Source organism: Thamnophis sirtalis, unplaced genomic scaffold (assembly GCF_051295495.1).
Source record: "Thamnophis sirtalis isolate CommonGarterSnake01/CBP01778 unplaced genomic scaffold, rThaSir2_p1.2 scaffold_9, whole genome shotgun sequence".
NCBI classification, from domain to species: Eukaryota; Metazoa; Chordata; class Lepidosauria; order Squamata; family Natricidae; genus Thamnophis; species Thamnophis sirtalis.
Window position 1 is genome coordinate 12,809,749 of NW_028261389.1, and position 63,394 is coordinate 12,873,142.

At 44.0% G+C, this 63,394-nt stretch overlaps 1 protein-coding gene across 3 annotated transcripts; it reads right to left on the minus strand.

Moving 5' to 3' along the window:
* Positions 1-41,213: 41,213 nt before the first annotated feature.
* On the minus strand, positions 41,214-59,898 carry MGST1 (microsomal glutathione S-transferase 1). Of its 3 annotated transcripts, none has more exons than XM_087722834.1 (4): positions 59,740-59,898; positions 49,446-49,594; positions 46,702-46,796; positions 41,214-43,571 (listed from the first exon to the last, which is right to left on the minus strand). In XM_087722834.1, the coding sequence occupies exons 2-4, from the start codon at positions 49,569-49,571 to the stop codon at positions 43,322-43,324; spliced, it is 471 nt and encodes a 156-aa protein (XP_087578960.1). In that variant the 5' UTR covers positions 49,572-49,594; positions 59,740-59,898; the 3' UTR covers positions 41,214-43,321. The 3 variants fall into 3 exon arrangements, with proteins under 3 accessions (XP_087578960.1, XP_087578961.1, XP_087578962.1); XM_087722835.1 differs by having other exon boundaries at positions 59,736-59,889; XM_087722836.1 differs by lacking the exon at positions 41,214-43,571 and having other exon boundaries at positions 46,698-46,796.
* Between the last annotated feature and the right edge of the window lie 3,496 nt (positions 59,899-63,394).

Consider the following 63,394-nt stretch of genomic DNA (forward strand, 5'->3'; position numbering starts at 1 on the left):
ATACACCAAGGAGAGGAGGAGTGGGAAATAGAAGGGAGAAGAAAGATGGGAAGAGAAGGATATGAGAGAGGGTAAGGGGGAAAGATGAGAAGGATAAGGAGGAGTGGATTGTAGAGAGAGGAGTAGTAGAAAGGGAGTAGAAAGGAAGGGGAAGTAGAGTAGAAAAGGATGATGGAGGGAAGATAGAAAGTTGGAGGGTGGTAGAAGAAAGAGGTGTATGGAGAGCAGAAGAGCTATAATGGGTTTCTATTTTTCTGGGCATTGTTGACAAGAGGAATTGATGTAATTATTATTTAATACCTCATGATACGGGCTATGTATAGTATACATGTGAGTGTGGGTTATAAAAATGAAAATGGAAATAAAAATATTCATTAAAAAAAATCCGCTACTGGTTCTCCAGAACCTGTCAGAACCGGCTGAATTTCACCCCTGTGTTGGGTGCTATCTAACGAAATGAAATTCAAGGGTGAAAAAAAAGGAAGGTTCTACATTTAGGCAAGAAAAAACAAATGCACAGGTACAGTATAGGTGGTACCTTGCTCAACAGTAGTAACTGGGAGAGGGATCTTGGAGTCCTAGTGGACAACCATTTAAATAGGAGCCAGCCGTGTGCAGCAGCTGCCAAAAAAAACCAACACAGTTCTAGGCTGCATAAACAGAGGGATAGAATCAAAACCATGTGAAGTGTTAATACTACTTTATAATGCCCTGGTAAGGCCACACTTGGAATATTGTGTCCAATTTTGGTCGCCACGATGTAAAAAAGATGTGGAGACTCTAGAAGGAGTGCAGAGAAGAGCAACAAAGATGATTAGGGGACTGGAGGCTAAAACATTTGAAGACCTTGGCGGTCATCTAGTCCAACCCCCTGCTTAGACAGGAAACCCTATATCATTTCAGACAAATGGTTATTCAATCTCTTCTTAAAACCTTCCAGTGTTGGAGCATTTACAACTTCTGAAGGCAACTTGTTTTACTGATTAATTGGTCTAACTGTCAGGAAATTTCTCCTTATTTCTAGGTTGGTTCTCTCCTTGATTAGTTTCCACCCATTCTGCCCTCAGGTGCCTTGGAGAATAGTTTGACTCCCTCTTCTTTGTGGCAACCCCTGAGATATTGGAACACTGCTATCATGTCTCCCCTAGTCCTTCTTTTCATTCAACTAGACATACCCAGTTCCTGCAACCGTTCTTCGTAGGTTTTTGCCTCCAGTCCCCTAGTCATCTTTGTTGCTCTTCTCTGCACTCTTTCTAGAGTCTCAACATCTTTTTTTACATCGTGGCAACCAAAACTGGATGCAATATTCCAATTGTGGCCTTAAAAAGTGGAATTAACACTTCACATGACCTTGATCCTATCCCTCTGTTTATGCAGCCTTGGGACTGTGTTGGACGTTTACACAATTTGCAACTGTAATTCTGGAGTCGTTAGTCAAGAACTACCTGCACAATGCTTTCGGTGTTCCAAGTTTGTGTTAATTGCCCTTTGAGATCTTCCCAGTCGATTTCTGACAAACAAGTCAACAGAGGAACCCAAATTGGCTTAAAGAGCGTGTGATTCACTAGATCAGTCCTAATTGTGGTTACAGGTTGAGGCAGACTATCCGTAGACAGCCCACTCTCCCTCCTTGCTCTCTTGCAGATACATGGCATGAATACTGCAAAACAACATCCCATTCTAAACCGCCTCAAAAACGAGCTTACGGTGGCCATGGTGGGGCCCCTTGGAAGAAAGATGGACTACACAGAGAGATGTTCCTTGACCTAAAAAGAAATGGGATGGGATTTTTCTTTTAATCAAAGACGCAGACCCGTTGTAGATCTGCAGCTAATTTACTCAACAGGTTTGATGGAAGAAACTCAAGCTGTTTTTGTCATCCGCCGATGGGGCCCAAAGGTTACGTAGATGTTTCGAGTCCAAGACTTGATGAGCAGATGGAAATCGGAGAGTCAAGGTTGTTGCTAGGTTAGGATTCATCATTCCACCCCCCTCCACTCCCACCCCACAAATACTTACATTAGCAAATTCCTATTTGCTTTCTGAGAACATTCCTCCGCTTCTCCTTGAGCATTCAATGCCAGTAAACACAATCAGAGGAATGATTGCTGAAAACAAACACAAAAGGAATGCAAGTCAAGGCAAAGGGGTTGATTTTATTTTATTTCTTTGGGGAAAAAAACACCACACTGAATATGTGCTTGAGATTGTGTTGCAATTTGTACTTTATTCATGTCACATAAAGCATGTTGAGAGACAGCGAAAACCCAACTGGAGAAAAGTTAGAAGGGACTTGATTAAGGTATTCAAATGCATAAAAAGACTCCGCGAAAACTAATCAGTCATTCTTTTTTATTCCCATCCACCCCCTTCCCACCTTCTTCCTCTGACTTTCTCGCATTTTGAGGTTTTGGTCACTCCAAATGAAAAGGGCAATAACAACAGAGCAAATTAGAGCCGCTTCTTTCTGCCACTTAACTCCCCCCCAAACAAATTCGCCTGCGTCAGATATTATCCAGTCGAGTGCATTGGCTTGATTGAAAAGAGCTGGTGGAATCTAGCTGATTTTTCTGAATACCGTTATTAAAAATGGACTCAAAATCTTTCTTTCAGATTCTTTGATTGGCATCCCCTCCTGTTCTTTTTGGCTCCTGTGCTGAATCTGCAAGCAGGGGAAAAAAACGCCTTGCTAGAAAGAGGCCCTTGATAAAACAAAGTCAGGCTGTAATAGCATTCTTGGATTCAAAAACTGAATCTTGTTTGAATTTTGGAAGTTTATATTTTTTTTTCCCCAGTATGGTGAAGTTCTGCTGAGGAAGTAAAACATCATGAACAAAAATCAACTGTCACCTGTCGGCAAGTTGATCTAAGTATTCTGTCTTCTTTGTCTGTAACAATATATGCCAATGGTCTGTTTTATTCAAAGCTGTTTTCAATAAATGTCAACAACAGGAGGAAGGAGGAGAGGAAGAAGGAGAACATCTAATCATTATTCCATTCTACAGATTTGGATATCTATATATATAAAAGCCAAATACCACTCACTCATCACAAAATCTCCAGAACTGTAAAGCCTACAAACTTGAAATTCAACACATATGTTCCTCTTGCTTCTAAGTGCTTGCTAAGAAAAGATTTTTCGAAATGACCATCAGATCATCAGTATTTCTTATACAGTATTATATTAACACGCTCTGACGCTAAGGAGGCATTCTACTCCTCCTCCCCATCTGAAAGGAACTCTGTTCCAACTGCCAGTTGCCTTATATTAACACGCTCTGATACTAAGCAGTTATGCATTCTACATTAATTTTCAAGGTTTAAGTATCACGCCCGATCACATAGTTTTGTAGTGAAGCACCGATATCCAGCTAGTCCTCAATATAAGATACACATAGATTGGAAAACTCAATTTTTGGAGGGTGACATACAACTTAAAAAAAAATTAAGTGGCAAATAGAAGACAATATTTGTAATTCAGAGTTGAACTGCTGTGTCCTCGGTGCTCTCTGAGCTTTGTTATGGGGTTTGTTTGTTTTTTTGCAGATGTTTCATTACCTAACTACGCAACACTATCAGTGCTAAGGGGTGGGTGGGTGAGCCAACCTCATCATCAGAGAGAACCGGTTCGCTTCTCAGCTGATGGTTGGAGCTACCAGTTTAGCCAAACGAGCTGAATTCTACTTCTGATTCTATCCCTTTATTCATGCAGTTTAGGAGTGCATTGGCTTTTTTTGCCTGTTCATGCCTGGTTTCCTTTTACCACTAACTCTTCCAAACATAATTGCTTTCTCCAGTGAATCATTGCCATTTGTTTCTTTAATATGCCAAGAACAAAAGGATTTGTATATCTGCCCCATATACGGCTGTCATTTCTTAATAAACATGCCCTATCAATGTGGGGTATAAAAATGTGGCCTATCTTATAATTTCTAATGTGTAGATTCACTCCATTGTCTTTTTGTGGCACATCATAATCTGAGGACTTCACGGTTCCATTTGGCATGGCCAATCTACGTTTCTTTCCAAAGATCAAAGATGCTGATCTCAGTGGAAAGGAAGACGCCAAGAAACCTCAGCCAGCTGGTTTGCGCCATTACCAGGAGTAACATGTTCCTATGGTGAAATGACAGCAGTTATACGGAGTGTTTCCTTTTAACTATGCTTTTCCATTATACTGATAAATGGCTATTTAAATACCTGCAAGTTTAAATTACTCAGCTGGAAAATGCAGCAGGGGGAGGAATCAAAGACAAAGAACTTTTAAATAAATCTCAACCTGCCATATGAAGCAATTTTCATACCAGATGGCAGATGTTTATGATGGTGCTTAAAACAAGTAAAAAAAAATTAAACGAATTTCAAAACTTACTTGTTTGAAGTCTAAAAGGGCACCCCAAAGAAGCTTTGTGCTCTGTTTTCTCCACCCTCTGTTCAATTTGGCAATGGGTCGATTTAAATACGACACCCACACCCCCAAAATTATAATTTGGCTATAGAGGAAGCTTCAAGAAGACAAAAGTGCTTTTTTACGTGTGTGTGTGAGAGAGAGAGAGAGAGAGAGAGAGAGAGAGAGAGGGAGAGGGAGGGAGGGAGGGAGGGAGGGAGGGAGGGAGAGAGAGAGAGAGAGAGAGAGAGAGAGAGAGAGAGAGAGAGAATGAGAGAGTGGGGGCAGTGGTGGGTTTCAAAAAAACTTTAGAACCTCTTCTGTAGGTGTGACCTGCTTTGTGGGAGTGGCTTGCTGGCCATGTGACAGGGTGGGAGTGGCTTGCCAACCATGTGACTGGGTGGGCATGGCCAACTTGTAAAATGTGGTGAAACTCACTTAACAGCGCTCTTGCTTAGCAACCGAAATGTTGGCTCAGAAACTCTGGCATTTGAAGCACGCAAGTCTTAATGCTGTCAAGTTACAAGACCCTCGCACCCCTAACCCTTTAGAAACCCCCCCCCCAGGGGTATTCAAACTTGACAGCTTTAAGGCTTGTGGACTTCAACTCGCAGAATTCCTCCTCCAGTCATGTTGGCTCAGGAACTCTGGCATTGAAGTGTGCAAGTCTTAAAGCTCCCAAGTTACAAGACCCTTGCACCCATAGCCTTTTAGAAAAAAATCCCCAGGGGTGTTCAGACTTGATAGCTTTAAGACTTGTGGACTTCAACTCCCAGAATTCCTCCTCTTGCTCTTCATCTTGAGGATGTGCGGACGGGCGGGAGGGAGGGAGCTGGAACCGGTTCTAAACAGCACTGTAGGTTTATGGAACCTCTTCTATAGAAGAGATTAGAACTGGCAGGAACCCACCCCTGAATGAGGGCTTTAAATAAGTCAAAATGCCACAAAATCAGTGGTGGGATTCAGCTGGTTTGGGCAAACCGGTTGTTAAATTGCTGGCTGTCCCCACCCCACCCCTTCCTGCCCCGCCCCTTCCAGGAGTCCCCACGGAAACCATTTTGGCTCCCAGGTAAGTGCAGGAAGGCCTAATAGGCCCAAAACGGGGTGTGAGGGCGGCATGGACACACACACACGGTGGCCCATTTTTGCTCCCAGGAGGCTGCAGGGATGCCTATTAGGCTCAAAATGGGGCATGAAGGGGGGAGCCCCTGCCTTGCACCCCATTTTGGCTCCCAGGGGGAACTGCCAGTCACATCCCCTGGCCACGCCCACAATGGCTACATCCACCCATCCGGTCATTATGGCAGAGAACCGGTTGTTAAATTCTTTGAATCCCACCACTGCACAAAATGCAGAAAACCCAAGAAAAGAATACGTGGAGAAATTCTGCATTGGGGAAAAGGGTTTTTAATACTGTCAAGTGTGGAAATGTTTTAACAGGTGATTTATTGATTTATTCAATTTACATGGCCACTCATCTCAACAAGTGACTCTTGAGGTCTATTCAGATCTCACAAGGAAGAACAGTTGAATGCCTTAAAATAGATAATACCTTGCGCTGGACTTCAGTGTGCTATGTAAGTATTTGCCTTTCTCTACGATTCGCAAAAATATAATAACTACTTTTAAAATAGCTATAGGCAGAGGTGGTATTCAGCAGGTTCGGACCAGTTCTGGAGAACCGATAGTGGAAATTTTTTGAGTAGTTTGGAGAACCAGTAAATACCACCTCTGGCTGGCCCTGCCCCCATCTATTCTCTGCTTTCTGAGTCCTTGCTGATCGGGAGGAAATGGATATTTTACAGTATCCTTCCCCTGCCATGCCCACCAAGCCACGCCCACAGAACCGGTAGTAAAAAAAATTGAATCCTACTATAGGCATATAGATGTATATGTAGATTTGAAACAAGCTCAACTCCTGGTGATTGCACCATAAAGTTTCACAAACATAGCCAGACATTGCCTTATTCTGAAATTCTTTTTAATTACAGGTAGTCCTCAACTTACAACAGTTCATTTAATGACCGTTCAAAGCAGAGGTGGGTCAAAACTGGTACACCCCGGTACAGGCGTACCGGTGTCTACTGGGAGCACCAGATACCATTCTGGTACGGTGCTCCAGAGGGCCCACTCGCCCGCCTGCTCTCCTTACCTCTATTTGAGCTGACCGTGGCATTTGCGCACGGAGCATACAGCGCTTGCAAGATGCTCCGCTGAGCAGCTGGAGTGTCGTGGGCAGTGGGTACGCATGTGCACGCTGCATGTATGCATGTGGTAGATACCTGGCCCCATTACAGTGAACTGGTTGTAATGGGAGCCGGAACCCACTACTGGTTCAAAGTTACAACATCACTGGAAAAAAAAAGTGACAAGAAGAATCATGACTGTAATTTGCTGCTATTGTTAGTTGCAAAGTCATGTCCGATCCATCACAACCCCATGGACAACGTTCCTCCAGGCCTTCCTGTCCTCTACCATCCTCTGGAGTCCATTTAAGCTCACGCCGACTACTTCGATGGCTCCATCCAGCCATTTTATTCTCTGTCGTTCCCTTCTTCTTTTGCCCTCAATCTTTCCCAGCATTAGGCTCTTCTCCGGTGAGTCCTTCCTTCTCATTAGGTGGCCAAAGTACTTGAGTTTCACCTTCAGGATCTGGTCTTCTAAAGAGCAATCAGGGTTGATCTCCTCTAGGACTGACTGGTTTGATCACATTGCAGTTCAAGGGACTCGCAGGAGTGTTTTCCAGCACCAGAGTTCAAAGGCCTCCATTCTTTGGCTCTCAGCATTTCTTATGGTCCAACTTTCACAGCCATTCATTGCAACTGGAAAAGCCATAGCCTTAACTAAACACACTTTTGTTGGCAGGGTGATGTCTCTGCTTTTTAGTATGTTGTTATCTAGATTTGCCATAGCTTTCCTGCCCAGGAGCAAGCGTCTTTTGATTTCTTGGCTGTAATAAAAAGAATCTGTAGATAGATAAAAGTATAGGCTGGTCTGTCCTAGTACTGGTATGTCACTAACTTCAGTTCACAGGTGGGTATTCATGGAATCTATACAATGCAAAGCATCTTGAATAAACAAGTAGTATTCTCTAGTGTTGAAAATCAACTTGGATGCATGGTCTAGAACAGAGGTCCTCAACCTTCTGGGTCTCAGGGACCACTAAATTCATAATTTTAAATCTCGTGGACCACTAATATGATCTGCCTAATGATTGGCTGGGTGGATGTGGCTAGGTGCTCATGGGACTGGATGGGTGTGGCCAACTTGATGTCACTCACGTTGAGGGGTGCCTCACCGGCGTCTACTCACCCCTCCCCTCCCAGCCACTCCTCGCCTGCCCACCCAGGTTCCTTAGGGCCCCAACATGAAGCAGTTGTTGGAACTAAGCAGCCACCACGAGAAAGAGTTGGCAAAATATCTGGCTCATTTGAAATTGGATCTGACCGAGAAGGAGACTCAGCAGAAGGACCTCACTGAGGACTACGAGCATAGGTTTTCCAAGCAGAGGGAAGACCTGTGAGAGTGCAATGCCAGCTACCTAGAGGCTCAGCGGGCTGAGATGGTCACCAGTTCCAGGCCATGATGCAGTCTCACTGGAACAAGGCCCTCCGGCTCTTTACCACCAGCGGCACTTCCCTCCAGCCTTTGTCCAAAGCCCCAACACCTGGAGGCCGAAGCAGACCCCAAGTCAGAATTTCTGCCCTCCTCCGACCCACACAAAAAGACCCCAAAGGGGGAGACTCTCTACAGCAACAGAAACATTAATTGCACATATCTGGCCCAGGAGCCGTAGTTTGAGGACCCCTGATTTGGTGCAGTGTAAAAAATACAAATAATTTTTCTGCGGACCACCAAAATTTTCTCCTGGACCACCAGTTGGTCTAGAAGTTCGTTAGGGAAAGCCTCAGGTTGCACAATTTCATACATCAGGTAGGCGAATGATCTGAGCTCCTCCAGTTTCCTACTTCATGTCAGATAATAACCCGGAAGCCTCCTCTTCTGGTCAAGACAGCATCTTCATTGAAACCATGGATGAACGGAGGGAGCCATCCGCAAAATGATATACGAGCCACCAGTTTAGTATTGGCTTGCTGAAAAATCACATAAATTGCAGACTTGGTGCAATCAATGGTTGTGCAGAGGAGAAGGGCAAATTAGACTCCACTTGAATGGTGTGGATTACATTGAGGTCCTGAATCATTTCCAAGGTGATATGAGCCCTGTTCCAAGCCCTATGTCCCTTTTTTTTTAAATCTCACCCTCCCAGAAATGGATCTTAAGCCATCAAGTTAGATTTGTAGATCATAATTAGCGAGGGGGAGGAGATGGAGGAGGAGGAGGAGGTCTGTTTATTAGGCAAACATAAGCAATCCTTTTTGCCCTCCACAATGGAAATTCATTGACGAAACAATGAAGTGCACGCAACACCCTTCCTAAATAAAGTTTCACCAATAGTGCTGTATGTTAATGGAGCTATTTCATTGTTAACGTGACTGACTACTTATCGATTCTTCCAGTAATCCAGCGACGGCTTCAGAGTACAATTTCATTTGGAAGAGCCACAGGCCCAACCCTCTCTGCTCAATTACAACTTTCAGAAAGGTTGGATCGATAAAATTTAAATTGCTTATGGTAATCACAACTTCAAATCATTGCGATCAGCATAAGCAATCCCGCTGACCCCAGCTAAGCTCCTAAATTGAAACGGGTAATGAGTGGTCATTTAGTTTGGATCCATTCATATTATTTGGAAGGCAGGTGATGAACAATTAAAGATTAGCCAAGCCTTTTGCCAATCCAGCATTCCCATCTGAGTTTCCCAAAGAACTAATACGCATTTACCCGGAGGTATGAGTTTTTGCACTTCCTTAATGTGCATTCTGTATGAATAAGCAATTATATTTTCTATTAAACTATTTCAGTGTAATTGAATTAGCAACTATAATATTGCAAGGGCAAGCGGAAAACTTTCCTAGGGAAAAATTAAACAAGATTGGGTAATTCAAATTAAAGGATAGGGTAGGACCGGGGGGGGGGGGCGAATGTGACCATTAAGAACAAATTGCGCCCTCACCAAATGACAATTAAGCAGTATATTGCTTTACAATATACATATCCTAATACTTCAGGGGAGCTTGGGTGGCTCATAAAGACATTTCCTATTTCATTATCAAATTCTACGCGTACTAATGAAAATTTAATCATTTGTTTTCTTTGACAAAGTAGGTTGCACATTTAAGCCGAGATAGCCCGCAGATTTCATTTTATGATACATACTAACCTGGAGATTACATTTTAATAAATCATTGACAATAAATCTTCGTCGATGTTGCACAAGGCTTTACACGGGAAGTGAGGAGGGAGCAGGGACGAGGGAATATATTAAGAGAAATGATCAATGAAAATCTCTTTATGCCAATAAAAAGAACAGGCCTCCTATCCCAAATGCAAACTTTGTTGCCAAGAAAAAAAAAGTGGGGGCCCAAAACCTTAATTTAAAGTAGATGGAGGCAAGACAAATATCAATAAAATCGTTAGAAAGAAATGGGATTGAATCACAGTTATTCATATTCACACAAGACCTTTAGCAAACAGAGGAACCTCCTGCAATTTAAAACTCTTGGCTAACTTCTGAAGTCCTCCCTATTCAAGATAGGCAGTGAATTGTTAAAAAAAAACCCTGATTTTCTGAATATTTTCATTAATAAAAGTGCCCAGTTAGTTTTCTCTTTAGTTTCGATAATGGCTATTCATGCATATTTGGATTCCTTATGGATGTTACATTAAAAGATTCACAAATCCAATTTGAATTACAATCTAAATGCAACCTTTCCCTGTGCAAAAGTCTCAGTATATTTAATGCAATTTCCTCCTGTTTAAAATGTTTCCAGCAAGTAGCAATCAAATATATTTCCACCTGTATATGAACCCTTTTTTTGATTCTCCAGCTGTGTTGAATACCATTCTCCTGGCAATATACATTGAATGCCACCTGGATAACATCAAAACAAAATTATCATCCTAATGTCCCAGAATATTAACTTGGTTTGCTTGTTGCTATCATTTGATGAGTCACAGTCCCCAGAGAAACAATCATGGCAAACTAAACTAAATTATTGCTTTTACTGGCAATGTGCAACAGAATGATCAATAGATTCAATGCAACCTTTGTCAACAAAATAATTTCAAGAGCAATTGCAAGTTCTAAATCAAGAGTTATTTTTTTTACTAAAGTGTAATAGATTCATTAATGGCCAAGTTTTATATTCTAGAAATGGGCACCCATTCATCTGTTGACTACCTGGTGGACCATCATATTGGTGGACTTTGATCCAACAAATGCTAATTTTTGTGTAATACAAACAAAGATTGTGTCTTGATTTATATTTTCCTGCACCTATTTAGTTTGTGGGACTGTTGGATCCCACCAGATTCTGTCACCAGATTCTGCAACCATTCTTGCCACCAGATCAGTTTCTTTCTCCTCCAAAGCTTGATCTTCACAATTGGTCGCTCGTATTTTTCTCCAATCCATTTGCTTCTGAAATACAATAGAAAAAGAACCATTTGAAACGGGCATAGATGGAAAGGTTTTATTTAATTATTTAGCAGTTTGTTGCCAAAATAATAGCTTGGATTAGAAACTCTATAGCAACCTTCAGAAGAATATTGCAGTACTTCAGTATTTATTTGTTCATCCATCCACCATCCATCCATCCACCCCATCCATCCATCTAGGGGTGAAATCCAGCAGGTTCTGACAGGTTCTGGAGAACTGGTAGCAGAGATTTTGAGTAGTTCAGAGAACCAGCAAATGCCACCTCTGGCTGGCCCCAGAGTGGGGTGGGAATGGAGATTTTGCAGTATCCTTTCCCTGCCATGCCCACCAAGCCACACCCACCAAGCCACACCACGCCCACTACGCCCTGCCCATAGAACCGTGTTGTGACTCAGCAGATGTCTGCTGTGAGTCTTTTCGGGATGCAAGATTCGTTATGCAGCTGGGGCTTGTTAGAGGCAGGTTTGGAGATAAAAGGACGGATGCTGCCACGCCCTAGTCGCAGGAGTCAACATACGTTCCTTTGTGGGTTTCTTGGTTCGTACAACATTGCTTGTTACACTTGGATAAGTGCTTAGGTGTTTCATGTAACCCTGATTTGTGGAGACTTTGGAAGAAGTTCATTGCTTGTAAGAGTGTTTTGTATTTGGTTATCTGCTTGAAAGATACTGTATTTCTGTTATTTTTGGGCTCAAAGCCAGTTTGGACTGAGAACTGATAAAGAAAGACTTCCTTTTAAGTTTGTCTGCTTCCGTTTGTTAAGAGCCGTGAAGGGGGGACAGAACAGAACCGGTAGTAAAAAAAAAATGAATTTCACCACTGCATCCATCCATCCATCCATCCAATTGCCCTGCTTTCCAAAGTAATGGTTCCACATCTTTGTCAATTTATTTTTGCAGACTTTTCCAAACTGATCTACCATCATTCCCAGGCAGCAAGACCTTTTGTCTTGATGGAAAGTATAGTCCACAATATCTGAAAAGAATTAAGTTAAGGATAACTTAGTAAAAGAAGGAAGGTTGGTACACAAGACAGACGAAAGAAAAAACAACCTATTACAGATAGTCCTTGGCTTACAACCACAATTGCGACTAGAATCTGGGTCATAAACCATTGTGGTCATAAGTTGAGTCACCATGTGCCTGATGACTCAATTTTACAACCATTTTACAATGGTCACTAAGCAAATCACACGATTGTTAAGCAAATCATGTGATCATAAGTTTGAATCCAACTCATCCTGTATTTTTTGCCTGTATTGGTGGGATTTCATGACTGCTGCAACCGATTGTAAATGCAGGCTGGTTGCCTTAGCCCCCGAAATGCAGCCATAGCACTGCCACACTTGTAACTTTGTGGAGAGGTTCCAAGACACATTATAACTTCAAGTGGTCATTAAGTGATCCATCGTAAATTGAGGACTATCTATATACATGGATAACAATATATAGTTATTTTGTCTGCACTTTTCCACAACTAGTCTATCATTAAATAAGTAAGGTTCTACATTTAGGCAAGAAAAACAAAATGCACAGGTACAGTATAGGTGGTACCTTGCTCAATAGTAGTAACTGTGAGAGGGATCTTGGAGTCCTAGTGGACAACCATTTAAATATGAGCCAGCAATGTGCAGCAGCTGCCAAAAAAGCCAACACAGTTCTAGGCTACATAAACAGAAGGATAGAATCAAGATCACATGAAGTGTTAATACCATTTTATAATGCCTTGGTAAGGCCACACTTGGAATACTGCATTCAGTTTTGGTCACCACGATGTAGAAAAGATGTGAAGACTCTAGAAAGTGTACAGAGAAGAACAGCAAAGATGATTAGGGCAGTGGTGGGTTACCAATTTTTTCACTACTGATTTGGGTGTGCACCCGGGCGTTCCCCCCGGCGCATGCAACTCTTCTGCACATGTGCAGAAGTGTCTGGGAGGGTGAACTGAGCCTCCCACCGCCACTGCTACTATTTCTTCGGCTGAACCGATCAGAACTGGAAGCAACCCACCACTAGATTAGGGGACTGGAGGTTAATAGCAATAGCAGTAGACTTATATACCGCTTCATAGGCCTTTTAGGCCTCTCTAAGCGGTTTACAGAGAGTCAGCATATTGCCCCCAACAATCTGGGTCCTAAAACATGTGAAGAACAGTTGCAGGAACTGGGTATGTCTAGTTTAATGAAAAGAAGGACTAGGGGAGAGATGAGAGCAGCGTTCCAATATCTCAGGGGCTGCCACAAAGAAGAGGGAGTCAAGCTATTCTCCAAAGCACCTGAGGGCAGGACAAGAAGCAATGGGTGGAAACTAATCAAGGAGAGAAGCAACTTAGAACTAAGAAGAGATTTCCTGACAATTAGAACAATTAATCAGTGGAACAACTTCCCTCCAGAAGTTGTGAATGCTCCAACCGTGGAAGTTTTTAAGAAGAGATTGGATAACCATTTGTCTGAGATTGTGTAGGTTTTCCTGCCTAGGCAGGGGGTTGGACTAGAAGACCTCCAAGGTCCCTTCCAACTCTGTTATTCTGTTATTAACAATAACAGGCTTGGTCCTCCCCGTGTTAGTTTGGATTATGGATCGGTTTCTTTCTCCTCCAAAGCTTGATCTGCTTGTTGCAGCTTCAGCTGGGCCTTTCTACATCAGTCATGCCTTGATACACAGTGCCTCAGAACCAATAACCTTGCATAAACATGCCTAAGGAAAGCTGGCTGGTTTTCAGTTTCACTGAAATTCTCGTTTTGTCAGCTGCAGCTCCTCCTCTGTGAGCACCGCAGAAAAAGTCCATGCAAATATTTTTATGCCCTAACCTACACACATTCTCTTAGGTATGTCACCTTCCTCTTTATGTCTATTCTTGCATATACTGTTTAGTAATTCATTATTCTATTTATATCCCACGTGTTCTCTGAAATGTCAAAGAGGTAATTTACTTACTTACAGGATTTACAGGCTGCTCCAATCTACCAACTCTCAACAAAGTACAGCTCCCTGGATTCATAGTTTGCGGGATTAGAAGCAGATAAATAATCAAAGTTAAATTCTGCAACAGTAAAATAGTCGCAGAAAAAAACAGGAGACAACACTGAACACACACACACACACACACACACACACACACACACAGAGGTTCTGCTCTGCTGACTCTTTACGTTGGAGTGAATAAGTGCAAAATGCTAGAAGTGTTCATCAAGATCACTTAATAAGGATAATGGTTTCCTCTGTCCCAGTGATGGTGGACTTTTGCGGCACCGAGTACCCAAATCATAATGCATGTGTGCGCGCCGGACCACTGAAAACCTAAAGACCAGCTTGCCAGTGTGGGTTTCCAGCACTCCGGCGTGCATGAAGACACATAAATGTGCCGGAAACCCAAAGACCAGCTGGCTGGCGCATTCATGCCCACCGGCTAGCTGGTCTTTGCGTTTCCAGCACTCCAGCATGTCCAAAGGCCCACAAAGAGGGCTCTGCATGCCATCTCTGGCAAGCATGCCATAGATTCGCCATCATGGCTCTATCCAGTCATGTCTGACTGCAGAGGGCAGTGCTCATCTTGGTTCTTTAACTAAGGGAGCCAGCAGTGTCTGAAGTCGTTTCCGTGGTCATGTGGTCAGCACGCCACAGCACAGAGCGTGGGGTGAAACACGAAACACGGTTACCTTTCTGTCCGTACCTCTTTATAATGCCTTGGTAAGATCACTTTTATAATATTGTGTCCAGTTTTGGTTGTGTATGCGTACCCACCACCCGCGACACTCCAGCTGCTCGGCAGAGTGTCATGCAAGAGCTGTATGCTCTGTGCATGTGCGCAAGTGGCCCGGTTGGGTCAAATACAGGTAAGGACGGCAGGCAGGCCCTCTGGAGCACCATTCTGGAATGGTATCTAGTGTTCCCAGCAGGCACCAGTATGACCGTACAAGGGCATACCAGGTGTAACCCACCACTGGGTTGGGGCCAGTTAGAGGTGATATTTACCAGTTCTCTGAACTACTCAAAATTTCCACTCCTGGTTCCCCAGAACTGGTCAGAACCTGATGAATACCACCTCTGCCTAACGCACTTGCCGCAGCGCTTAAAATGGAGCATTTAGAAGTTCAGCTGCTTACCTTCCAAGCCAGCAACAGTAAGTAGAACGGGGGGGGGGGGAATCAGCTGTGCCGCACAATTAAGATGAGCTAGAAAGCAGGAAACAAAGGACAGGATAGGATGGGGCATGTGGGTGGTGCCAACTGATCATCAGCGCTACCGGTTCGCCCAAACCGATCTAAACCAGCTGAAACCAACTCTGAATCAGATGGCACTAAACACGTTACTGAGGAATAGCTGAGGACATTTACTAATGACTGCATAGGTTCTGGATATTCAGTTGCTGGTATTGTATAGGAAAATAAAATCTGTAGCGGACAAAGAAAGAATTACAACAGGAAGTTGAAGGTGTCTGAACAGGGAGCCTCTCGAGACAGCAAAAGACGAGATGAATTTTAAACATTTGCGAATTGAAAGGGATTGGAGTGTGACACTTTTAATCAGACCATCGAAGTTTACTGCTCTGGAGACACAAAAAAATAAAATAAAGAATGCTTCCAGAGTCAGAAAAGATGCAGCAAAAATAGTACACCAGTACAATGCAGCCATTGACCAAATAACATTAATTAGACATCACGGATAACCCTTAACGTGATGGTTATCTGAGTTTATGCTCCAATCACTGATGCAGAAGAAGAAGAGGTTGACAAGTTTTATGATGAAGACTAATTTGAAATCGACAGAGCATGCAAGGAAGGTGTGTTGTTTATAACAGGAGACTGGCGTGTCAAAGTTGGAAATAGTTAGATACTTTAGGAGACATTCCTATGTGCAACTCTAGCAATAGAAGATGGAATTAAATTTAATCCAATTTTATTATTTTTACAAATCACTTGAGGTGGTGAGAGCATATTTAACACACCTGGCTCCTCCTATTTCCCCCATAACAATAACCCTGTGAGATAAATTGGGCTGAGAGAGAAGGACTGGTCCAAAGTCACCCAGCCACCTTTCATGCCTAAAGTGGGACTTGAACTCATGGTCTCTTGCTTTCTAGCCCACTGCCTTAACCACTAGACCAAACTGGCTCCTAAAATTGATGAAAAGCAAAGGACGACACTGATGAATATCAAAGTTCTTGATTACAGTCGGGATTCCACAGGGGTGGGACATCCACATCTGCATAGCATGGTGTCCAGTGGTAGGATTCAAATTTTTTTACTACCAGTTCTGTGGGCGTGGCTTGGTGGCTGTGGCATGGCTTGGTGGGTGTGGTTAGTGGTGTGGTAGGGGAAGGTTACTGCAAAATCCCCATTTCCTCCTGATCTGCTGGGACTCAGGAGGCAGAGAATAGAAGTGGGCATGGCCAGCCAGAGGTGGTATTTACTGGTTCTCCGAAATACTCAAAATTTCCACTACCGGTTCTCCAGAACTGGTCAGAACCTGCTGAATACCACCTCTGATGGCGTCCCAGTCAAAGCTTTGCCCCTTTTGTGTGTACACACTTGCACAAAAGGCTACCGGGGTGATTTTTCCCTCCCCAGTCTATCTTTCATGTGTAATGGAAGACTGGTGAAACCTATCAATCTTTCATGCACCCTTCTCCCCTATTCTCCCCCCTCCCCTCCCATTTATACTGAGGCTTTATAGCCATTCTTGCTTTGCAATACAAATGACATAATTACTCGGTTTTGTCTGGAGGCGGTCCAGTTTCCCAGTTCATTTTTTAAATGCAAATATTTTAAGTATTTTATCCTAAAATGGCAAATGCAAAAAGGGTAGCTCAAGACTAAGATGGACAACCTATCACCTCAAATAAATATGGTGCAAAGTAATGGAACTTGCATTCCAATAGCATATGGCAAGTTAAATTGATTACATATTGAAATATGTTAACATAATATAATGGGGAAGTGCCAGAGTCAGATGGGCAATAATCTTGCATGAATCACTGGAAAGAGCCTGGCCAGCTTTATTAATAACAAATAATGAAGCAATAAAGTATCTTGTTTCTCGGGAGTTATACAGGAAGTAATCTATAGCCACCTAGAAATTTACACACCTTACTTTTAAATGTTCCTGGCCAGATAATTCTTAGAGGCCACACATGCTCTCAACTGGCAAAGCTGGTGAGATTAGCGAGAAGATCTGGAGAAAAAGAGGGTATTTTGAGTCTTTCTAGTTTAAAGATTGGGCTTTAAACTTCCCAATCCAGAAAGCACTGGGAAACATAGAAGAAAGCCACTTGAAATCAGATCTGGGCGGGTTATTTGTGTGGGCGGGTTATATGGGTGAAAATACGGTATATATATGTTTTTATTTGTGCTGATAAATAAATAAAGGAAGACTAGTATAGATCTATTTCAAGCTATTTAGCTCTCATCAGCTAGCCATATCCTTACTGGGATTCGAACCTGTACACAAAACACAAATATAACAAAGGCAACAGTAAAAATATTGGGTTTCTGTCTGGATGGACTCTTGTGACGAGCCTAATGACAGAGAGTGGAAGTGTGACCTTCCTCCCACACTTGGGCATACCAGGGGTATATATATATGATTTTTACAACCCCTGGTAAGCCCCAATTATGGTTCAAATCCCAGTAAGGGTATGGCTAGCTGATGAGAGCTAAATAGCTAGTCTCCCTTTATTTATTTATCAGCACAAATAAAAAAAAAACCACACATATATATAGTTCACTGCCTGGATGCCCCTTACAAGACATTCAATCCAGTGGTGGGTTCCGGATCCCGTGGCAACCGGTACACTGCAATGGGGCTGGGTGTCCTCGTCAGGCACGCCCGCTGCATACACATGCACATTGTCCAATGACACTCAACTGCTCGGTGGAGGTTGCGCAGGCACCACATGCTGTGCATGCGTGCGCAATTGGTCCATTTGCATCAAGGAATGCAGGCGGGCGGGTGGGCCAAACAAGCCACTATTCCGGTACGGTGGCCGCTGCTCCCTGCTACCACCAGTACATGGGTACCAGGCTGTACCGCCCAGAACCCACCACTAGTTCAATGCCTGAAAGGTAAAAATGCCATCGTTACAGCACCAAAACTAGTGGCCCAGTATTGTGGCGATGGCCTTCCTTATTTGCTCTCCTACGGTTGTCCCTATTTGAATAACAAATGTCTTTGAATATTTCAAACGCTTAAACGATTAGGTGAAGCTACAAATAACTTGTCTCCTCTCCCCAAGATAAATATTTATGGCATTTTTGAGTTGAAAAGCGACCTGACAATTTATGGATTTGTGATGTTCTCCAACGAAAATCTGCAAAATTGGCCTGACAAATCCCTAATCCATTTATCCATAAAATTCAAACTTTACTTGACTGCTCTTAAAGAACTGTGCATAAGTTATCAGTTGCTTCAGGTGTGATTGAAACCCTGATAGCTGAAAGCAGCCTGGAAAAAAAAATAATAATCTCAACATTGTTGAGGAACGTTCGCCAGGCTCGCAATGTAACCGCGTTTGATTTAACCTAATGCTGCATTTTGGATCGGAAATTAGGTTTCAATAAGGGCATTCGTGCAGGTAACGGCGATTATAAACCCTGCTATCCTTCAACTGCCTGGTAAGGTGAGGTTGCTAATCGATACGAAGTGGGATGGGGGGTGGGAATAGCCTGGTCAATGTTTTGGCCTGAGGGCCGCTGGCCTGAATCCTTTGTGAAAAAGCCGACATTTTTTTACTCAGTTCTCAGAATGTGTTAAATTAGAAATAGCAGCATTTTGCTTGAGTCAGGTAACTTACCGACAGCTTACAACTGGGACTTGTTACAAAAACAATACACTGCTTCAGAACATTTCATCAGTATTCAGGCGGTAGCTTGCCGGCCGGGCTCAAAAGATGCCACTCCACTCCCCTCCACATATTTTCCACACACCATCCTTCCATAAAAAGGCAGTTAACATTACAAAGCTACACGAGGATTCCTACTTGAAAAATGGAGTGTGCCCTGAGTGTGTAAGATGCTCTCTCGGAGCAGAGGAATCGCAATTAACAGGGAGGGTTAAATCTTCAAAGAGGTAAGCAAAGCCACGAAGTCACCTCTTCCTTCTAGGACCTTTTTGAACCAAGAATCACAGTAGCCAATCAGTTATACCTTGCCTCTATGAGGTGAAGCAACTCAACAAGGAGAAGCGCCATAACACCACAGGGCAGATCTGTAGTGATAGGTAGAGGACTAATTGTCAAGACCTACAATAGGTAGGGAGAACCATGTGGATTTCAGGAAGACATCATGAATGCTGGTCGGGGGTGAAAACGTCTTGAAAAAGACAAGAGTAAATTTCCAGACAGACTTATAAGAGAGCAACGAAGTGGAACACCATCTCTCCATCTAGGCTGGCTTCGTGACCCAACAAAAGCGTGCATGACAAAAGCGTGCCGACAAAACCACGTCACTAAAACCGCAACGTCATCAACGCGCCGACAACAGTGGGGCAACAACAGTGCGGCGACAGAAGGGTGATTTACAACAGCGCCTCGACAGAAGGGCGATTTGAGTTAAGGTAAGGGTTAGGGTTAGGGTTAGGGTTAGGGTTAGGGTTAAGGTTAGGTTTAGGTTTAGGTTTAGGTTTAGGTTTAGGTTTAGGGTTAGGGTTAGGGTTAGGGTTAGGGTTAGGGTTAGGGTTAGGGTTAGGGTTAGGGTTAGGGTTAGGGTTAGGGTTAGGGTTAGGGTTAGGGTTAGGGTTACATTTAGGGTTAGCGTTAGGGTTAGTGTTAGGTTTAGGTTTACAGTGCGCTTCTGTCGCTGCGCTGTTGTCGCCGCGATTCAGTGCTCATTCGTCGGAGCGCTTTAGAACTCACGGTTTTGTCACCGCGGTTTAGTTGGGAGCGCTTTTGTCGGGCGCGCTTTTGTCGGTGAACCGGCTGGCTTGCCTCTCCACACCTACTATAAATAAACTCATCTTTGTCTTCTTACAGTCTCTCACCCTATGAACGACTCCTTTCAGAAATAGTTTTCCACTAACTACTACTTGTGTTGATGACACTGGTACAGGTAGTCCTTATTTTATGACCAGTCACTTTGTTCTGATCTAGGCTTCCCAAGAGCATGAAGCAAACTCCTTGTCTTGACAAAAAAAACACCCTTTTATTAATTTTATTAATTTACTGTGAATTCTGCTCATTCACCTCCAGCAAAGTCTTTTGAGGGAGGATTTACAGTCACAGACCTTATCTGGCTTGGAGAGCTGCCAGGTCGATATTTGCAAAACACAATGCTGTACTTGGCAAGGAGTCTCAGAGAGTCACAAATCAATTAGGCGAGCTAATTGTCTTTTCCAAACTCCACTCCCCTTTCGCTCCTCTTTTATTTCCTCTGGGAGGGGGCATTCACCGTCCACCTGTGGCCTTACTCCCGAGTTGACCCCTGTTCTTTAGTTGTTCCCTTCATCTGGCAACTCTGCGCATGGGCACACTGGGAACAGGCTCCAGCTCCAGCTGTTCATCTACCTCACTGATGTCTGACTCTGAAGGCAGCTGATAACTGGCATACGGCTCTGGTCCCCTTTCTGCCTCCAACCCAGAGCCCTCATCAGAGCCTTCCCCAGACTCAAGGACTGGCCCATGTTCCTCCTCAATCTCTTCATTGTTCAAATCAGCTGCCAGCTCTGTTGGCCGCTGGCGGGCCACAACACTTAGCAAGTGTTCAAACTTACAATGGACCTACCTGAGGGATATTTATGACCCCGATTCAAAGTTCCAACAATAGGGGAGATACCCACAGTCACATTACCACACTCTGGGTGCTCAGCAACTGGGTCACATTTAGAACTGATTGCAGCCTCCCGCAGTCACATGATCGTGTTTTGTGATGGTTTTGCCTTCAAATGGCATTTCCTTTGGGTTTTTATCAAAGCCTGCCCATAAATGAATTGTGAGTTTTCTTCACAAGTGTGATGTTCATTTAATGAGTGCTGTAAAAAAGGTCATAAAATTGGGTCAGTCAGTCACATGATCAACCCATTTTACAATCAACATGACATAACCATAATGGGCGGACTCCATTATGGTCATAAATCAAAGACTACAATGAAAATTCGTGAACGTAATGGGAAGGTGACAATGGAGAAAAAGAGATAGTATCCTGAAGGAGGAAGGAGAAGGAAGAAAAGGAGGAGAGGGAGGGGAAAGAGGAAGTAGTAGTAGTGGTGGTGGTGGTGGTGGTAGTAGTAGTAGTAGTAGTAGTAGTAGTAGTAGTAGTAGTTGTTGTTGTTGTTGTTCTATCACTCAAAGAGGTTCTCAACAATGGGATGACAGGGTAGCACAGTGGTGATATGGAAGTGGTTTGTGGATACTGTAAATGAACTGTCGACTTCATTCATTCAGTCCAAATACCTAAGCCTTACTATCAGTCTGCATCTTTGCTTGCTTGCCAGCTTGTTGACCATGGAAAGGGGGAAGTAATTGCAGGAGGAGACAGTGGAAATTTTTCATGAAACTTTGCAAATGCCAGGTTAGACTTTGTTTATCATCTTCAAGACCAATTCTTCTAGCTTCGGTATACAGAAGGAAGCAACAGTGCACCTGAATCAGAGACTTTCGCAAAACATCTTCTGGCCAATGACTGAACTCTGGTTGTCTAACTACAAGTGTGTGGGGGGGGTGTTTCCTAGGGTCTATTTCAATTTGGTTCTTTGCGTGTTTTTGCTTCAGATCTTGCCTGACATCTGCTGTAAAGGTAGTAAAGGTACCTTTTCTCTAAATCTATGGAGTCAAGGGTTTTTCTTTCCCAGGGATTAAACAGAGGCAGCCCTGACACTTACTAAGAACTGTAACAATCTCTCCCAACCCAAAGCCCTTCATATGTATTGACTAGAACATTAGGCAGTTCATCTACTTCTGCTAGAGTTTATCTACCCACTGTTGTCCTTCCTCAGATTCCAAGAATATTTAAGCCACTCCATGGTTTATGAGACAGACAAGACAGGAAACAGAACCAGATAAGCTAAAGCTGTATTAACAGAATCTTGCAAGTCTGAAAATACAATTCTCCACTATCTCCTTTACAGCCTGAGAATATAGGAAGTTTCTTCTGAGACTTTTACCCAGGAGTGGGTTCCTTCCAGTTCTAACCTCTTCTATAGAAGAGGTTCCACAAATCTACAGTGCCATTTAGAACTGGTTCCAGCTCCCTTCCCCCGCACGTCCGCACATCATCAAGATGAAGAGCAAGAGGAGGAATTCTGGGAGTTGAAGTCCACAAGTCTTAAAGCTGTCAAGTTTGAACACCCCTGGGGGGTTTTTTTCTAAAGGGTTAGGGGTGCAAGGGTCTTGTAACTTGACAGCTTTAAGACTTGCGTGCTTCAAACAATGGAGTTTTTAAAAAGAGATTAGATAACCATTTGTCTGAAGTGGTGTAGGGTTTCCTGTCTAGGCTGGGGGTTGCACTAGAAGACCTCCAAGGTCCCTTCCAACTCTGTTATTCTATTCTCTATCACACCTGAATTGCCCAATTTCAAGAATTTACACAAAGTGTAGAGTTTTGTTCCGGGCACAAATTCTCCCTATCTTTTCTAATAAAATTATATGTTGTCCCGGGGAGTTGTCTGCTCATAATTTTTCATAATGCAATTCCTGTCCGCCCTCTGTAAGCTTGTGTGAGCCACTCAATTCATTTGTAACCCTCCTCCCCCGTTTCTTTTCCTAAGCACCAGAAGTGCTTCTTTCGAAGTGATAACCCCTTTTGGGTGAGATGGCTCTGAAAGCTAATTCTTCCTTTTGATTGTGAATAATGAATAGCGGGAGAAGGAGGAGGGGGACATAAAGAGGAGCACTTGTGTGTCATTTTCTTTTTTTGTAGAAAATGTTCCTTCCAATTGCCATTCTTATTAAGAAAATTACTACAAGGGTAGGCTTGTAAAGGAGCGTATGTGTCACCAATACTCAAAGTGAGTAATAAAGAGAGAAAATGAAGCGCTCCAGTAGCTGTTCATCAAAGCATTTAAGCACAGGCTTAATTTTCAGCAACAGCAATAATTGCCAAGATGGCAGGCAGAAATGGGGAGCTTCAACCGCATGGAAATTCCAGGACTTTCCACCACCGGAACTATGCTAAATTTCGGGCCGGAAACAGCCAATTCCAACAGAATGGCTGGAAGGAAGGAGAGTTTCTTTAAGGTTCCTCATTCTCATCTTCTACTTCTTCGAGATGTTCGCTTTTGAAATTCCTTTCAAAGGAGAAGAAACATTTGTCAAATTCTCACAGTTGGAGTGTGACATTCATTGTACAATCCTTGTTCTGAGCTAGGCTTCCCAAGAGCACGAAGCTGACTCCTCGTCCCGATAAAACCTCTTTTATTTAGGTTAAAGGGGATTCCTCTCCAGCAAAGTCCCGGCAAACAATCTTTCATGAGATTTCACAACTAGACCTTTATCAGTCTTGGAGAGTTGCCAGCCGATATCTTCCAAACGCTAAGCTGTAGCAGCAATTACTTGGCAGGAAGTTAGGAACAGATTTTCACCCTAATGAATTGAACTCTCCTGCAAACTCCACTCCCCTTTCACTCCTCTTTATTCCCTATGGGAGGGGCCATTCACTGTCCACCGTGCCTTTACTCACAAGTTGACCCTTGTTCTTTAGTTCCTGGCAGCTCTGAGATGCACACATCAGAAGCAGGCTCCAGCTGTTCTTCTGCCCCAATGATATCTGACTCCAAAGGCACGTGATCACTTTTGGATGGCCCTGGCCCCCTCTCTGCCCCCAGTGCAGACCACTCATCAGAGCCTTCCCCAGACTCCAGGACTGGCCCATGTTCCTCCCCAAACTTCTTACAGTCTGCCACCAGCTCCGCTGGCTGCTGGAGGGTCACAACAACCCTGAAGAGATTTGCAGTTTTTGGAAATTTTCAGTTTCATCCCAATCTCTTGCATGTAACCTCTCCATTAAAGTGTGTTTTTAGAGAAAGGGCAATGAGAGCAGTTTTATTCAGTCCCACCAATGGAAATCTGGTCCACTATTTGAAATGGTCTAGTGCAGAGGTATCCAACCTTGGCACCTTTAAGACTTGTGGGTCTCAACTCCCTGAATTTCCCTGCCAGCCATGCTGGCTGGGGAATTCTGGGAGCTGAAGTCCATACGTTTTGAAGTTGCCAAGGTTAGACACCTATGATCTAGTGCATGCTGACTGAGGAATTCTGGGACTTGAAGTCCACACCTGTTAAAATGGCCAAGACTGAGAAACATTGACCTAGTGGATCACTCTTTTCCATTCAAAGCAGTATAATTGATTATGCATATAATTTCAGGAATTCTTCCCAAGGCTTGTGTTTTACCCACACATTCCTATTTATCAAGCTATTGATTTTGCCAACCAAAATAAAAAAATGGCTTTGACAGAAGATGCTCAAATAAAGTTAAAAAATGGCAATGTGCCAAAAGCCATTGTCTACGGAGAAGAAAAGTAGAGATTATGATTCCACCCAGATGCTTCTAAAGCCACAGAATTGTATGAAGAAAAAAATGGAGACAATTCTGTAGTTAAATTAAACTGTGTGCATTTGTCTATGTGTTTGAAGCAAACTAGAGATTAAAACAAGTCACTGAATCATTTAGAAACACGTTATCAGAATAGAGGATAGTGAATACAATAGCATTTAGACTTATATACCACTTCATAGGGCTTTCAGCCCTCTCTAAGCGGTTTACAAAGTCAGCATATAGCCCCCACAGTCTGGGTCCTCATTTCACCCACCTCGGAAGGATGGAAGGCTGAGTCAACCTTGAGCCAGTGAGATTTGAACCGCTGAACTGCAGATAACAGTCAGCTGAAGTGGCCTGCAGTACTGCACCCTAACCACTGCGCCACCTCGGCTCGACTAGAATACCAACTATCTATCTATCTGTCTGTCTGTCTGTCTGTCTGTCTGTCTATCTATCATCTATCTATCTATCTATCTATCTATCTATCTATCTATCTATCTATCTATCTATCTATCGCACTTATATAATGGTTTATATTGCTTTACATCCCTCTCTAAGCAGTTCACATAGTCAGCATATTGCCCCAACAATATGGGTCCTCGTTTTACTGACCTCAAAAGGATGGAAGGCCGAGTCAATTTTGAGCCGCTCAGAATCAAACTCCTGGCAGTCGGCAGAGTTAGCTTGCAATACTACATTCTAACCACTGCACCACCGTGCAAAATAACAGAACAGAGCTGGAAGGGAGCTTGCAGGCCTTCTAGTGCAACCCCCTGCACTAGGGGGTATATCATTTCAGACAGGTGGCTAACCAGTCTTTTCTTTAAAACCACCAGTGATGAAACCCCCACAACTTTTGAAGGCAAGCTGTCCTCACTGTTTGGAAGTTTCTCCTTAATTCCAGGTTGCTTCCCTTCTTGAGTAGTTCTCACCCATTGTTTTTTTTTGTCTTATCATCTGGTGCTTTGGGAAATAGGTTGATCCCCTCTTCTTTGTGGCATCTTTCAAATATTGGAACACTGCTATCATCATATCATCATAGCATATCCTCATTTGAGCGGCTGTCATACGGAAAGTTAAAAGAATGTCTGTTGTTGTTGTTAGTTGCGAAGTCAAGTCCGACCCATCATGACCCCATGGACAACGTTCCTCCAGGCCTTCCTGTCCTCTACCATCCTCTGGGGTCCATTTAAACTCACGCCTACTGCTTCGGTGACTCCATCCAGCCACCTCCTTCTCTGCCGTCCCCTTCTTCTTTTGCCCTCAGTCTTTCCCAGCCTGAGGCTCTTCTCCAGTGAGTCCTTCCTTCTTATTACATGGCCAAAGCATTTGAGTTTCCTCTTCAGGATCTGGCCTTCTAAAGAGCAGTCAGGGTTGATCTCCTCTAGGACTGACCAGATTGATCGCCTTGCAGTCCAAGGGACTCACAGGAGTCTTCTCCAGCACCATAGTTCAAAGGCCTCAGCCTTCCTTATGGTCCAGCTTTCACAGCCGTCCATTGCAACTGGGAAAACCATAGCCTTGACTAGATGCACTTTTGTTGGCAGGGTGATGTCTCTGCTTTTTAGTATGCTGTCTAGATTTGCCTAGAATGGTAGTAGTGGTGATCAAAACAGGCAAGATTTTAAATTGCCCCATGTTCAGTTATGACAAACCAAGTTATCCCATGGAGTTGCCATTCAAAAATACAGGAATTCCAGGTCCTTTTCCATTATTCCAAGTCATTGGTGTGAGTAGCCTTGATTATCCGCCCTCCCATTCATCTTCATGGCAGGAAAATATTTGTAAAACTGAAAAGGAAAGGTGGTAACAGGGGGGAAAAAAACTTTTCTTGGCTCCTGCCGCAGTTTACTCTGAATCCAGCAGCATCCATATAATTGGGAGCATATTAAAAAAAAAAAGTATGGCATGTTTGGAAACAAATTTCGCATATTATCCTTTAGTTGAAAACAAACTGGGGGGAAATGATTTCACAAATGTATCGGAAAGAAAAGATTGATAGCATAGAGTGTTTTATTTAAACGTTGTATGCATCCCTGTATGCTGAATTTCTATTGCTACACCAAGTGGTTCTTAAGTGAGTCATCCCTTATTGTAGGACCATTCTTGGCACAGTTAAGTGAATTCACTATAGTTGTTAAGGGAATGGGACTCTCCCCATTGACTTGGCTCAGCAGAAGCCAGCGAGTAAGGTTGGAAATGGTGATCACATGACCTGGGAATGGCTGCAACCATTGTAAATAGATGCTGGATTCGAAGCGCCCGAATTCTGATCACGTGACCATGGGAATTCTGCAACAATTCTACCATATTTTTCAGAGTATAAGACACACCTTTTCCCCCCTAAAAGAGCATGGAAATGTTGGTGTATCTTATACAGGCATTTTTGGCCTCTCAAAGCCCCGCCCCTGTGCCTCATTTTTGCAAAAAATGGGTGAAAAACGGGCCACTTTTCACAAAAATCGAGATGTTTTCCCTTTCCTCCAGTGCCCAAAAGCGCTCTGCAGGCTTCAGCAGGGCTAAGGCAAGGGAAAAACACCCCCATTTTTGCACAAAAAAAAAAAAAAGGGGCGGGGAGGACAAAAACTTTTTTTCTTACTTACTGTTCTGACCTCCCTCATTCCACACCAAAGTACATTCCGAGCCATAGATGAGTTACGGCATTTAATTAACAGACAGACAGGTCCTTGGCAGCAAACTGGCACAGAAAAGCTTGGGCAGCAATCCAGCACAGATAAGGCTTGGCAACAATCCAGCCTGCCAAGCTCACAATAATGTTCTCCGACATTAATTCCTGCGTTGACTTCTGCAAGAGGGGCGTGTGCACAAGCAGTCTTTTTATAGCCTGGAGAGGAGCCTAATGACCACCAGCTGAGTGCAATTACCTCCTGTAACTGCGCAACTGTTCCTGATGCCTATTAGCTCTTCGATGCCGTGCATCCAGGAACAACTCACTACTGGCATCCGGCTCACGCTCCCTTGTCTCCTCCCCACTGGTCCAAGGCTCAGGTGCCTCCTGGTGGCCAACCAGCCTCTCTACGCCCTGTGCGAGTCGGAACCCTATCCAGGGTCCTCCACATCCTCCAGAGCCGACTCAAAGGGCCCCTCGCTGTTGGAGTCTGATGGCAGCTCCAACGGCTCCTGCTGGGCCACAACACTTACCTCTTCAAAATTTTGGTGTGCCTTATACACCAGTGCATCTTATAGTTCGAAAAATAGGGTAAGTACAAAGGACTGGCCGTCACTTTCTTCAGGGCTGTTGAAACTTAAAATGGCAACTAAATGAATGGTTGTTTTTTGAGAACCACAATGGTACCTGGATACTAACTCAACTGCTTCGAAACTCATCAGATTTGGTACTCAATGCATGTTGATGCGAACCTTTTGTCCTGGCACTCGTTGTTTGCTTGGTACTTGGCACACAAGCTAGAAGTTGTCGGAGTTGGCTGCCTTGTGACTCACAACATTATTCCTTACAGGGAAAATTTGTTTGGTACTCATCGTTTTTGGTACTCATCATGCCTCTCGGAGCCAATTAACGATGGGTACCGAGGTACTGCTGTATCTGTAAATGCAGGATATGTCTAACAAACGGATAAAAACTGTCAATCCGGAAAGTGGCGTGATTCAACCGATCTAACAACCGATTCGCTGAGGACATACTTTGTGTGTTAAAACAAAGCTAAAAAACTTACCTTCTACTGCAGCTGAGGCATGCCAAAACAGCTGTGGCGCACAAGGGTAAAATCCTCCCGGTTTGGTTCGGTTCGGCCGAATTGGTAGGAAAGATTGTCCTTGGTTCTGCAAACTGATAATAATTTTAAAAAGCTTCCTTGAGTCTCATAGCTCAGCTGTGAGCTGCACGATTGTTGGAAGTTTTCCCCCCGCTTTTTAAAGCATTTTTTTCCCGGTTGGTTTGGGCAAACCGACAGGGGGAAAAAATCCTTTAAAAAGCCTTTTTAAAAGCTTCCGAGGATCGCACGGCTCACAGCTGAGCTGTGCCATCGTCGGAAAGTTTTATTAAAGCTTTTTAAAGCATTTTTTCCTTGCCAGTTCGCCCGAACCAACAGGGGAAAAATGCTTTAAAAATCTAAAAAAATAGCTGAAAGTGAAAAAAAAGTTAGCCACACCCACCCAGTCACATGACCCCCTCCCCAACAAGTCACACCTACAGAACTGGCAGGGGAGGAATTAGATTTCACCACTGGAAGCATGGCAATCGGCTTTGCCACACCTATAGCTGAGTTAAAAAACAATGTCAATTACCTCCAATAGACCGATCAGATCCCACAGATTAGGCCTCCTCCGAATTCCATCTGCCAGCCAATGCTGACTGGCGACTACCCGGAGGAGAGCCTTCTCTGTGGCTGCTCCGACCCTCTGGAACGAACTCCCCATGGAGATTCGAACCCTCACCACCCTCCAGGCCTTCCGCAAAGCCCTTAAAACCTGGCTATTCTGACAGGCCTGGGGTTAAAGAGCTTCTGCCCCTCTCCTCGAATGGTATGGTTGTTGTGTGTTTTAAATTGTGTACTGTTATGTTTGTCTTTTTATCCCCTGTCTGTACCCCTTTCCCTGACTGAATTGTGAGCCACCCTGAGTCCCCTTCAGGGAAAAGGGCGACATATAAATGTAATAAATCCAATCCAATCCAATCCTATAGGTGAGTATAGCCCAGGGGCGGCCGGACAGGCCCACCTGAAAGTCAGAGCGAACCATTTCGCTCTCAACTGATCTTTGGAGCTATTGGTATGCCCGAAATGGGCCTACCCCTGAACCCAGAGCTCTGTTATTGGCTGCAGAGGGATTTTCAGAAGGCCTTTGAAGCTGAAACGAGACTGGGGAGGCATCACACGTGTCAATCCGGAGCCTATTCCTCAGCTGCAGAGGCCTTTCCAGAAGGCCTCTGATGGCAAAACAGAAGCCAGGGGTGTTACATATGAGTGGCAGCAAGAAATATGTCTGTAAAGTGGGGCGGGTGTCATTGTGTGCAAGGCCTGGTAAGTAGGACAGCTCTGCCCCCCATCCCCACTGTAGTTTAACTTTTACCCATGCGCCTCACCCCATCCCAAGCACCCTGGAGTGGGCACAGTCTTAACTAGGTCTTATTTGGGGGTAGGGCTTATATTGGGCGCATGTGTAAAAATCAAGCTAGGACATAGTTTCAGGGTAGATCGTATTTTTGGGGAAACACAGTACTGTTTGGCAGAGTTCTGTAAATGTTTTGTTTTCTTGAAGACAGAGCTTTATATTTATTTATTATTGTATTTATTTATTCAATTTACACAGCCCCACATCTCAACAAATGAATCTTGGAGGTGAACCGTCTTACGACAAATTAAAAACAATTCCAGTCGCAGACACAGGTAGTTCTTGACTAAGACCAAAATTGGTGCCCAAATTCCCATTGCTAAGCGAGACAGTTGTTATTTTACAACCTTTCTTGCCACTGTTGGTAAGCGGATCACTGCAGTTGTTAAGTGCGATTTCTCCGCGGGTCGCCCATGAGGCCAATGATGAAGGAAGACACGGACACAAGTTCCCTTCGGGATGAGACGACCCGGAGCATAGTCTGGATGACTCTTTTATTGAGCATACACAAAGAAAGGGTGGAGTTGCAAGGTCTATGTGGACCAATCATGGTTGTACAAGTCTATGGTATATGGTAACTCATTTACTTCCATGTAGACCTCTGAACCTAGAGAATGCCCATAGTCAGCAAATAAATCTTTTACTAGCATGCAAACTTTTGACCCCTACTTAATACTTCAGAGTCAGCAGGTGGTAACCTCTGCCCTACTTAGTGCTGAGAGTTAACAGGTTGTGACCTCTGCCCTACTTAGTGCTTCAGAGTCAGCAGTTTGTATTACTGACCTTATGGTAAATGATTACTGCTGATCCGCATAGTGTTTCAGCATACCTATGCATGCCTATACTTATGCTACAACAGTTAAGTAAGGAACACGGTTGTTAAGTGAATCTGGTTTGGCCATTGACGGTCCTCGTCAGAAGGTCACAAAAATTGATCACACGATCCCAGGACGCTGCAAGGATCATAAATACAAGTCAGTTGCCAAGCCTCTGAATTTTGATCAGGTACCCATGGGGATGCTGCACGAGTCATAATTTGAAAAATGGTCATCGTCACTTACTTCAGTGCTGTTGTAACTTCAAACAGTCAGTAAACAAATAGTTGTAAGTCCAAGACTATGTCAGGGTTACCTTTTCCCACAAAGGTAAAAGATGGCTTCCAGGTCTGACAGACTACCTGCACACAGTGGCCAAGGAAGATATTGATAGTTGCTAGTAGGACTACCAGATTCCGTAACAGCTTTGTCCCCTAGGCCATCGGTCTGGTAAACTCGCAAGGTTCGTTTTTTCTCGCCATGTATATGTATAAATCTGAACTAGACTGTGTTGTTTCACTGTGTCATATAATATATGTGGGTAGATACATAATTTTGTATTTATTTATTTAGTCATGTTCATGTAGTGTATAGTGGAGGTGGTGACCCTTTGAGAGCTGTATGCAATGAAATTTCATTTTAACGTATGCCAATTAGTGTACATTCAAAGGATCAGTAAATTTATTATTCTATTCTGTTCTGTTCTGTACTATTCATTTCTATTTCTATTCTATTCTTCTATTCTATTCTATTTTGATTTCTATTTTATACCCTACTCTATACCCTACCCTACCCTACTCTAGTCTAGTCTATTCTACTCTACTCTGTTCTGTTCTGTTCTATTCTACTCTATTCTATTCTATTCTATTCTATATTTTTTATTTGTTATGTTTTTGTTAATAAGGGCATTTTACATTGTTATTTGTGTAATCTGGTTATCTGGTTGATATTTGTCTAATCTGGTATAGGTTCTCCTGCTTGAGCAGAAGGCTGGACTAGAAGATCTCTAATGTCTTTTCTACTAATTCTACATTCTACTCTACTCTACTCTACTCTACCCTACCCTACCCAATCCTATCCTACCCTACCTTATCCTATCCTATCCTACCCTATCCTATCCTATCCCCTACTCTATACTCTATCCTACTATAACATACCCTCTAATCTACTCTACTCTACTTTACTCCACTCTACTCAACTCTACCCTACTCTACCCTACCCTACCTTATCCTACCCTATCCTATCCCATCCCCTACTCTATACTCTACCCTACCCTACCATACCCCCTAATCTACTCTACTCTACTCCACTCCACTCTAATTCTATTCTATAATACAATCCAGAGATAGGACCCTTCATACACTTGGAGCCCAAGACCCAGATTTTGTTACTCAGCATACATTGCCCTCTCACAAACTTTCTCGAGTCCACAGAAGTCCAGTTGGGTTCTCGGCAAGAGAAATTGGGGGAAGGGGAGACCCCCTTATGCTCCCCCACTTTAGACAGCAAGACATTTTGGTGGAAGGATCAGTGGGGGAAACAAAGTTTTTCGAAACCCCAAACAAATTAGAGACCCAGTTTGCAAGACTCTCTTTCTCCTTGGCTGTGAAAACAGAGGAGATTTTGAACGCTTGATTTCCAGGCAGATGGGAATAAAATGCCTTTTAAGTAATTGAGCCTCACCGTGAGAATTAAAAATAACTTTTCCATATGTCCCTGCCTCAAAGCAAAGTAATGCTAAATACATGTGAAAAAGTTCAGATAGGAACCGCCAATGATTAAAAATGTTGTCCCTTGGGTTGCTACTCGGTAAGGGAGGACAGAGATAAAGTAGCAGGCAAAAGGAGATGAAATACAAATAGGGATGTGCTGTGGTGTCCAAATGAGAAACAGGACTTTAAGTGGAGTTGCATCATTAGCAATTTCAACACCGGGTTTGTGCAAAATGGACTCTGTATTGCAGGGGTGTCAAACTCAAGGCCTGGGAGCTGGATCTGGCCCGCGGGGTGCTTAGATCTGGCCTGCTGGGCCACCCTGGAAACAATGAAGGACTGGCCCACAGGGCCTCTGCCAGCAAGAATGGAGCTCTGTTTTTGGCTGGGACAACTTCCTGCAGCCCTCTTCCTTCTCCACATGCGGCCCTCCCGTGCTCCGTTTTTCCTGGCAGATGGTTGCAGGAGGCCGTTGCAGCCAAAAACGGAGCTCGGAAGCCCGTTTTCTCTGGCAGAGCACTCAGGCCACCACAGGTGCCCCCGACACAAGCGACATTGAGCTGGCCATGCCCACCCTGGCCATGCCCACTCCAGCCCTTCGGGGTCAAACACATCCCTCGATGAAATCACATTTGACACCTCTGCTCCAGTGGTGGGTTTCAATTTTTTTTAGAACCTCTTCTGTAGGTATGGCCTGCTTTGTGGGAATGGCTTGCCAGCTATGTGACTGGGTGGGAGTGGCTTGCCAGCCTGTGACCAGGTGGGAGTGGCTTGCCAGCCTGTGACCAGGTGGGAGTGGCTTGGCAGTCATTTGTCTAACCCTTTAGAAAAACCCCCAAGGGGTGTTCAAACATGACAGCTTTAAGACTTGTGGACTTCAACTCCCAGAATTCCTCCTCTCACTCTTCATCTTGATGATGTGTGGATGGGCAGGAGGAGGGAGTTGGAACCGGTTCTAAACGGCACTGTGGATTTGTGGAACCTCTTCTATAGAAGAGATTGGAACTGGTAGGAACCCACCTCTGCTCTGCTCTATTGCTTAATCCATATAGGTAGTCCTCAATTTACAACATATGGTGACTGTTCAATGTTACAACAGCATTGGACAATATGACATATGAGCATTTTTCACAGTTGCAACCTTTGCAACATCCCTGTGATCATGTGACCAAAATTCAGATGTGTGGCAACGGGTTCATATTTATGACTGTTGTTGTGTCCCAAGGTCATGTGGTCACCTTTTGCTGCCATGTGAAAGCAAAGTCAATGGGGAAGCCAGATTCACTTAACAACCTGGTTACTACAGAGCCGTGGTTGACACAGTGGTTAGAATGCAAAACTGCAGGGGTAACTCACTGCTCACTATTGCAAACTAACTTTGCCAACTGCCAGGAGTTCAATTCTGACTGGTTCGAGATTGAGTTAGCCTTCCATCCTTCCGAGGTCGGTAAAATGAGGACACAGATTGTTGGCTGACTCTGTAAACCACTTCAAGAGGGTTGTAAAGCACTATGAAGCAATATATAAGTCTATTACTACTGCGATTACTGACTTAAAATGTTGAAAAAATATAGAGCTATTGCTGGTTGTGGTAGTAACACAGCTGATTTTCTGCATTTTGGCATATGAAGCTATCACAAAGGTCAAGCCAGAGGATATTTTAGAAGCTCTAAGTCCCTTACTGCAGTGATTCACTTAACAACTGTAGCCAGAAAGGTCGTAAAACTGGGCAAAATTCATAATACCTGCCATTCAAAACTGCATCAGTTTGTATGACTGTTCGGAGTATTACTGAAGTTATGAAATGTCCCTAGGTTCTTTGGGGAATAATCGGGTTGTGTAGGGTCCTTGGTGCTCTCTGAGCTTGGTGGTTTTCTTGCAGATGTTTCATTACCCAGCTAGGTAACGTCATCAGTTTAGTAATGAAACATCAGTAAGAAAACCACCAGCCTCAGAGAGCAATAAGGACCTCACAGTTCAACCATGAGCGACAAATATTCTCCTTTATAAGTTTCAGAAATTCGTGAATGGCTAAAAAAAAAAAAAAAGGAAAAGCATCTGGGTCAGAGGTGGTATTCAGCCAATTCTGACAGGTTCTGGGAAACCACTAGCCGAACTTTTGAGTAGTTCAGAGAACCGGCAAGTAGGCTGGCCCCGCCCCTACTTCCTCCCAGCTGAACTTCTTTTGTTGCCCTGAACAGGAGAACGAAGCTGGAAAGCAGGTTAGTGGGGTGGGGAGGGAATGGGGATTTTAACAATAGCAATAGCAATAGCAGTTAGACTTATATACCGCTTCATAGGGCTTTCAGCCCTCTCTAAGCAGTTTACAGAGTCAGCATATTGCCCCCACAGTCTGGGTCCTCATTTCACCCACCTCAGAAGGATGGAAGGCTGAGTCAACCTTGAGCCGGTGAGATTAGAACGGCTGAACTGCAGATAACAGTCAGCTGAAGTGCCCTGCAGTACTGCACCCTAACCACTGTGCCACCTTGGATTTTACAGTATCCTTCCTCTGCCATGCCCACAAAGCCCCGCCCACAAAGCTGCACCCACAGAACGGGTAGTAAAATTTTTTTGAATCAATGTACTGATACTTCGGGACTTGGGACCAGAATTTCTGTTTCCAAGCAAAGGAGTTGTGCTTGATTTTACGACCTTTGTTTGCCATGGTTGTTAAGCGAAGCACTGCAATCATTAAGCAAAACCCATGATCTTTAAGAGGATTTGACTTCCCCCATTGATTTTGCTTGTGGGAAAGTGGCTGGAAGACCCCCCAAGTGGTAATTACGTGACTCTGGGATGCTGCAACCATCTTAAATGCATACAGGGTACCAAGTGCTCGAATTTTGATGACATGGCCATAGGGATATGGCAGACATAAGTGCAAGGAGTAGTCATAAATCACTTTTAAAGTAGCATTGTAACTTCCAAAGGGCCCTAAACCAATGGTTGTAAGTTGAGGACTACCTTTATAGCCTTCTTCAAATTGATGCCTTCTAGGGGGGTTTGGAGCTCCTAAAATGTCCTCTGGTTTGACTTTTGTGATAACTTCTGTTCACAATAGAATCCCTTATGCCGCCAGGGTTGAAATTTTGGGCTTGGACAACCTTGAACTACACCGCCTAGGGTCTGTCCTAAACATAGTACACAAAATCGTATGCTACAATGTCCTACCTGTCAACAACTACTACTTCAGCTTCAACCTCAATAATACTTGGGCAAGCAATCAATACGAACTTTGGATTAGTAATCCCAAAAATATTTGATTGTGCAGAAGTGGACAAACTCACATTAGGTTTAAAGGGGAAGGATGATTCAGAATACTAAGCGGCATGGGAGAAATGGTACGAATGGGATAGACAATAGAAATAAGAATTGAAAATGTCCATAGGGTTAGAACGTTTGGAAACAGGATGTGTGTAATATGTTGAATATTGATTCTACTTATGTGAATAATGCCACAGAGATGTTAAATATATGACAAGCTGAATATATTAATAGATAGTAGAAATACACCGAAGGGAGGAGTAGAGGGATAGAAGAAAGAGGGGTAGAGAGGGTGGGAGAGAGGATTGGAGGGAGGGTGAGAAGGAAGGGAGGGAGTGTACCGGGAGAGAGGAGTGGAGGGGAAGTAGGGTAGAGGGGAATGATGGAGGGAAGATGGAAAGTTAGAGGGAGGCGAAAGAAAGGGTGTGTGGAGGGTCGAAGAGGTACATTGGGTTTCTATTTTGGGGGGTATTGTTGACAAGAGGAATGGCTGTGTTTATTGTTTAATGTTATATGGCCCCGGTTATGCACAGTATATATGTGACTGTACGAAAATGAAAATGGGAAATAAAAACACATTTATACAAGGAAGAGATGTTAAATATATGATTGCAATTGCAATCAATACAAATTCAAGATAAACAGCTCCAAACTCAATTGCAGAAAATACAACTTCAACAACAGAGTCGTCAACGCCTAGAATGCTCTACCCAACTCTGTTGTTACATCCTCAAACCCCCACAGCTTCAACTTGAAACTGTCTACCGTAGACCTCATCCCATTCCTAAGAAGTCAGTAAGGGGGCCACGGATAAGCACACCAGCGTGCCTAACCGTCCCTGTCCTACTGTCCCCATTTATTCGTATGCATTTCATGTTTATTCTGATACCTGTTATCTCGTACATGTTTGACAAATTAAATAAACAAAGTAAATAAATAAATTAAATTAAATTAAACTGAGAAAATTGGCTGTGTTGCTACCACCACCATCAATAGCTCTGTTTTCTCAAAACATTTCTAGTTTCTTTCGGGGTTTTTTTTTCTTTCTTTCTTTTACAAATTGCAATTTCTGGAACAACTTCAGCCATGTTACTACATTGTCCAAAACCTCAAATTTTCTGGGTGCCAGACAGGGAAACCCAAAACCTATTTTACTCCGCAATCTGGATATAGGCAGCTTCTGTGTCTGCGAAACAGGAAAAGCCAAAGAGAGACATCTAGTGGCAGCTCTCAATCATTTTAACAAAAATTAGCATCGGAGTGTCTAAAACCAAAGGAGGATCGGAAGACGCTCTGCCGCTTTTAGGAACAATGGAAAACAGTACAATTTTTGAGCAGCCAAATAAAATTTGGCAATTAAAAAGAAAAACCAATTCACTCTAAAAAAGGAGCTTTGCATTAGATACGCTTCGTGTTTTGCATGGACTGGAAGTATGTCCTTTGCATGTTTTTAATGTGCTTGTTGCCCCCAAAATACTTAAAAGGCTTACAAATACAGAAAGCCAGGTAGTCCCTACTCATAGGCTGGCCTTCTAACATGCATGTCACCAGAGGTGGGTTCCTACCAGTTCGCACCTATTCGGTAGAACCGGTTCGTCAAATCTACCGAACCGGTTAGAAGAGATTCCACCAGCGGACCCGGAAAGCAGGCCACATCTACAGAAGAGGTTCCAAATTTTTTTGAAACCCACCACTGGTTCTTGGATATGATTATTCTACACTATCATGCTCATATTTATAAAACTCAGTGCCTCTGTGAAAGGTAAGGATGACTACTGCGTTTGTGGTGCAATCAGAACATTGCGTGTGTTGAAGTTGTTTTAACGCAAACCAAAGATGCCTTTTAAAAAACAAGTTTACATCAATGCCCTTAAAATGGAGTTGAGCACCACTACCCTATAATCAGCAACTACTAGTGGAGTAAAATCTACAGGGGTTCCTTTTTTTTTTTTCTTTGCAGGGGGTTGTACTTCCTCATTTAAGATTGGCAGGCAACACAAGAGCTGAGGTGGCGCAGTGGTTAGAGTGCAGCACTGCAGGCTACTTCAGCTGACTGCTGTTCTGCAGTTCAGCTGTTCAAATCTCACCAGCTCAAGGTTGACTCAGCCTTCCATCCTTCCGAGGTGGGTAAAATGAGGACCCGGATTGTTGGGGGCAATATGCTGACTCTGTAAACCGCTTAGAGAGGGCTGAAAGCCCTATGAAGCGGTATATAAGTCTAACTGCTATTGCTATTTTCCTGAATTCTCAGCTCCAACTCAAGGAGCAGGTGGCAGTTGTGACCAGTGGGGCATTAAAGTTTGTGTGCCCTTTTCTTGACCAATAGCTAGTCCTTCATGCCCTAGTTCCCTCAAAATTGCACTAGGCCAATGCAACTCTTTATGAGGTTGCCCTTGAAGTGCCCATCTGCCTGATCTCACTGCAAGGGCAGAGACCATGGAAGATAGAAGCTGTCTCATAGAATCATGACCTGTACCACGAAGGGCTTTAAAAGGGACATCAGTTTGAATTGTACCTGGACGCCTACAGGCAAAGCACTGCAAGTTATGGACCAACTGGCGCCGTATGTGAATTTCCAGAGGGAGGATAGTCCAGACGGCAAGCGTTAAATCAGAGGAGACCTGAGTCTGTTAGACGATATTGCTTAATTGATGGAATTAGGAGATAACCAAGAACGGCAGATCTTACAGGACAGACACCATGGGAGACAGGGAATCCCTCAAATAACTAGTCACAGTGGCTCAGTGGCTAAGACGCTAAGGTCAGCAGTTTGGCAGCTCGAATCCCTAGCACTGTGTAACGGAGTGAGCTCCCGTTACTTGTCCCACCTTCTGCCAACCTAGCGGTTCGAAAGCATGTGAAAATTCAAGTAGACAAATAGGAAACCACTTTTGGTGGGAAGGTAACAGCGTTCTGTGCCCTTTCGGTGTTTAGTCATGACGACGATGTACATGACCACGGAGACGCCTTCGGACAGCGCTGGCTCTTTGGCTTTGAAACGGAGATGAGCACCGCCCCCTAGAGTCGGGAATGACTAGCACATTGTGCGAGGAGAACCTTTACCTTTGCCTTATGCCATATAAGGTTTTAAAGCACCTTGAGTTCACATAGAAGTAAGTGGTATATAGAGGCCATGTAAGCATCTGGGCATTCCCAGTGCCCAGCTGTAGCTTCTAAGTAGACTTTAAGGGCAGTCTCATGTAGAGCACTTGGGATTGTGATGAGATGACCAGGGCATGAGTGACCATCTGGAAGAGTGCCTATCCAGGAATGGATGCAACTGGCACACCACACGAAGCTGCAAAGATCCTCTGGGCCACAACTGTCCTTTTTCAGCAGGAGCTGCAAGTCAAAAACTGTTAAAGATTATTATCAGTCTCAAAGGAGGAAGGTCAACTCCTTCTAAGACTAAAGACAGAAAGCACGGAGATCCAAGAGATCCAAATCTACAGCCACATGATCCTGACAGATTTGAACCCAAGTGTCTTCCACCCAATTCACTCAAATGCCAGTCACTGAAGTTAAATGTCCATGGAGATTCTTAGCCATCCAGGTCATGATTGTCCCAAAGATGAAGTATATGGATTCAAATTTTGGAATTAGCCTATTTATTTATTTAATGTACACGCTACCCTTTGATTTATGAAAAATTGGGATCTATAGAGTCTGGATTAATGTAGGAAAGAATAGTGTGATCTTGGAAATAAGTGTGATCTTTGATATGTCAGATACAAAAGATTGTGCACTCTCAGCTTTTGAATTGAGTCTTTTATTGACAGAATAGTAAGATAATATACCATACACCGTTTGGTCAAAGTGCATCAACCTGTTGCTTTTGTAATTGAGTTTCAGTAAAAGTATATTTTATTCAGTTATAACACACGTAGAGCCTGCCCAGGACTTCCCCCATCCCTCAAGACATCCCATGCTCCTTACCTGGGACACAGTCCACTCCCTGCTTAACAATCCATGCGTCTGGAGTTACGACGGCAGGGATTGCGGTCACTAAGCAATACAGTGATGCCATATCACCTTTAAAACTGTGTCATTTAGCAATGGACATTCTGGTCCCCATTTAAGTCAAAAGTCAAGGACTAATTATACTATACTCAACTTATAAGCATTTGGCCACATCATCATGCTCTATTCTTTAAAATAATGTAGTCCATGGATTGTGCTCTGTTGCTCATTGTGTTTTATTGCTTACTCTTAGAATTCCTGTTCTGGGACATGATGGGAGTTTGTACTTTCTAAAATGTCGGAGAACATGACTCCTCATCCATCTTTCTATGCCCAAAAAAGTCCCCTCCCCCTCAGGTTTTATCCTTGATTCATGGTGTCAGGACAGCTAAATTTGGTTGCCCATTCCTAGTACACATATAAACTTCTGATCACATATTATTCTTTTAGGATATGGATTTGAAGGGTCCAATCACCTCTTCTGTTTTATCTATATGCTGTCTGTGTGTGTGTGTGTGTGTCTGTGTGTGTGTTCCAGCATAGCTCTGGAGCGCCTTGAGCAATTTCAACCAAACTTGGTACACAGATGACTTACTCTCTGGAGACAAATACTAAGGGGGGGGGGGGGAAATCCCTGGTGTGTGTGTGTGTGTGTGTGTGTGTGTGCGTGCGGTTTCAGCATAACTCTGGAATGCCTGGGCCGTTAATGAGAGCGAGCATGGCATCCTAGAGTGGCAATTGCTTGTGATGTCATGGATGGGAGAAGGGAGAGCCTGGGCCGTTAAGGAGAGCGAGTGTGACGTCCTAGAGCGGCAATCGTTTGTGATGTCAGTTCCTTCGCAGCTTCCTCTGGAAAGCCACCCGTGACGTTTGCCCTCCATTGGACCAATGGTGAAGCGCCTGATGGATTTGTGGAAAGGTGCCAGGATGGCAAAGAGGAGCGCATGGGAGGGGGAAGGAAGAGGGCAGGGATGATGGGCATGGGAGTAAGGGGACGAAAGGCCCCTGTCAGACAAACGCTTCGACGTCTATAAATACCTGGGCCACGGCGTGTCATCAGCTAGTAAGAAATAAAAACGACACGAAAGCTGCTGAGACACAGTGAGGGCCACTTAAAATATTCTCCTTTGTATAGGTTACATTAGACTAAGAGAAATTTCATTCTCAGTTTTACTCCATTTACTCCAGCCCTTGGTTAAAACACCTATTTGTATCAAAGTCTCTTTTACAACAAGGACTGGCATTGCTTGCAGTATCTTATTATGAAGGTAAATATTCTTCAAAGAACTTGATGCTCTGAGTCCCTGATTCTTTGTGACATCTTATTTGCTGACTGTAGTCAAGGCAAGGAGGGGAAAAAAGAAACAGACGCAAAAAAAATCCAACACACTTTTTTTTTTCCTGCTGTTGTCTTTATTATTTATGCTTCAAAAAGATACATCCCAAAAATAGCATATGTAGAAAATTACTATTCACATATGCTCTCAAAAGAGAGAATGCGCATTAAAAAATCGCTAAAGCTTGCGTGAGCTAAGACAACATGTGAAGGAGAAAAGGGAGAATAAAAGGAAGTTTGCTCACGAGGCTCAAATCTTAACAAAACAGAAACGGGAACACAAACCAGCTTCAATTTAACCAAAGTATTTGGAATGCTGATATTACGTCAAACGTGGTGCAACATTCAAAGCCCATTCCCTCGGTGGAAATTCTGTGGATTGGTTCATAGCTTCTAGCCTCTGGCCTTGTGCATTCAAAACATAGAACAGGGGTGGGGAACCTATGGCTCTCCAGATGTTGTGGAACTACCAATCAGAACCATGGGCTTTAATTTTAGGGATCAAACCAAGAACTCAACTGAGGATGAAGATGATAAGTTAACAGGGCTAAAGACATGCTTTGGGAGTTTCAAATGCACTGTTAACTTCTCAGCTCTACAATCCTAGGGCAAAGCCCATTCCCTCGGTGGAAATTCTGTGGATTGGTTCATAGCTTCTAGCCTCTGGCCTTGTGCATTCAAAACATAGAACAGGGGTGGGGAACCTATGGCTCTCCAGATGTTGTGGAACTACCAATCAGAACCATGGGCTTTAATTTTAGGGATCAAACCAAGAACTCAACTGAGGATGAAGATGATAAGTTAACAGGGCTAAAGACATGCTTTGGGAGTTTCAAATGCACTGTTAACTTCTCAGCTCTACAATCCTAGGGCCTACCAAAATGTATGGCTTTCTGGATACTGTTGAACTTCCAATGCTCATCAATTAGCATAGCTAATCACCAGGGAGAAAAGGAGTCGTATTCCAAAGCCATCTGGAAGATTGTACCTCAACCACTCAAGATGGAACATATCTGCTTCTCATATGCTCTGCTTTTATCGCAGAGATAATCCAGTGTCTCAAAAATGACAAGCGAAAGAATTAATATCCTAGAAAAATTAATAACCCCAGAAAAAGGGATTCTACCATCACTTATGGTAAGCCAGATTCCAGGTGTTAGAAAGTGGAGAACGTCTTCCCTTCTCTCATAACACTGAAGCAAACAGGGGAGACCTCAGGGAAGCAGATGGAGGCAGGTGAGGGAAGGCAGGGAGGAATTTGAAGTAGGATAAATCTGGACTGAGTTTTGGATGTGAGGAGCCAAAAGCAACAGCCTCGCTTAGGCCAGACAGAGTTGAAAACTGGGGGCCAGAAGCAAGGAGCGCAGAGACGTGGCTTCAGTTTAACTCTGTCTCAAGGCCAATTGGGCATCGCAATACCCATTCCTGGCTCATCCTGAAATTTCCTCCGGAAAACAAGGAAGTTTTGCAAGCAAATCCAAGGAAGAGTTGGTGGATCAAATTAGAAATCCCACTCGCCCATGGGGATTTGTTTGTCAACAGCCGCCAAACTGATGTAACTGGAAGGGCAAAGAGGGAAGCCATTTTTGTAACAGTGTTCTCCAGCTTCCAGCTCTCTAAATGTGGCCTACAACGTTTGTTACTACCAAGCCAGAACTACTGATAATGACCCAAACATATCATGATGGGCCCAAGTTAGAGAACACTGTTTTATTGTCAGTCTTCCACATTTGACACTCGCAAAGAAAACTGCCCCCATGTACGTTCATGGATCGCAATCTTGTTTGAAAAATAGAAAACATGAGCGTTAGACAAGAGAACAACAGAGGATAAAGAGGCCACCGGCTTCAGTGACTTTGAAAAAAGGCGACACCGTGGAGAGAAATCACCTCAGTGGCAGGGCCAATGTTTTGTGTATATAATGGCCTCAGATTTAATCACTCACACTGAATTTCTGACATATTGAGAGTGAGAGGAAGGAACGGGAGGCAGAGAATATAACCGCTGCCTTATGTGTGACTTTTTATGCTAACAGAGGTGGTGCCTAGGACACAAAGCATTTGCGCTATCATTGGGTGATGCTCCGTTAAGAGGAAGGATCAGGGACCTTGGAAACAAGACCCTCCATACATCAATTTCAGCACACAATGGCAAAGAGAACTCCAGAAGTGTCACGTCTAGAAGGCAGTGGAGAGATCCAACATCCCAGGAGGCACAGGTATGCGTTGGAAAGTTGGGAGGCAGGTAGGAAGGAGTTTCTCTGAGGAAGAATTAACGGTGGAGTCCTTGGTGCTTGTTCAGCTTGATTGTTCGCAGGCGTTTCATTACCCAATTAGGTAACATTATCAATGCTAGCGAGTGTGGGGAGGTTGCTCCATTCATATACAGTAGCTTGTCCTGCTACTGGGGCCGTCCTTTTTCTCTTTGGCAATTCCTTGATTCAGGCAGGTTTATTTATTTGTCATGTTTACATGGCCTTGGATAATTCCTTGAATCAAGAAAGCACCAAGGAGAAAACCACACTCCCACCAGAAGCAGCACGGGGAGCAGACTCCACACTCACTAGCACTGATAGCGTTACCTAGTTGGGTCATGTAACATTTGCAAGCAAACAAGCAAGTCCAGAAAGCACCAAGGACTCCACAGTTCAACCCGGAGCTCAATACATTCTCTTCTATTGTTTGGATAAGGCACTCCCCCGAAGTACAACTTAGCTTTCTTTTCTAAGACACAGTGAAAGCAATCATTATAATCTTGTACATCATTGAAAAGGTGACCAAGTAACCAGCCATCCAAGCCAACCCTCTACTGGGCTGGGGAAGAGGTACCAGGTAAGCAATGGTGTGGAAGATCCTAGAACCAAGAAAGATTCGGTAGTGCAGCAAAGCAGTAGAGAGGGACACGCCACTAAAAGAGTAGAAGAACCCAGCAAACAGAAATGGAATAATGTTCTCCAGGTCGTTGAGGTGGATTCTGGGGAAAGAAACAAAGGAGATTCACAGCGTTAAGAGGCTTCTTCAATATTTGGTACCAACAAAATGGCCTTATGGAATGAAGGCCAATATACGTGTTGCAGGATCCAACATGTATAATGTTGGAGGACCCAATCTGGGTCAGTGGATTTAGTCTTCTGAGCTTCCAAGACTTGAGTTGGAGCCCAAGTCTACATCGTGCTAACAATAGGAGCCGAGGTGGCGCAGTGGTTAGGGTGCAGTACTGCAGGCCACTTCAGCTGGCTGTTATCTGCAGTTCGGCGGTTCAAATCTCACCGGCTCAGGGTTGACTCAGCCTTCCATCCTTCCGAGGTGGGTAAAAAGAGGACCCAGACTGTGGGGGCGATATGCTGACTCTGTAAACCGCTTAGAGAGGGCTGAAAGCCCTATGAAGCGGTATATGTTGAACTGCTATTGCTAACTGAGATGCTAATTTTCCACTCTGACAAACACACGGCAATCGCACCCTATCTCCGTTTCTGATTGCAAGGCCTGCCCCATAGGAAACACCTGAAAGTGTCCTTCAGCATTTAATTTGGAGACATCTTGAAGAACCCGTGCTCAAGATATGGTGGTTCACAACTCTACATATCCATTCTGAAAACTCTTGGGAAAATTGTGGAGAGAACTTTGCTTACTGGCAAAGGGGCGGAAAGAGTCACTGAATCGGAGCTGTATCCAAATGACCATTAAAGGTAAAAGTTCCCCTCGCACATGTGTGCTAGTCGTTCCTGACTCTAGGGGGTGGTGCTCATCTCCGTTTCAAAGCTGAAGAGCCAGCGCTGCCTGAAGACGTCTCTGTGGTCATCTGGCTGGCATGACTAAACGCCAAAGGTACATGGAACACTGCTACCTTCCCACCAAAGGTGGATCCTATTTTTCTACTTGCATTTTTTACATGCTTTCGAACTGCTAGATTGGCAGAATCTGGGACAAGTAACGGGAGCTCACACTGTTATGCAGCGCTAGGGATTCGAACCACCAGACTGCCGACCTTTCTGATCGACAGGCTCAGCATCTTAGCCACTGAGCCATTGCATCCCTCAAACGACCAGTAGGGGATCACAAAGTGCTGTTGCTACCATCTAGTGGCAGCATTGGGTTTTGCAGCCCAGATTTGCTAGTCCTGGCGTAAAGATAGTTTCAATCATAGGATTTCCCCACCTGTCACATTAGCAGCTGTTCTTGAACTCACATTAATCTTCAAAATAAATAAATGGCTGATTTATCTTCTAGATTAAAGGCCGTCTATTCATGAGATCATAAATATATCCAAATTAAAAAAAAAACGAGATTCATCTTTTTCTGTTTGAGCGAAGCAAGACGATCCAAGGATCAGCCTTGGGATAATTTCTCCTTCCCTCCAATTCATTTTTTGTTTGTTTGTTTGTTACAAAAAAGGGAGAGCAGCAAATTGTATTCAAAAAATCAGCACCGGAAGAATAGCGTGGCCAGTTCATGCTACTGCCCATTTCTGCTGTGAATTAGATGGCATATTGACTGTGGGAATTACATATGCAAACTCGAGACGTTGCAATAGCACAGGCCATCATAAACACTCTCCGGGAGAATGGAGAGATAGGGGTGTGCAAACAAACAGTCACGGAACATTTTGTTGACCCCTACAGAGGATCATCAAAGAAACAAGAGAGTTATTAATGGACCGAGGGATGACGCTATCAATATTTTTTCTTTTCTTTTTTTAGCAGATTTTTATTATTATTTTTTCCCTTCTACAGCACCTTACAGTCATTATATCAACATTGTTATGTCATCATACCTGTACATGTATATAATATTTCGCTTCTATATTTACACTCCTTTATACACAGTTCTATATATATTTATATATATTGTTTTTCGGCTTAATTAATTTTATTCTTGTTTTGCAGCCATTTGCACCAATTGTTCCAAATTTCATAACATTCCGATTCTTCTTTATCTTTTAATTTCAGTGTTAATTTGTCCATCCCTGCACAATCCAAAGGTTTTTTTTAATCACTAATTCATCCGAGGGGGTATTATTTTGTTTCAAGCATTGAGCAAATGCTATTCTAGCTGTGGTTAGCAGATGTGTTAATATGTACTTAATTTTCTTTGTATATTTCCCTTTGATTATTCCCAGCGGAAAGATTTATATTTTATCTGTTCTCCTGTAATTTCTTGCACCCATTTCCAAATTTTTGTCCAATATTTTTGTGTTTCCAGGCAGGTCCACCATATGTGATAAAAAGTCCCTTGTACTTTTTTACACTTCCAGTTGGTCGGCTTCATGTTTGGGTACATTTTAGCCAATCTTGTTGGTGGTAAATGCCAACAATAAAACATTTTGTACATATTTTCTTTAAGTGCTGCTGATCGTGTTAGTTTATAATTTATGTTCCAAATTCTTTCCCAATCCGCTAGATCTATGTTGTAACCAAAGTTTTTGGCCCATGCTATCATGCAACCTTCAACTTTTTCTTCTTCCAATGTTACTTCTAATAAATATTTGTAAATTTTCGTTATGAATTTATTTTCCGGGCCAATTAAAATTTTATCTATTTGTTGTAATTCTGTGAATATTCCATATTCTTTCACATCTGTTTTGTATCTTGATTGTAGTTGGAGATATGGCCACCAACCTACATTTATATTTATATCAATATTTTTTCTAAGCCAGTAATTGAAAATAAAGTGCAGGCACATTGGTGAGAGCCTTTTGCACTCAACCATGCCATGTATTTTTTTCCCCTTTATATGCTGTATTTTTCGGAGTATAAGAGGCACCGGAGTATAAGGCGCACCAAGATTTTGAAGAGGTAATTTTTTTAAAAAAAGTTTTTGCACTCTGCAAGCCTCCCAAACACTCTGCACACCTGGTTTTGGTGAACATCCCATTTTCCACTTGTTTTTCCCCTCCCCAGCCCCTAGGAGCACTTTGCAAGACTCTCAAACCCTCTGCATGTCCATGTTTGTGAAGGGGGAGCGGTTTTGGGAGGCCAAAAATGCGGTATTCTGTATATAAGACGCACCCAGATTTTCACCCTCTATTTTGGGGGGGAGGGGGGAAGGAGCATCTTATATTCCGAAAAATACGGTATGTGCTTGATAAGAAGCTCCAGAATTACCTGCGTACACGTTCCACATCAGGATCGGTCCTTAGGAACTTTTTCGCATTCTCTCCTTTTCCAAACGATGTTGTATCTTCAGGATTAGCAAATGCCTATTCGGGAGAAAGATGAGGATACATTACAAGGTACCATGCCAGGGTCAGCTGCGGTGGCATTGTGGTTAGAATCAGCATTGCAGTATTGAATGAAGCGATATGCCCCTGACTTACTACTACACCAATTATTAGTGTTGCTGTTATTGCTATTCAGTCTACCAGATATTTCTGAGTTGAATTAGTACTGCTGACTACAGGTAGCCCTCGATTAAAACCAGAATCTCGGTCATTGAATGAAGCAGTCATTAAGACACTAACGTTAACTGCTTTCCTCAATGATCACAATCCCAGCACTCCCAGCTACAGTTGTTAAGCTGTCTCCCACATTGTTAAGCAAAGGTTTCAGCCCCCTATTGAGGTGAAATCTTCCTAGAAGGCAGCCCTTTTGGTCTCATACATCCCTGCAGCCCACCAAAATGTAGTTACTGACTGTGCTGTCTGATGTTGAGCTGCAACACTTTATGGTGGCCTGAAATCGTGGCACGACAAAACCGCGGTCCACTAAAGCGCGCCCGATTAAAGCGCGTACCTGACGTCATCAGCAGCGCGACAAATACAACTGCGGAGAAAAAAGGGCGCTTTAAAAAGCGCTTTCAAAGCAAGCCAATTCACGTAAAGGTAAGGGTTAGGTTTAGGTTTAGGGTTAGGGTTAGGTTAAGGGTTAGGTTTAGGGTTACGTTAAGCATTAGGGTTAGGTTTAGGGTTAGGTTAAGGGTTAGGTTAAGGGTTAGGTTTAGGGTTAGGTTAAGGGTTAGCGTTAGGTTTATCGTTAGGTTAAGGGTTAGGTTTAGGGTTAGGTTAAGGGTTAGCGTTAGGTTTATCGTTAGGTTAAGGGTTAGGTTTAGGGTTAGGTTTAGGGTTAGGTTAAGGGTTAGGTTTGGGGGGGTTAGGGTAAGGTTTTCACGTTAATTTTAACTTTACCGCTCACAGCGTGATGTTTTCGTCGCGCTGTGATGATGTCAGGTACGCGCTTTCGTCGAGCGCGCTTTAGTCTACCGCGGTTTTGTGGTGGAACCGCCTGAAATACTTACATGGGCTGTAAAGTACCTTTTCCAAGACCATTGTAAGCAAAAGATCATCTGTATTTGGTCTTTCTTAAACATCTAGCAAAGCTATGAATATTGTAAACATAGGCAATATCCTTAGGTAAATGTTCCCCTCCCATATATGGGCTAGTCGTCCCTGACTCTAGGGGGCGATACTCATCTCCGTTTCAAAGCCGAAGAGCCAGCGCTGTGGTTATGTGGCCGGCATGACTAAATGCCTAAGGCACATGGAATGCTGTTACCTGGTAATAGGTGGTCCCTATTTTTCTCCTTGCATTTTTACATGCTTTCGAACTGCTAGGTTGGCAGAAGCTGGGACAAGTAACGGGAGCTCACTCCATTACGCGGCGCTAATGATTCAAACCGCTGAACTGCCAACCTTTCTGATCAACAAGCTCAGGGCCTTAGCCACTGAGCCACTGGGTCCCTTGTGCAGTATCCTTAGTAATGCTATTTTTTGTAACTGATGAACTGAAATCCTACCTATTCATATTGTCAGGCCTGCCATTATATTCCTTTTGGAATTTTGGCCTGCCACACTTTCTCTTATTTCAATATGCTGGTTCATTAGTATAGTTGATGGGAGGGGAGAATAGAAAGGAGTAGGATTGTGGAATGTATTGTTATCATTCTTTTTTAGAAGACCAAGGTCATCTTTTGTCTCCACACTTTTACACCTGACCGGAAACAGCTGGATGGAGACGCCAGTGTGGAAGAAGAAGATTGGACCATGTGATGGATTGTGGGTGTGGGGACAAGATTCATGAACTTTTAACTGGGTGGAATTCTGATGTCATTTCCAGAATTGGGATTAACACACATGTGCTAAGTTGTCTGCTTTATTAAATTGGAACTTTTAAGAATCGTTTTGCCTTGGACTCTGATTTAATTCTACATGATGCTTGGAACGCTGACACATATAGCATCCCAATAGTTTTTCAGATCTTTGGTTATTACCATAATTAACATAACTAACAAGGATGCCAACAGAAATGAATCTACCATGGATGTTTAGCAATAGCAATAGCAATAGTTAGACATATACCGCTTCATAGGGCTTTCAGCCCTCTCTAAGCGGTTTACAGAGTCAGCATATTGCCCCCAACAACAATCCGGGTCCTCATTTTACCCACCTCGGAAGGATGGAAGGCTGAGTCAACCTTGAGCCTAGTGGGATTTGAACAGCCGAACTGCTGAACTGCAGTCAGCTGAAGTAGCCTGCAGTGCTGCATTTAACCACTGCGCCACCTTGGCTCTTCCCTTGATTTATCTTAACTTATTTTAGTTATTTTAACATTATTACATTTATGTTACACTCTCTGAGAGTCATAATTCAACTGTGGCGGTAAATCTATGGTATTTTGAATGATGCTTTTTTTAAAAAACAAACAAACCCAGAGGCCTGGTTTGTATATAATGTTAGTCCATAATAAATTACAAACCCAAAGATTTGATAGTTTAGCCTGTATGAACTAACCTGGAGCGTTTCAGACTTGAAAGCACAACTCCCATCAATCCTGGCTTATCATGCAAAGTGTTGTGCTCACAAGTCTCACTCCACACACTGTTTTTTTTCATAACTCCAACTTTCGTCTCTCACCTTTTTCTTCATTCGGAAAAAAGCTGTGATGGTGCTCATGAGCATCATTTTCAATACAACAATGGTTCCATATCTCATAAATGCCAGAGTGACTTCATGATCCAGTAATTCATGGAAGTTTCCCATCCTGACCAGTTTTCACCAAAGACCTGAAACACGAAGCGAAAGGAAGAAAAGCATAAAGTACAACATTCAAGTTGCGATTCAGATTTTAGAGAGTAGGTTTTATCAATGGTTGGAAACACTAGGTGGGAGTTGGAACACGGAAAAAATTAGGCTCAGTAGCTCTGAAATGAGAGATTATATATGTATTACAATACAATACAATAGCAGAATTGGAAGGGACCTTGGAGGTCTTCTAGTCCAACCCCCTATCTAGACAGGAAACCCTATACTGTTTCAGACAAATGGCTAGCCATCTTCTTCTTAAAGACTTCCAGTGTTGGGGCATTCACAACTTCTGGAGGCAAGTCGTTCCACTGATCAATTGTTCTGTCAGGAAATTTCTCCTCGGTTCTAAGTTGCTTCTCTCCTTGATTAGTTTCCACCCATTGCTTCTTGTCCTGCCCTTAGGTGCCTTGGAGAATAGCTTGACTCCCTCTTCTTTGTGGCAGCCCCTGAGATATTGGAACACTGCTATCATGTCTCCCCTAGTCCTTCTTTTCATTAAACTAGACATACCCAGTTCCTGCAACTGTTCTTCATATGTTTTAGTATTAGAATGAATAAGTTGGTCAAAAATAATTGTATACGACTAGCACTGTGTAAATAGTATATATCTTATTTGTCTTGCTCCTTGGTTTCTATGGCGGATGAAACTCTGTTCGATATACTTACTTACATACATACATGCATGCATGCATGAAAGATACGATTCAGGTAGCCCTCCAGACTAACACAGTTTAATGTCGGTAGTTGTACCCAACGTGAACCTAAAACTATGGACATGAATTGTGTTAGTCTGGAGGTTTTTAAGAAGAGATTGGACAATCATTTGTCTGAAATTATATACATTGTCCTCCACTTACAACCATAATTAAGCCATAAGAGCCAAGGTGGCGCATTGGTTAGAGTGCACTACTGCAGGCCACTTCAGCTGACTGCTATCTGCAGTTCAGTGGTTCAAATCTCACCGGTTCAAGGTTGACTCAGCCTTCCATCCTTCCGAGGTGGGTAAAATGAGAACCCGGATTGTTGTTGGGGGCAATATGCTGACTCTGTAAACCGCTTAGGGAGGGTTGAAAGCCCTATGAAGCGGTATAGAAGTCGAACTGCTAACTGCTAACTAACTAAAAGTTTATGTTGCTAAATGAGACATTTTTAAAGTGGGTTTTGCCTTAGTTTACAACCTTTTTGCCACTGCTGCTAAGTGAGTCACTGCCTTGCTAAGTTGGCAACATGGTTATTGACTTTGCTCATCAGAAAGTCACAAAAGGTACCCCATGACCCTGGGACACACTAACCGTCATAAATATGAGCCAGTGGCCAAACATCTGGATTTTGGTATGACCGTGGGGATGCTACAATGGTTGTATGAAAAAGCGGTCGTAAGTCACTTTTTCCGTGCTGTTCCAACTTTCAACAGTCACTAAAAGAACTGTTGTAAGCCGTGGACTTCCTGCTTGAGCAGGGGGTTGGACTAGAGGACCTCCAAGATCCCTGTTGTACTGTTATCGTATAAACGTATAACCAGGCCTGATTTTATCTTTTGTGATCATTAAGCAAACATGGTGTGCATTCCCACCCACCCCCACCCTCCACACATGTGCGCGTGTCTCCTGCATGCGCCCCGCCCCCCATGCATGCGCGGCAGACCCAAAAATCGGTTGGCCGGCGGGAGGCACACACACATGCGCAGTGGAGCTGAGTTGGTGCCATATATTCACCATTGCGGCTGTAGGGTGATTTTGCTGGAAAAAAGAAGTAAACCCCCGTTTCTGGCAAAAACATCCTAAATTGTGGTTGCATGACTGCAGGACGCTGTAAATGGCCATAAAAGATGCTAAAACGAGGATTATCCGCATTGCTACTTCTGCCACATGCTAGTAACAAGCAGAGGGTTTTTTTAGGTGTATGGAAAAAGAACAGGAAATCATTGAACGCTCATGCAAAAAGCCTGTGGGTTTTGCTTATTTAAAATTAAATAGCAATAAACACTTAGCAAATAGCAATACCGCTTCATAGAGCTTTTACAGCCCTCTGTAAGCGGTTTACAGAGATAGCTTATTGCCCAGGGGGTGGAAAAAACCGGTTCGGTAGCAATGTGGCCGTGCCTGCAAAGGTAATCGAACAGTGGGGAGGGGAGGGGGGGAGAATCCGCTGTACCACGCAATTTAGATTTAATATAAATCGCATTTCACAGCTGATCGTTGGAAGCATTGTTTTTACTACCAGTTCGGGCAAACGGGTAGCATTTTTACTACTGGTTCGGGCAAACCGGTCCGAACTGGTAGCATTACACTGCTGATATTGCCCCCAACAATCTGGGTCCTCATTTAACCCCACCTCGGAAGGACGGAAGGCTGAGCCAACCTTGAGCCTGCTAAGATTCGATCTGCCAAACTGCTGGTGATCAGCAGAAGTAGCCTGCAGTGCTGCACTCTAACCACTGTGCCACATCTAATTTAGCTTTGTCCTGGCACAATCGCTTTTTGATCCTATCCTCACTTAAGCCAAACCCAAGCCTGGCGCAATGATTGAGCATGAAAGGTGAACCACACACCGTTCCAAACCCAAGAACATTTGTGATGGAATGTGGTGAAGCAGGTGGACTCCAAGGAAGGAGAGAGGTGCATTCCTGAGGACTAAGAGGCAGCTCAGCCCAGATTATGATCGGCGAGAGAAAGAGGGCGAAGACAGCCTCTCCCTAATGGTACACAGAGCATATGTTGTAAACAGGGACTTAATGTAGATGCAAATCGAACAGGGAGCAACAAAGGTGATTAGGGGGCTGGAGGCTAAAACATATGAAGAACGGTTGCAGGAACTGGGTATGTCTAGTTGAATGAAAAGAAGGCCCAGGGGGAGACATGATTGCAGTCTTCCAATATCTCAGGGGTTGCCACAAAGAAGAGGGAGTCAAGCTATTCTCCAAAGCACCCGAGGGCAGGACAAGAAGCAATGGGTGGAAACTAATGAAGGAGAGAAGCAACTTAGAACTGAGGAGAAATTTCCTGACTGTTAGAACAATTAATCAGTGGAAAAAGCTTACTTCTAGAAGTTATGAATGCCCCAACACTGCAAGTCTTTAAGAAGATATTGGATAGCCACTTGTCTGGAATGGCATACAGCAGGGGTGTCCAAACTTTTTGCAAGAAGGGCCAGATTTGGTGAGGGGAAAATGTAAGAGGCCGACCATTCAGCCTCACATTCTTTGAACCATTAACGTTAAATGCAAATGAGCTATTTTATGGAAGACTAAACAATTAACTCCATCAGGGAGAAGAGACTGCGGGCGGCTTGAAATTTGAAAACGGGGTGCAATTGGCCCCCAGGGCGGAGTTTGGACATGCCTTGTATACAGTAATAGATTAACAGAGTTGGAAGGGACCTTGCAGGTCATTTAGTCCAACCCCCTGCCCAAGCAGGAGAGACCCTACATCTGTCTCTACCTAGGATCGAACTCCCAACCTCCTGGTTGTGAGGGAAGAGCTCCACCTTTAGGCCACCACAACTGTTCTCCTGCTACTCAGCTTGGAAGAATCACCACACATCATTCTTGGTCTGGGGTCTGACATAAACCCACCTTTCTCCCAAGAGCTCAAAATATGGTCAGGATGTCCTTATAAGGAGAGTGGAAGATAGCCCCTAGATCAGGGGTCAGCAAACTGTGGCTCTGGAGCCGCATGTGGCTCTTTCCTCCCTCTGTTGCGGCTCCGTCACGGGTCGGTGCCACAATTTTGAGAGGAGCTTCTGGTGGTGGGGGGGGGGGGAGAAGAGAAGCACAGTGCGCCAGGAGAAGACTCTATGGCAAGGGGAGGGTTTTCCAGTTGTCTCCACAATTGATAGGGCTTTTGGTTATGACAGGTAGGAGGAAAAAGTATTTTGCACTAGGATGAGACTCTATGGTGGGGGAACTGAACTTCCGGTCAGCTCCAACATTGAACAGGGGGCTTCCGGTTAGGACCTTTGTGGCTCCCGGTGTTTTCTTTTCTGTGGGAAACGGTCCAAATGGCTCTTTGAGTGTTTAGGTTTGCCGACCCCCTGCCCTAAGTCATCCAATCAGCTTGCATGATTGTGCCCTAAGCCAAACATCCGTTTCTCACCCAGCCTCTGAATCCCAACACCATACAAAATGCAGATTTTGCACATGCTGAACATGATTAAGCGGTGTGACTAAATGAATGAAGAGACTGCTCAACCCTGAACATATAGATGCAAACAAACAAACAATGACAACAAAAAACATTTGCAGCAATTATTTGTGCTGAATCAAAATGTTGTACAACCTATTTGCATGCTATTACTTAGCAAGCCAATTTCCACAGCAGAATCTTTTTTTCTTTCTCTTCCTTCTTCCTTCCTTCATCTTTCTTTTTCTTTCTTTATTTCTCTTTCTCCTTCCTTCTTTCTTTCCTTCTTTCCTCCCTTCCTTCCTCCCTTCTTTCCTCCCTTCTTTCTTTCCTTCCTTCCTTCCTTCCTTCCTTCCTTCCTTCCTTCCTTCTTTCTTTCTTTCTCCCATCTCCCCTACAACTCTGGTAACCTTTTGTGTTGATTCTAGTTAGTAAGGAACATCCTCCACTTAAGTGAGGTATGCTTAAAAGCATTCACTTTCACTTTTCCCAAATGAGGAAGCACCTCCCACTCACCCCACATCCAACTTCTGGAGCTTACAGAGGGAAGCAAATTCACAGTCAAGATTGCATTCTGGAGTTCTTGCCACGAAGGACTAGATCCATGGACCTGTATGCAGGCAAAGTTTTAACTGCAATTGCCATCTACAGTAGCCCTCGACTTACCACGACAACTGAGCCCAGATTTTACTTTGCCAATTGAGAAATGTGTTAAGTGAGTTTTGCTCCATGTTACAGCTTTTCCTGCCACCGTTGCTAAGCGAATCACTGCAGTTTCTAAGCTGATAACAAGGTTGTTATGCGAAACTGGCTTTCCCGTTGACTTTGCTTGTCAGGAAGTCACAAAAGATGGTCACAATGCCCCCAGGACGCTGTAGCTGTCATAAATATGAACCAGTTGTCAAGCATTTGTATATAAAACACGTGACCCCTCAGTTATTCTTGTTAGATATAACTACTGATTGTACTGTTATAGAGACTAATCTGATTTTGAACCTAACAACGGCAGCGAGACCGTTGGTGGCACAATATTGGAAGAAGGAAGATTTGCCTACTATTCAAGAATGGACATTAAAAGTAACAAACTTAGCAGAGATGGCTAAAACATCAGCATATCTGAAGGATCATTCAGATGAGAAATATAAACTGGAGTGGAGAAGATGGATTGACTATATTCAAAATAAATACGGGACTAAAAAAATCCAGATAGTTTATGACTGAAGAAGCAAGGAATGATTTAATTTGTTTATAGTTAGCTTAACAAAAGAGGAGTTAAAGCACAAATGAAAGATGTAGCCAAGTCACTTTTAGTTTATTTTAGAATATGATTGTTAAAGATTTATAGCCTGTATTTGCTCTGGGAAGTCGGGGGGGGGGGACGTTGGGGGGGAGATGGGCTCGGGTGGGGAGGGAGGTAAATATTTGTAAAACCTTTTTTAAAAATTTTCAATAAAAAAAACAAAACACGTGACTATGGGGGGGATACTGCAATGGTCGTAAGTGTGAAAAACGGTCATACGTCACTTTTTTCTGTGCTGTTGTAACTTTGAATGGCCATTAAATGAACTCCTGTAGAGGCAGACAAGAAACTGTAGGCCTGTGATGGCGAACAGGTGGCCCACGGAACCATTTCTGAGAGCATGCGAGGCGTTGACCTGTCGCTCCAGTGCGCATGCTGGCCAGCTATTTCAGCCTTGGTTTTTGGCTGTTTTTCGTCCTCCAGAGGCTTCAGGGAAGCAGGAGAGGCAGTTTTCTCCCTCCCCAGGCCCCAAGAAAGCCATGTGAGCATGCATGGGGCAACCGGGGGGAAGGGGTGTCACACGTGCATGCGCAGGGGGCACGGCCTGGGGGGGCGTAAAATTAAGGGGGTGGGCACGTGAGGGCACGCGAAAAAGGTTGCCCATCACTTCTGTAGGAGGGCAACACTGTGAAATCTTGCATGCCCTACAAACTGACCCATTCTAAATATATTTCTTTCTGTTTGCTAAAGGTTGAACCATTATTAAATAAAGTTGCAACTGAGCAAAACTTTTTTTTCCCTCTCTCTCTCTCCTCTGGCAATCTCCTTGTGGAGATGCCAGAGGAGAGAGAGAGACTAAATGCAGTTAGTCCTCAACTTACAATCATTTGTTTAACAACTGTTCGAAGTTAAAACAGAATTCGTGGGGGGGAAAAGTTAATTTCTGACCCGTCCTCACTTAACAATGGTTGCATCATCCCCAGGGTCACTTGATCAAATTTTAAATGCTTCACAACTGGCATGTATTTAGGGCAGCTGCACAGAACATTTGGGACCTTCCCAGCTGGCTTCCCCAAGGCAGTCAATGCGGTGAAACAGGATTCACTTAGTGACGGCGTGATTCACTTAACTGCATTGGTTTCCTCCACTGTGGCAAGGCACTTGTAAAATCAGGCGCAACTCACTTCACAACCTTCTGGCTTAACAATGGAAATTCTGGTCCCCAAGTGTAGTCATTAATTTGAGGACTACCTGTAAAATACCTTTAGTCCAGGCTGACTGAAAAAGCACATACGAAAATAACCAAGCACATTGTTTTTATTTTGCTGTAAAATCCCGCATTCATTTTCCTCTTCTCTGGGGTAGAGCTGGGGGGTTCACCCACAAAACCGCACCCAACTAAACCGCGTCGCTGACGTCATCAACAGGGCGACAACAGCGCGGAGACAGAAGCACGCTGTAAACCCTAAACCTAAAATTAACCCCTAAACCTAACCCCCCTAAACTTAATCCTAAACCTAACCCTTAACCTAACCCTAAACCTAACCCTTAACCTAACCCTAACCCTTAACCTAACCCTAAACCTAACCCTAACCCTTAACCTAACCCTAAACCTAACCTTAAAGCTAACCCTAGGCCTAACCCTAGGCCTAACTTTACACCTTTCCTCAATTGCTGCCACAACCCATTGAAGAGGTTTGGTTGCAAAAGGAAATGTGTGCCACGGGCATCACCCACGGCATTAAGAAGTGAAAGATTCCACTGGCCACGAAATCTGAGTCAGGAATTCCTGGAAAGAATCACAGAATCCAACTCAAGGTAATTGCTAAGGTGCTAACGCTAATACCAGGAGACGGGGAGTTCTAGTCCCCACCTTAGGCATGAAAGCCAGCTGGGTGACTTTGGGCCAATCGCGCTCTCTCTCTCTCAGCCCAACTCCCCTCACCGAGTTGTCGTTGGGAGGAAAATAGATGCAGAAAGGAGCATTAAGAATGTCCACCGCCTTGAGTTGCAGGTACTCCTCGACTTACGACCACGACGGAGCCCCAAATTTCTCTTGCTAAGAGGTATTTGTGAAATGAAATTCGACCCCATTTCACAACCATTCTGGCCACACAGTTAAGTGACGTATACTGCAATTCTTAAGTCAGTAAGACTTAAGTTGTTAAGTAAATCTGACTTCTCCGCTGTCTTTGCTTGTCAAAAGGTCGCAAAAGGTGATCACCGATGACCCCGGGGACACTGCAAGGGTCAGAAGTGTGAAAAGTGGTCGTAAGTCACTTTTTTCCCCGTGCGGTTCTAACTTCAAGTGGCCACTAAACCAATGTTTATTAGTTGAGAACTACCAGTATTCATAAAAATACAGACGGAAAGAAATTTTGGCTGCTCTGAGTTTTTCTTTCAGCTGGTGCTTTTGCTTTGGGGTGAAAGGGTTTTAAGTCTTTTTGGCACTGCTTTCGTGGTTCCTGGCACTGTCCTTTTGGGGTGTACTTCCCACAGAACCAATCCAATTAGTCAAACAGAAATCTGCTACTCCTCCCCTTTTTGGCTGGAAAATTATCTTGCACAAAACCACTTTCTGATTTCTTCAGCTTTCCCCTGTGATGCGAAGCCAGCTAACTGTGGCCTGTAATCATTTTCTCCTCCGCAAAGTAGATAACACAAGTTAAAATTATTTTTTTACTTCATCCTCACCCTAACTCCTGGTGCTGCAGCTGAATTCCCACAGGTGGCAAAACCTGTATCTCGGTTGCATCTTGCAGGTGGACCTCACTTGGAGCCAAAGGTGAACTAACATCTTGTGCAAAATATGAACTCCCACTCCCTTGACACACACACACACACACACACACACACACACGGCTCACACACACACGGCTCACACACACACATACACACACATTTCTACACTCAAGGACAATGTGAACCACCAGTTAAGGGTGAACCAGTTTGACAGGTGGGCTAAAACTCAGCCTGTTTCCCACCAGCACTAAGTGAAATCTACCTTTGGCTTTAAATCAAAGTACGTTGATTGCTTCATCTCTATACAAATGCCATTTGCATTTCGCAATCATACCAGATTTACTATCCAGTAATTAAGTTTTGAGTTGCCTTTTGAACTACGGCCAAGTTGCGCAACGCTCCGGTGAGATGAATAGGGTGCAGCTCCCCTCCCACCTCCCCCCAGTATTTTCTGCACCCTATTTTCTGGGGGGGGAAACCTCCCACCCTTTCTTGTCCCCATATGGAAGCGGGGCAACAAATTCAGGGAGCTAAGCAGAGGCCTGGAGTCCTCTGGTACTCTCCCACCCACCCCCCCGCCCAGCTTGGTGTTTGCTTGCAGATGTTTCATTCTCCGACTACTGAAAGTCCTCAACTTGCAACAGTTCATTGAGTGACCGTTCAAAGTCACAGAAGTACTGAAAGACAGGAGATATGGCTGTTTTTCCAGTTCTGATCTTTGCAGCATCCCCAAAATCTGTGATCAAAATCTAGATGCTTGGCCACGGTCGCCGTGTCCCAATGTCCCCTTTTGTGACCTTCAATGGGGGAAGCCTGATTCACTTAACAACCGGGTTGCTCCCTTCTCCACTTGCAGCAATTCGCTTGACACTTGTGGCAAGGAAGAACGGTCGTAAAAAGGGGGCGGAACTCGCTGCACAAACATTTCATTTAGCAACAGAAATTTTGGCCTCCCGTTGGAAGTGGAGGATTATTACCTGTAGATCAAGACCATCAGGGTGAGGCTTATTCCAACGCTCCCCAGCACCCATAATTGCGACCTAATCGGGGAATGAAACGGGTGCGAGCAAAATCCTTGAGGATTCTCACTGCGCCGCCTTGGCTCAGTGGTTAAATGCAGCACTGCAGGCTACTTCAGCTGACTGCAGTTCTGCAGTTCGGCTGTTCAAATCTCACCGGCTCAGGGTTGACTCAGCCTTCCATCCTTCCGAGGTGGGTAAAATGAGGACCCGGCTTGTTGTTGGGGGCAATAAGACTCTGTAAACCGCTCAGAGAGGGCTGAAAGCCCTATGAAGCGGTATATAAGTCTAACTATTGCTATTGCTATTGCTATTCTCAGCCATGCAGGTCAAAGTTGTGTCTAGAGTGCTTGCAGTGCACCAAGGCCTTCTTCCCAGTTCAGCCCTGACCCTCTTCTTCCAACCACACCACAGCTTCTTCCAGATTTGCAAAAAGCCCCACAGATCAGCACACCTCTCCTAAGCGCGCAAATGGATTTCCCACAGTCCCAGAGAGGGGAGAGAGGGGGAAGAGAGACTTGCACCGATCTCTTAAGGCAACTTTTAAGACTTGTGGACTTCAACTCCCAGAATTCCCCAGCCAGCCATGCCCACCATGGCTGGCTGGGGAATTCTGGGAGTTGAAGTCCACAAGTCTTAAAAGTTCCCAAGTTTGGGACACCCCTGTCTTAAGGGAAACGCCGCCCAGCTTTTATACTCAACAACTCACTTTCTCTCTGTCACACAAACACAAAACACGCACACACCACACACGTGTAGGAACCCGCACCAAGCGCGCTAAGCAAGCGGGGCGCAACTTTTGCAAAAAAAATAGATAAATAAACGCTCCTTCGCCTTCGGGGCGCAGCGGGCGAAAAGAACCGCGCGCGCCTTGCAAAACATAAAACAAAAAAACGGGCCTCTCTTCCACACGCGCGCGCGGCCTTCAGACACCCACCCGCTCACCCAGGGATCCACTCGAGCCCACCCCCGAAGAGAAAGACCCCGTTCTGCCTACCGACCCAAGCCGAGGCTGCTTCTGCTCCTTGCACCGGTCTGCTTTCTGACGACCCGACGGACGGTTGCTGGGTGCCAAAGCGCCCTTTTTTTTTTTTTTGCTCAGCCCGGGCAGCAGGAGGAAAGCTCGCTCCTCCCCTCTCGGCTTTTGTGTTGCAATGTGCAAAGTGCAAGTGTTTTGCTCGCGCCTTTCTCAGCCGCCGCTTGCAACGGGCGTTGCCCTTGGGCATTTTGCCTCTTGCGCGCCCGCCCGCCTACAAGGCTCTGCAACTTCACTTGCTCCCTTAAGCAGAATAGAGCTGGGAAAAAGACCTTGGAGGTCTTCTAGTCTAACCCCCTGCGCAAGCAGCAGGCCCTATACAAGAAACGTTATGTCAGTTTTACTACCAGAAACAAGGACAAGAAGCAATGGGTGGACACTAAATCAAGGAGAGAAGCAATCTGGATCTAAGGATAAATTTCCTCACAGTGAAAACAATTCAACAGTGGAACAAGGCTTTGTTTGCAGAATTCCCAATCAAGAGACAAAAGCATGGGGATAGAACATGGGGAATACTTTTTGTTTGTTTGTTCAAAGGCTTAGAACATTTTCTATGTTTCTGTTTCTGTTTATAGCAATAGCAATAGCAATAGCAGTAGACTTATATACCGCTTCATAGGCCTTTCAGGCCTCTCTAAGCGGTTTACAAAGAGTCAGCATATTGCCCCCAACAATCTGGGTCCTCATTTTACCCACCTCGGAAGGATGGAAGGCTGAGTCAACCCTGAGCCGGTGGGATTTGAACCGCTGACCTGCTGATCTAGCAGTAGCCTGCAGTGCTGCTTTTAACCACTGCGCCACCTTGGCTCTTGTTTATTTATTTGTATGCCGCCCTTTTCCCTGAGGGGACTCAGGGCGGCTCACAAGTTAGGGGAAGGGGAGGACAAAACAAGTTATGAACATAAAACAATACATTGTTAAAAGAAAACACAACGATCATACCATTCGGGTGGGGTTAGGGTCTTTAGCCCCAGGCCTGCTGGGACAGCCAGATTTTAAGGGCAGTGCGGAAGGTCTGGAGGATGGTGAGGGTACGAATCCCCACGGGGAGTTCGTTCCAGAGGGTCGGAGCAGCCACCGAGAAGGCTCTCCTCCGGGTAGTTGCCAGATGACATTGGCTCGTTGATGGAATTCGGAGGAGGCCTAATCTATGCGATCTAATCGGTCTAGTGGAGGTAATTGGCAGTAGGCGGTCTCTCAAGTACCCAGGTCCAATACCATGAAGGGCTTTGTAGGTGACAAGTAGCACCTTGAAGCGCACCCGGAAAGCAACAGGTAGCCAGTGCAGCTCGCGGAGGATAGGTGTTACGTGGGTGAAGCGAGGTGCACCCACGATCACTCGCGCGGCCGCATTCTGGACCAGCTGAAGTCGCCGGATACTCTTCAAGGGCAGCCCCTTGTAGAGCACATTGCAGTACTCCAGCATGTTGTTGGCTGAGTTTGGATGAACTTGTGAGAAGTGAGTTTAGTCTCTCACAAACCCCCAGTGGCAGTTTGAAAAACTCTGCTGTAGGAATATTGAGAATTGCAAATTGTGGAAGATATATTGATTGTGATATTCTGAGTGTTGTTATGACCCCAATGCTTCTAGGGGTAAAATTAACACAAATGGCTGAAATGGTAAAGGGTTTCCTACTTGAGCAGGGGATTGGACTGGAAGACCCCCAAGTCCCTTCCAACTCTGTTATTCTGTTATAAATGCATAGCTGTTATCGTTTCCATAGCTAAACATGATAATGGTGAAGAAAACTATACAAGTGAAACTCGAAAAATTAGAATATCTTGCAAAAGTTCATTTATTTCAGTAATGCAACTTAAAAAGCGAAACTAATATATGAGATAAGACTCATTACATGCAAAGCAAGATAGTTCAAGCCGTGATTTGTCATAATTGTGATGATGGTGGCTTACAGCTCATGAAAACCCCAAATCCACAATCTCAAAAAATTAGAATATTGTGAAAAGGTGCAATATTCTAGGCTCAAAGTGTCCCACTTTAATCAGCTAATTAAGCCATAACTGACCTGCAAAGGGTTCCTGAGGCTTTAAATGGTCTCTCAGTCTGGTTCAGTAGGAATCACAATCATGGGAAAGACTGCTGACCTGACAGTTGTGCAGAAAACCATCATTGATACCTCAAAAGGTAATTGCAAAAGAAGTTGGATGTTCTCAAAGTGCTGTATCAAAACACATTAATAGAAAGTTATGTGGAAGGGAAAAGTGTGGAAGAAAAAGGTGCAGAAGCAGCAGGGATGACTGCAGCCTGGAGAGAATTGTCAGGAAAAGGCCATTCAAAAGTGTTGGGGACATTCACAAGGAGTGGACTGAGGCTGGAGTCAGTGCATCAAGAGCCACCACACACAAATGGATCCTGGACATGGACTTCAAATGTCATATTCCTCTTGTCAAGCCGCTACTGAACAACAAACAACGTCAGAAGCATCTTACGTGGGCTAAAGAAAATCAGACCTGGTCTGTTGCTCAGTGGTCCAAAGTCCTCTTTTCTGATGAGAGCAACTTTTGCATCTCATTTGGAAACCAAGGACCCAGAGTATGGAGGAAGAATGGAGAGGCACACACTGCAAGATGCTTGAAGTCCAGTGTGAAGTTTCCATAGTCTTGATTTGGGGAGCCATGCCATCGGCTGGTGTTGGTCCACTGTGCTTCATTAAGACCAGGGTCAACGCAGCCATCTACCAGGAGATTTTGGAGCACTTCATGCTTCCTTCCACAGACGAGCTTTATGGGGATGCTGACTTCATTTTCCAGCAGGACTTGGCACCTGCCCACACTGTCAAAAGCACCAAAACCTGGTTCAATGACCCGTGGGATTACTGTGCCTGATTGGCCAACAAACTCGCCTGACCTGAACCCCATAGAATATCTATGGGGCATTGCCAAGAGAAATATGAGAGACATGAGACCGAACAATGCAGAAGAGCTGAAAGCCGCTATTGAAGCATCCTGGTCTTCCATAACACCTCAGCAGTGCCACAGGCTGATAGCTTCCATGCCACACTGCATTGAGGCAGTAATTGCTGCAAAAGGGGGCCCAAACCAAGTACTGAGTACATATGCATGCTTATACTTTTCAGAGGTCCAATATTGTTCTATGTACAATCCTTGTTTTATTGATTGCGTGTAATATTCTAATTTTCTGAGATTGTGGATTTGGGGTTTTCATGAGCTGCAAGCCATAATCATCACAATTATGACAAATCGTGGCTTGAACTATCTTGCTTTGCATTTAACGAGTCTATCTCATATATTAGTTTCACCTTTTAAGTTGCATTACTGAAATAAATGAACTTTTGCAAGATATTCTAGTTTTTCGAGTTTCACCTGTATACCCTTCCAATGCAGGGTTTGGGTTTGACTAGTCTAGAGAAAGGAAGGCAAGACAAGAAACAATGGATGGGAACTAATCAAGGAGAGAAGCAATCTGGAATTAAGGGGAAACTGTCTAACAGTGAGAACAATTAAGCAATGGAACAGCTGGCTGGACAGCCACTTGACTGAAATGGTCTAGGGCAGAGGTTGGCAACCTTAAACACTCAGAGAGCCATTTGGACCCGTTTCCCACAGAAAAGAAAACACAGGGAGCCACAAAGGTCCTAACC

What these genes read in the sequence shown, in the direction of transcription:
- MGST1 (XM_087722834.1), bottom strand. Translation starts at nt 49,571, where the DNA reads ATGGGAAACTTCCATGAATTACTGGATCATGAAGTCACTCTGGCATTT. An exon ending in TTTTCCGAATGAAGAAAAAG is followed by an intron (nt 46,797 to 49,445) that starts GTGAGAGACGAA and finishes TCTCCCGAATAG; the next exon opens with GCATTTGCTAATCCTGAAGA. An exon ending in GATGTGGAACGTGTACGCAG is followed by an intron (nt 43,572 to 46,701) that starts GTAATTCTGGAG and finishes TTCTTTCCCCAG; the next exon opens with AATCCACCTCAACGACCTGG.